Source organism: Ixodes scapularis, unplaced genomic scaffold, assembly GCF_016920785.2.
Source record: "Ixodes scapularis isolate PalLabHiFi unplaced genomic scaffold, ASM1692078v2 PGA_scaffold1__304_contigs__length_218370807, whole genome shotgun sequence".
Lineage (NCBI taxonomy): Eukaryota > Metazoa > Arthropoda > Arachnida > Ixodida > Ixodidae > Ixodes > Ixodes scapularis.
In genome coordinates this window covers 63,546,761-63,618,849 of record NW_024609846.1, presented here as the reverse complement: position 1 = coordinate 63,618,849, position 72,089 = coordinate 63,546,761, and the positions used below count along the sequence as shown (strand labels likewise).

The 72,089-nt window shown below is 44.5% G+C and overlaps 1 protein-coding gene across 1 annotated transcript; it reads right to left on the bottom strand.

Annotated features, from left to right (window-relative positions):
- Positions 1–20,339: 20,339 nt before the first annotated feature.
- LOC8025367 (monocarboxylate transporter 12-B-like) lies at positions 20,340–46,834 on the bottom strand. The gene is made up of 4 exons (XM_042290204.1): positions 46,663–46,834; positions 25,958–26,101; positions 21,688–22,533; positions 20,340–20,476 (listed from the first exon to the last, which is right to left on the bottom strand). The coding sequence occupies exons 1-4, from the start codon at positions 46,832–46,834 to the stop codon at positions 20,340–20,342; spliced, it is 1,299 nt and encodes a 432-aa protein (XP_042146138.1).
- Positions 46,835–72,089: the final 25,255 nt, after the last annotated feature.

Genomic DNA, 72,089 nt, shown 5'->3' with positions numbered 1-72,089 from the left:
TTTTGCACCACCGCTAGATATCCGGCAGGTATTGGCGTACGGTCACTTCGCCACATGCTTAGTATTGGCGCAATATCAAATAAATACTTTACGGTCCGTCTGCTCCGTATCGGCCGGACGTGATGCAAGTCTGCTTTGTATGGCCATTGCATATCAATCACATATCAATCGTAACCAAAGTGGTTTTTGATCGCTCCCTGAAGTTTTTAAAACCACTATCATTATACACAGCTTATTCTCGCCAAAATCTACAAACGTGACATTTCTCTGTAAAGGGGAAAAATAATAAATAGTATTAACACTGTTTCATGCCGGGCAAAACAATTACGAAGGACTCTGGGAACTGAGAAATAAGGAGTACTATCAGAATCATGCTTGCAGTGTGCTTACCAATAAAAGAGCGATACCATGCAATCCATGATAAATGCCGACTCGACACTAACGCAGTGTCGAGAAAGAAGGTCGCCCTCACTTAACGAAGGTCTTGCGATTGCGGAAGACCAATTTCTTATCGAAGCGCGTTTACAAACACAGCACAAAAATTCCTTGGACTGCGAGGAAGAAAACGGCCATTACCGAAAAGTTTGCATGAACGTACTCCGACCATTTACGACGAAGAACCACGACTGCGACAACAACGCACAAGATCAACATAACACTTCAGAGCGCATTTCGGAAACCGGACCTACACATCTCCAGAACTTGGTAAAGGGCGAAGACTACGGCCCCAGTGATCTCAACAGCGCGTAAGAGGCAGTCACGCGACAATTTTTTTTTTCCAAGCGTTTTCGTCCTAGGCATCCTACTGAGAGAGGTCACGCGTATCGCTCCACTCCATTGATTTGCTTGAAGCAACCGTCGCACTCGCTCGGAGACTCAAGAAGACACAAAAGCAAATGGAGAGGCTTAACAAAAGGCGAAGTCGAAGTGAGATGGGTAATGTAGTTAATTGCTCCCTCTGCATATTTGACTGACTGATAGTATTGAAAGGAAATGGAAGACGAATGTTTGTTTCGCAGCCGAGCCTTGCAATGTAACGTTTACTTTGGGGTGAGGAAGGGAAGGGGGGTGACAGCAGGTAACAGGAAGGATTGCCTGGGTTAATGTCAAATACTTCAAGTGAACGATAAAACAATCGTCGCCGCTAGAATTTCATCTCAGTCCCTCCAAGGGGTAAGCGGGCGCGGTACCACATGTAGCTACGGCCGCTTCTGATTTTTGTTATCGCTGGGATTTGGCAGTGGTCAATCGTAATACGTGACACACACAGAGCTAAGTTCGCTTTTGCAAAAATCTCGCCTAATAATGGCGTCTGCTGAGGAGACGTGGCACATCAGTCTCGCTCAGAGCTCGCTCGATGGCAGTAGTTGCGGTATCGACAAACCAATCTCAATGCGCGTTCATATATTGGCGAGCGTACCTAGGCGCGAGTATAACGATCCGGCGCAATCTGCGTTTGCAAAATCACCGTTATCTAACTCAGCAGCGGCAAAACATTCGGCTCGCATTTTGGATGAAGAAATGAAGAGACAGATAAAGTAAAGTAAAAAGATGCGAGCCAAATTAAACTTGATTTTTATTGAACTAAGTTGCAGACCACCTACGTACATCATCGGTCATCTTTTTCCAAACATAAAAAACACGCCGCCGGGAACTGCCGTGCTTACTTAGCTCTGGCATTTGTTAGAGAATTGAGGTCCAAAAATGAGAGATTCTAACCATACTACCAGGCAGCGAAGCATAATTCTGACATTTGTTTGGTCGTTTGCGACCAAAGACACCAGATGACCACCGAACGTTCACGCAGCAAGCCTAATTATGGCACTTGTTATTCGATTTACGCCCATAGCTGCCAGATAGAAGGCGAGCTCTCAGGCAGTAAGCCTAACTCTGTCCCTCGTTTGGCGACTTTGGCCCAGAGCTGCCAGATGACACCCAAACTACCATGTAGTAGCCTAACTTTGGCACTGGTTTGGCGATTTCGGCCAAACAAGTGGGGATGCCAGCCAAACTACCAGGGAGTGAAGCCTCTGTCTTACAGTTATTTTACAAATTAGAGCCGAAATAAGCAGACCCTTGGCGAAAAACGTCAGGTGCGGCTCTACTTTGCCTTATTCGGGCATCTCAAGGCCCAAAACTACCAGACAATTGCTAAATTCTGGCCCAGAGCTCTGTGCTACCTGGGTTGTTCTGGATGCGGTCTGCACATTATTACTGCTCCATCAGTCTCACTGACGGAGACAGAAGTTAAATTCTTTAAACCTGAGCTTACGAGGCTGCTTTAGACGTCAACCTGTTGCGAAGGTTTTTAAGCTTGTAATCTCAATTTCCAAACAAAATTCTTGTATTTGTCTTCTCGTTTCCCTTCCGGCATTTTCTTTTTTCTGCGCTATTTTTATGCCTCCCTATCCAAGAATCGTTGACGCGTTTTTTGGGGCGGTTGTTTTTCACTGTTGTTTGTTGCTAGCTGAAAAAATGGTGTGTTTCATATACCGTCTTGTGAATTTACTATTTTGTGTGCATACGAACAAAGCTATTTTGTAACAAATGCCATGGGAGTAGGCAGCTGTTTAGTCATACATGTTTTTTTTTAATTTGTATCTATCTAAGTGGTTTAGGGCAGGGTGGAAAGTAACAATGAGGATGATTTATATTATGATTTAATTCAGGCCTATTTCATTATGATGATTTAAATGAAACCTTTCCCTAAAAATATTTCGAAACCAATTTTCGTTTAGCGTTGGTATATCATTGGATATTTCTATGAGCATTTGTTTTCTATATAGATAAAATCCTAATCAAGCAGAAAGATTTATATTAAGCTCTACACAAGCAAAAAGGCATTGTTCTTTTGAGAAAATTGGACTAACGAACTTTCTTCCCATCTTTCACTTCGTTCGTCACTTACATAACGTACTATGGCAAGCAAATCAGAATGTGAAAGAAACAAAAACTAGAAAGTTAATGTCTTATGCAAGCAAAAAAGATATTTTATAAAGCAAATAAGAATTTTTCGTCAACTGGGAAAATCAAGCTGCTCTTGTTTTAGTGAAAAGTGTTTAAAATAAAGTCGCTTAGAAGTTAGTATTTCTTCTTTTGCATTATATTAGTAATATAACGGATTGATCAATCACATCTGCCATGTACAAAAATGCATGAAATTATGACTAACTATTTTTAACTGCAGCAATATAAATAAAATAAATCAGACTTAAATTTAAAGAAATATATTTTAAATTAAAAAGAACTATTCAAATAAAAAAAAAACGTTGATTGCTTTCATTTAAAAATAATCCCAATTTTTTTCCCTTATGGTTTAGAGAAGCGTATAGCGTGACTACTTTCCAGCCACGTGAGACAACGCCGTTACGACGCTGCCGGGCCACGTAGCAGTTTCCCTGTTGACGTCAAATTGGTCCATGAAGCCTATGTAGAAAAAGGCGGAGTTGGACTCAGCAGCTGTGCCAAGAAAGATTGCCAGGAATCCCAGTGCGGCTACGTGCCAGCAGGTGTCAACTCCTGCGGCTTTTTTGTTCTTCTTCTTCGTTTTCAAAGTGTTGCGCGGACTCTGATTTGAAGCCAACATTTTCACTCCTGGGTATGAAAACTTGAAAAGAATAAAGCACAAAAAATGAATTACTATAGCGACCAGACGTAACCCACACATTCACTAGATTTTGAACTTCAAAATTTATTTGCTATTTGTTGTAAAGAGTTTTCAAAAAATGTCAGGTTTAATGATCGAAATAAACATTACTCCTACGGGTTTGCCATTTGGTGGGAATGTTGCTAGCACGAAAAGGGCCGAGAAACACCTAAGAAACATGCAAATAGTATTGTGCAGAAAAAGCAAATGAAATTGTTGTGGTCCGGTTAGTTTCAGTAGTTTCATGTAGTTTTTTTGTAGCGGCTTGAGTAGTGGAGCGACCTCCTTTCCGCTGCACCTCTCAAAATACGTCACGCTTTACGCTTCTTTAAAGGGTCAAAAAGCGCAAACAAAACAAGAACATTAAAGGCGCAAAAACGACAAAACGGGCGTCGACCCTGTATTCTTTGCGCCTTTATTTTCCTTGTTGTTGTTTTTTATACTTTTTAACCTTTTAAACCAGTATAGACCAACTCGCCCAAACCGAAGTTTTAATTTTTGCTCCTGTTTTTTTCGAATACATGAAGTCGCTCAGAGGTTGGGCTGGTGTCCATCGTCTACCATGCTTTTTCATAAGATATTCGCTGACCCTTCGCATGGAGGATCCAAACCCAGACAAGTCTGGAACGTGGTTCAGCAAAGTATAGCAGTTTAAGCGGTTTAAAAGCTAAGTTTAATTTATTATAAAATATATATTGGCTGCAATCTGCGGCTGACGCTCATCCGCTCTGTGCATTAGATTGAATAATTCAAGTTGAGTATACGTGTCTGCGTAAGCCTGAAGCTGGTCTCTCTTTGGTTTTGAGGGAAAGAACCCACTGAACCACAAAGAAATACTATTTATACGCTTATGAGTTACACGTTCGATTAACTTTTCGACATATCCGATTGTCCGCATTTCCGTAAAATACGCGGTGGGAAAATGACTTATCTAAGGAGAGCATCCACTGAATGTCGAAACACGAAGGACTGCTAACTCGGGACCTCAGCCTGCGCGAGAACAATGTGCGCACCGTTTGTCTTGCTACTGATATATGATGTCCGCAATAATGCAAACCACATTAGTGAGGGAATTTCTTTAATAGGGAAATGTTTGTGAACAATATTTCTGAGTTCACCTCACACAACTCAAAGCCATTGAAAGTATCAATGCGGCATATTTTAAATGAAGCTCACGTTTCATATCCTGAACCAAACTTTTTCAAGTCACGTGCTCACGAATTGATATATCCGAAGAGAACAATGCAGAAATCGCTCACCTTGATCAGAAACGAGCAGTTCTGTTTGATCGGTTGCCTCGCTTGTTGTCGCGCAGCTTTTGTTATAGTGGAACTCAGCAGTAACCGCACTGCTGCCGTTAGTCACATGATCATAAAAGGAAAAATTCCAATGTAGTGGTTGAGTGGGTAAAAACGTGACTGATTATTTCACGTTTGCTTAGTCCAACGATGTTGAGCTTTCAGGTGCGCATTTGTTTGCTTTTTTAAATAAATACATAAACACTTAATGTTATTATACCAGTGTTGGAGTAAATAAAATTCGCATTAAGCAACCTTGAGATTATTTTGTCTCTTTTTTCTTTATTTATGGCTTAAAAACTGCTGGTTAGCGGATGTGTAGATCTGACTTTTGTTATTCACTCGAGGTTCAATGCACCCCTGCATACATTATAAGCCGATATGCTCCATCCGGTCTTGATCTGCGCATATTTTCAAGCTCTATTATCTCTCAATTTGACGAAAATTCTGAAGTATGAACTGGAACTTTTTCCCTTATTTGTAAACTTTGCCTCAACTTCGCATCCCATTCCTAGTTCGAACCACAGATATCTCAAGAACTGGAAAGTATGCTAAAAAAGTCCGAATACCTGATTTAGTTTATATTGTGCGCGATAATATTCCTCAGTGCTTCAGAAATCCACTTTGCCTGAATTCCGCATAGCTCTTGATACGTAGAGTAGGCGAGTAGTTATTCACGGCAATAAACTTAAACCAATGTTGGCACCGATTTTTTTTTCTTTCAAACGGGTGAGGTGGTTTTGTCAAGGAAAGCAGTTTCATTGTCCTGTTATATTTGTTTGCCTGCGAAGAGTAAACTAGAAATAATGCCTGACTCACTGATTACATGTCGATGATTCCTGCCCTTGGTAAGTGAGACGAAAGAGGTTTCGCGGTCTGGAAACACTCATGCACCGCGTTCTCTTCTCGGGTTTGGCAATCCATAGTATTTTGTCCCCTAAATTTGTCTGCATCTGAGGCTCTCAAACGGAAACCGTACTTTAAATTCCACCTTACACAGAGCTTGAGTTAAGTGGGATATAGGAAGTATTATCATCTGAATAAGATTGCCTAATTATTTTACGGAAATGTCATTCTATTCGTCGATGATTGTATATTGTACTCTCTTATAAAATCACAAAATCACCAGTCCCAATTAAAGAAAAATACTGTGCCTAATTATTTTACGGAAATGTCATTCTATTCGTCGATGATTGTATATTGTACTCTCTTATAATATCAGAAAATCACCAATCCCACTTAAAGAAAATACTGCGAGTCATCAATCTGCCTAGACATTCGACCAGAAATGGTGCTAAATGGCAATGTTGCTTCAGATCGTAATTAGTAGAAAAAGACATCCACTGCCATTTCCCGCACTAGGCAGAGTTTAAAACGTTGAACAGTATAAACATCTGGAACTTTAGTTTCAGCACTCCGTTAGGAAACAATTCCATTCATTATTACGAAATCAACAAAGAAGTTGATTTGGTGGTGCCTAAAAAGAAATGTAAAATCGGCACCTAAAAAAATGGTGCATTCCATAGTCGAATATTCTAACGTTAGTATGGTTTCCTTATTACAAAAAATAGATCACTAAAATGGAAAACGCGCAACACCTGACTGTAATATTCGTCTTTGTTAAATTTTTTTAAAACACACAATATATAATATTTACGTAAATGATCTGACCTGCCCTTTCGCAAAAATCTCGATGATGGAAAGATGGTGGAAAAAGCCTTATACAAGCGTAACCGTAATATGGGACATCCTATACCAGCGAAAAAGTTGCTCCAGCATAGTGGATTACGGCGGAACGATAACGCGGACGGAACCATACAAGCGTTTCGTGTTGCGGGACATCCTATACCAGCGTAGTGGGTCGTGGCGGAATCAAGCAGTTGACGGAACAGTACAGGCATAACGTAATATGGGACATCCTATACCAGCGAAAAGGCGATACCAGTATGGTGGTGCCATATGGCTCCACCATGTTGGTGTCGCCTCTTTACTGTTATACAGGGCGATTTTTTGAAGCTTTACATATCTGTTTAAAAAGGTCGTGAAAGCTACATTAATGCGGTTTGTGCAGGCGAGTTATACAGCCATGGATACATAGCATAGGGTCCTGATCGTAAAGTTAAATTAATTTTTAATATGTGAAAATGAACATATGCTTTCAATTAGAAACTTGCTGAGTCATTAAAACCACTAAATCAATTCTTTTTAGAAGGATATAATGCATGGGTAGCATTTTACCCGTTCTGTAAAAACGCTTTTGGATGAGTTTTTATGTTTCGGTTTCTTATCTGAGTGCATCACTGCGCCCACGGCCCTGTTCCCCAGGGGCTTAGACGCGCAACACACGTGCACCCTGATTCCCTCCATCCTACGAAGGAGGCGAGGGGGTGGTTCTGCACTGCGGTCACCGGGCAGCAGGGTCGCGGGCGCAAAGATGCGCTCTGGTAAGAAACTGATGTCTGGAAACACGTCCAAGTTGAGCATTGTTTTTACAAGGCTGGAAAATGCTGCTCTTGTCTTATGTATTCACAAAAAGAGTTGATTTAGTGTTTTTGATGATGCTTAGCAAGTTTCTAATTGAAACCATGGCTCGATTTTCACAAATTAAAATTTTAAGAAATATATTACACTTACAGGGAAGCTGAAGCACTTTTGTACTTGCGGAAACACATATAAATCTTCCTTTTTGACCTCCACGATCCAAAATATCAAAATTATTTCTTAATTTGGTTAATGGAGGATGCGCAGAATCATTTTAAAGTACCGCTGAAGGCACTCTTCCCCAGAAAGTGACGCCACAATAGGAGCTTTCAAAATCTCCGCTCACGCATCTTCAGCGCCTATCAAAGCTATGCACGCACACAGTATTTAAAAAAAAAAGACAGAAAAAGACGCCACGACTGGTGTCAGTGCATGAGAATATACCTAGCAAGCATGCGATTCGACGCGCGGCCCTCACTGGATCACTACTGGTGAAATTGTTTTTTGTATGTGTGTGTTTTCTCACGTTTAGTTATATATTTGGGGAAAACGAACGTGATATTCAGATTCACGGGATAAAACTACGCTAGAATCAACTGCCCTCTAGTATTCTGAAAGAAATCTGGCCCTCCTTTTTAATAAGCCGACTCATCATTAAAATTAGCCCTTTATACTATGCCCCCTGGCCATATAACTAACGTGCAAAGACCGCGTAAATGTAGCTTTTACGGCTTAAAAAAAATTCTGAAGCATACGAAAAAAAAAACACGTTGAAGAATGTCCCTAATACGCTCCGAATGTATGGTTCCTTCCCCGCTTGCACCTTCAAGAAAGACTTGCGGACATCCAGCGTTCCATTGGAACGCTGGATGTCCACGACTCACTACATCAGCGACTGGTTTCAAACAAGCATGATCTTTTCACGCTAATAAGCTCTCGTCTGAGCTCCTCGAGAAGCACTAATAGCAGATGCGAAACGTAGTGATATGGTAAATTTGGTTGCAAGCCTTTATTTCTAGAAGAATCGCATGCAACAAAAGCTTAACTTTGCTCAAAATATGATAATTATAAATTCAATACTGAACAAAGGTGTCCATTGAGCTGTCAGGCCAAAGTCCTACTCTTGCCACTCAGGAGTTCCTAACTTGTGCGCAGAGGATCAGCACAACCCAGATTTGTGCTGCGAGCGCACCTGCGATATAAAAATTTAATAAGCATGAGATGAAAATAAAAAACGTTTACAATTCCCTGTAATGCAAAATTAGAGCGCAGATCTTGAGGGGGAGGAGGGGAGAGTATGCCCCTCCTCCCCCTCCCCTGGTCCTCTTTCGCTCCCTCTCATTTAGCGGGAAATTTTCCTAAATTTAGCGGGAAAATTTTCCCACTGAATTTAGCGGGTTAAGTTTTCCCACTAAATTTAGCGGGGAAATTGATGTCACATGACCTCAACACCAATTCAGTTTTCCCGCCATATGTAGCGGGGAAAATGACGTCGCATGACCGTGTCACGTCACCCACAAACAAATTCAGTTTCTCAGCTAGACTTGGCGGAAAAATTAATGTCACATGACCTCAACATTAATTCACTTTTCTCTTAGGCACCTATTTCCGCGGAACGCGGAAACGGGTGCCCTAAGAGCTGCGCTCTAAAAAACTAAATACCTCACATGAAATGAAGTGAAAATTAAAGATAAGACGAAGCAAATATTATCTAAGATATGGGTCTCAGATCATTCCTTTTGTCCGTTCTCAAATGTTTTGATTTAAAGAAATGTTTACCTCTTTATTCATACCCAGAGAAACCCTACCAGTTTCAGCATGAATGCAAGAAATCAATGCAGACCACACCTCGTAAACTATAATGCACATGAAAACGAACGTTTGCCACATAGTCATGTATGAGTTGGTAGCTCAGATCTCTAGGTCCGAAAAAAAAAAGACATCACAAACCAAAAGTTTAGAAACAAAGCCTGTTCCTAACGTTTCGGGTTCGACTTGACTCCTTCAGGGGTGGCTAAAATGGAATGGGACAGCACGAGCTTTGACCTCTACTTCCTCGTCTACCGAGGTGATGTTTTGTGAACGTGACGCAGGCCATGGACGTAAATAGATGGTAAGGCCCCGAAGGACCTGTTAATGTTCCCCGGTGTGTTCTGGATATGCCACGACTCCAAGAACAGGCGTTTTCGAATATGTGGCTCCGTGTCTATCGCGTGCGCGTTTCCGAAGTCGGTCCGATGATCAAATACCTCACAATGTTCCGCGACGGCGCTACGATCGCGATCGAAATTGCGCACATCGTTCTGTGGTCTGGCCATGATCCTGGCCAGACCACAGAAGATTGGGTCCAAGCTTGTGGCCTCTAGGATCTCCAGATCTTGAGGCACACAAGTAGCTGAAAATAAAAACAAATCACACTCAAGTATTCGTCAGAGAGGCATCACGATGGCCAGCATATTCTTTCGTGATCAGCACATAATCATTTATTTTTATACTTTGTAGTTGTACCTATTAAAAACTGCCCCTTCACTGCAACAGCCGAAGTCACCCCCGAGGATACAGCCATGTAGGCCTTGAAATGGTGGGTACCAAATTAAGACAAGTAGAAGTCTGCAAGTAGCTTCTTCGCCTAGAAGTAAATCGGGGACAATGAATTCAGTCCTCTGGGGTTGTGGAACTTGCCCAGCACGGGTTTCCGCACATCATTCTTTTAGTGCAGTTCGTGCATGCCATCCCAGCATCAAGTGCATCAACAAACATAGTTTTCGTATTAGCGGGTATTTATCTTATATGAGGCGAAGCAGTCTGAATTCGTCCATGTTACGATATCCTGTTTCTTCTAAGAGCAACCACGACAAGTGAAACGTTGCATCTGCCTGCGTTTTCTTTTTCTCGACAGTTGGCATTGAGTTGTTTTAAGTAAATGCTTCCGAGCATGCAGTTGAGGGTTCATGTTTAAAACTGAAACCGATAGGAGGTGTGGCCGTTAGTGAATATTGTGATGTTTTACCAGTGGTGTACTCCCGCCTTGCCACATATACACGAGTACTTTGTTGCGGTGAGTGAGCGCTTTTCTCTCTGACTTTTTTATTGTTTGGCCTAAGTGAAAGTGCACAATGTTAATAGTCTGTAATTTGTTAATCTTCATGTTTTTTTTAAACAATAGGTGTCAGCTTAAAATGGGTTCAAAAAGCAAGGGGAAAAAATTATTAAAATTTTCTTCCATTTGAGCGCATCATCTGAAGCAGGGATGGGCAAAATACATGCAAATATGTATCGAAATACGAATACAAAATACTTCAAAAATGTAATTAATTACAAATCGAATTACATTTTTAAAAAAGCATTTAAGTACAAGAAACAAATACAACCAAATATATTTGGTCTCCCTTCAAATACTTTTTCAAATACATTCCTCGAAATTTGCGTCAGCGACTTCAAGGCACCTGCAACGGGTTTCTGGGTATCTCATTTTAATTTTGCATCGCACACTCGAAAGTTAGTGTGCGAGGATCTAGTCACGTAATAGAAATATAATCACAAAAATCTGTAATCAGCTTGGACGTAATAGGTGAAAAACGTACAGAGCTTCAAGCAGCTTTATTTTTTTTGTCGATTACATTTTGGCATAGACCAACGAACAACCGAGACGACCAAAACGCGCAGCACTAGCTAGATCATTTTTTATTGTTGCAACTAGCACCAGTTCCGAAAATCTGAAGGACCCCCATACAAAAATGGTCTATGGACGTCTATGGAAAATCCTATGGTGAGCTATCACCTCCTATGGCCCTCTATGGTCAGTCATAAGAAACCATCAAACACGCTATAGCCACCTATAGAAAAATGTATGTCTTCAAAGCTATAGAATCTCAACCATTCCGGTTTCTATAACTGGCCATAGAATAATTTATGACTATTCAGCTATAGACTCGCGACTATTCAATATTCTTTAGCGAGCTATAGAAATATGTATGTCTTTAATGCTATAGATCCCCGACTATTAAATGTGCTTTAGCCGGCTATAGAGTGGTGTATGTCCCTAAATCTACAGAATCGCGACCATTGAATTTTATTTAGCCGACTCTATAGTGTTTTATGTCACCAAAGCTATAGGCCTCCGACCTTTCAATGTTCTTTAGCCTTCAATAGAGTGGTGAATGTCCCTAAATCTATAGACTCGCGACCATCGAATTTTCTTTAGCCGTCTCTATAGTGTTTTATGTCACCAAAACTAAAATGCCTTTGACCTTTCAATGTTCTTTAGCCGACTATAGAGTGGTGTATGTCCCTAAATCCATAGAATCGTGACCATTAATTTTTCTTTAGCCAACTGAATAGTGTTCTATGTGACCAAGGCTATAGCCTCCGATCTTTCAATGTGCTTTAGCCGGCTATAGAGGGATGTATGTCTCCCGAGCTATAGACTCGCGACCATCCATTTTTTTTAGCCTGCTTAGGCAATATAAAACAAAAAAGAACCCACGACCCCCCCTTTTTTTTACTGCAGATGAAGGAAAGTGAAAGAGATTCATTCGTGTGCTCGATCGGGGTGAGAATTTTCTTTAGCCAGGTTAACGGGGCGTACGTCGCAGCGGCTATAAGCCCGCGATCACAAAAGCGTCCTTAGCTGCCTATAGGACTATTGCAGTTTTGCCGGCTGCTTTCCCGGCGCATTGCCTTATTTCGGCGTTGACGTCATCTCAATCTTCCGTTTTTGAGCTCTAATTATCTGTCGTTTCCAGTGTATTTTGTAAGGATATGTATATCGTAGCGCGCCTTCTACTTTGTCCGTGTCCCTGCCATGTTTGTATTTCTTTCCGCCTGCTCTGTTAAATATATTTAAAGTTTTTCTTTTCTATATTTCGTCGTTCTCGACGCGGCGTCAACGAACATAAACCCGCTGCTTACGCCACTACAGAGGTGAGCTTTACTCTTGTCACGACGGTTTATCGCGCTATAAAGCCGTCTATTTTACCCGAATAAAGTCTCGAGAGGGCGGTTTTGAATGCCGGTGCACATGTCATCAGTGTAGGCAGAGCAACGACGTAGCAACCGCGACGCGATTGCCGACTGCGCCTCAATCTGGCCGGCCGCGCTCGCTCTGTTGAAATGTAAGCTTGGAACTCTCGAGCAGCGTTAGCTTACTGAAGATGCAAGACACTACTTTGTCGTCGCGAATCCTTTGCCCTTCGAATGGCTGCGAAGCCGTTCCAGCGCCCGGTGTATATAGAAGTAACTGTATAGGCTCTGCTTGCAGAGCCAGAGTAGCGCGTTCCTTTTCCTTTCGCCGCCATCTCCGTATTGGCGGAGGAGTGGTCACGTGCGCAGAACTGGATCCGACCTTCGTGCTGGAAAGCGGCCTTCCAGAGCGCCGAGTTTCGGGGGGAACATATTTTCCGCTTTGCGTTCGCAAAATATAGATCCTAAACCAAAATCGAACAAACCGAAAGCTTCCTAAGTCATTGAACATTATGTGTATCAACTGGGTACAGTACAATCCCGTTTTTTTCTAACGTGAGCGATGTTTTGGGACTTTTGTTTTCAGGGTATGTGTAGCAGACGACACGGACGGCGATCGCGTTCCCCGCGTCTGCGGCTCTCGTGGAGTGATACGAGATACCTATACGCGACCGCCACATCCGGCCATCTGGGCGAGACGCCGAGCTCTCGTTTGAAAGCGTGGGGACGGTGGTTTCGTCAGCTGCTACGTCGTTTGCCGCATTAAATTTTGCATGCGCGTAGAAAGAGCCCCGCGAAAATGACAGGCTGTAGTGTTACCAAGTGCACAATACGCGCAGACAGTGACAAAAGCTTGTACCGGATTCCAACGACGAGACACGATGTAAAACGCCGCCTCGTCTGGTTTTTTCGTATGGGATGGAGATCATTTTTAATCATTGTCTGACCTTTTACAATACCCCAAAAGATTTCTGCAGGCAGTTGTGTGGATAAACATGTTTTAGAGACTGTTAGTGCTGTGCCTGTTCGTAATTTCTTCAAGGGACCATGTCGGTGGTAGTAAAACAGTTTAATAGGTTCAGAAAAATGTTCAAAATAGAAGAGAAAGCGAGATGGAGGTTGGTGTCACACACTGAAAGTAGACAGAGCTCTATCGCCCTATTCTCGGGGCGGAATATACTGGTCAGTAGGAAAACAGTCAATCTCGGCATCATTCTGGTCCCTGCAACGAATTGGACTGCGTTTTCAAAGCCTTATCCGCAATGAAAGTGGAACGTCGGTGAACTTCTTTTTTCTATATTGGGCAGTTTGCACCTTGCGGCATCTGTCAGAGTTCGGAGCACCGTCTAACATTTATTATTCGCGAGCCCCTAATGTTTGCGATTCAAGCGAATTCAAAATTTAGCCCAACTTGAAAGCATGCGAAGATTCTGGCCTCCAAGAGCTCTCCATTCGGGCGTCTCCAATTCATAAAGTAACAAAAAATCCGAATAAAAAAAAAAAGTTGTACACTTTTTTTGGCATGAAAGTGCAGGTGCTCGACATTCCTCAGATTCGCATATAATTGGAACGCACAAAGGTAAAGCGTCTGCTGGAAGAAAAAAAAAAAAGTGAAGCTGAGCAACGGCACTTGCTCTTCGGTTAAACACAAGAAGAAAATAAGCAGGCCTGCGTTCTTTTGCTGCTTGCGATCGCTCGAGGGGAAAGGTCCTCAAAAAGTTGGGCACACAGCGGGCTCACGACGCTATCTGCGTCCCAGCAACAGCGACTTGACTTCATTTCACACGCGACCCGCGGGACCCGCGGGTGCGTACGCGTGTGCGCTCTTTGCGGGAAGGAGACAGGAAACGACGGGACAACGATCACGGCGCATGCGCGGCTCGTCGCCGCACTATTTTCCTTCCGCAGCGCGCCGCAGCACGCCTCAGCACGCCGCCTCCTCGCGTCTGCGCCTTCGTGCCCCTGCAGAAACCGACCGTGGCTTCCCGCAGTGCTTGGCTCCAGAATGGCACCATTGCGGTACTCTGCTCCGCAAGCGGAGCATATACAGTTACTCTAGGTGTATACCCTACGCAGCGTCCTCCAACAACCGTTCGCACAGCATCGGAACCCTCCGTCTGCGAGCGCCGGCGGTTCGCCGTCGCGGGGATTATGTTCGCGGGAGTTCATGTTCGCGGTGTTTCATGTTCGCCGCAGGAGTTCATAAAATGCTCCCATTCAAGTCGCGGCGATAAATCATCGGCGCTCGTAGACTGTTAGTAGGCTCCAGGAAGGTTGCAATGCTGCGCGGGCGATCGCTGACAGGCGCTGCTACCTAGGGTACGCCGAGCACTGGAACGTTTTCGCCGGTGTTCGCAGGGCAAAGATTCTCAACGGCAAAGCAGCGTCCTGCATCATCAGCAAGCTAACGCTGCTCGAGAGTCCCACGCTCACATTTTAACAGAGTGAAGGCGGACAGCCAGATCGAGGCGCAGTCGTCTTTCATTTCGCGATTGCTGCGTCGTTGCTCTGACTAAACAATTGACAGTTCTCTCAAGACTTCATGAGCGTTAAATTGACGCGTCTATAGCGCGATAGAGTGTCGTGACAACAAAAAAGCTTACCCCGGCAGGGGCGTAAGCAGCGGTGCAGTGTCCGTCAACGCCCGTGTCGAGAACGGCGAAATATACACAAATAACAGCCGAAAAAAAATTAACATCATTAGGAACGCGCTACACTAGGTGCGTCCTATTATTTCTCTGTTCTGCGAATTCAACGAATTAGCAAGCGCTGTGGCTTATTTTTCTTCTTGTTCTTTAAATTATGAGGCATTAAAGTCGTTGCAGCTTCTTGGAGCACAGAGCCCCACCATGTGTCATGATGGTGCTCAGAGATTGTAATTGATGGCAGTGATATAGACTGAACTTACGGATGAAAAACGTAGTACTGCACAAATTTCTTAAACCACGCAATCAGAAATGCCACAACGATGCAAAGATGCCCAAAATTGAAGTTCAAAAATGCGAACCTAACAGTGTACACATAATTCAAAAGAGCTTGGTAAAAAAAAAAGTTATATATATATATTTATTTATTTAATTATTTACTTATTTATTTATTTGTGGACATCCTGGGAAAAAAAAAGTATTCGCCATTAATTATTCATATCTTCAAACCTGCCTCGTTTTCGGTCACTTCTGGGAAGTGCAGCTTTAGGAGTCCAAAAGTGGGCCTTCATGGAGCTGTCCTGTTCACTCGGTAGTGACAGCAGAGTAGACACGCTATGCGTTTTTGAGGATAATCATGTCTCCGGTTAGGGTCCTGTGACAACTATCTCGAAGCCGGTGATATAACGCTGAACACGGCACCTGCCTTAAGCCCAAGGCCACACATAGCATCCACTGCACTATCAACCTTGGGTCGAACTGTCAACAGGATATAAGTGACACATTCTCTCGCTGTGTTCATTGTTGGTATGCCCCTGAAGATTAGTCTTTGTGATCGCACCCCCGTTCTGGCCTTGAAGGAGCTCTGCTTTTCAATTCCTCTGTTTTCTCTCTCTCTCCCTAAGCTGAAAGCATTGTAGAAGGTGCGGACTCGGCGGACCAATCAACTTTAGACTTTTTATCGCTTCACTCCGCTCTCTGTGCGCCTGTAACGGAAGGAGCGTGATCACGTGGTTTGACGGATGACGCATTAGCCGCTGCCAATCCCGTAATGAGGCTGCTTGCGGAACTAGTTTCGCGTGTCGTATGGCCCGCGGGGCTGCTGTGAATTAGGCTTCTATGGTAAAAGGTATCCCGATCGAAAAGTCCTACCCGTATGTGGCAACAAGCGATTTCTTCAAGGAAGCCCATAGACATTCTTGTGATGCGTTCAGTGTTCGGTTCGGCAAATGACAGCTTGTGCTACATCGTGGTGAATATTCACGGATCCCTTCCTTCTCGGTTTTGTGTTTGAGTGGTTGGTCTGCAGTGCCCGTGTCGACGTATATTTTGGATTACATCTTTCAAGTCCGGTGTTTTGAACGTAAGTGCGCTGCAACCTACTTGGCGACAATTGACCGTTCTGTAGTGTCTATCTCCTGGCAGTGCCTATCTTCTGACAGCTGGGAGAATACTTTCCCCGTAATTCTATCGCAGTCGCCTGCCATTAGCTCTCTGAAATCATGTGAAAATCGCAGTTTGAATACTGACATTTTTATTCTTCCTGCGTTTTGTGAAAAGACGTTTCATGGACACCTTTCCATGGATACACGATTCCTGGACACACGTTTAGTCGACACTCGTTACGCGCATTGCACGCTGCAGGGACATTTTGCCGCGCCTGTATTCCTGAGGCGCGTGGCTCACCGAGTCAGCCCACCCGTTCACCATACTTGGCAACTCATTAAAAAAAAACAAAAAAAAACATATTTTGATTTGTTTATAAACATCACGTGTTGATGAAACGATCTCGATGAAACGTATTTTGATGAACTGGTTGCAGCGCCAATGAGTGGCGACTGGCATTAGAATTTCGGGGGGAAGGGAGAAGGGGGGGGGGGGGGGAAATTCGGCTGGCTGCCGGGAGACTAGACACTACTCGGGAATTGCCTTTGGTTCTTGTTTGCTTTGCAATATTCTCAGTTGTATAACAGCTCAGTAGTATTTCTTCACATAGTACAGATTGCTTAATGTGTGTTTGTCCGCAGAATGGGCTGTGTGTAATAAACGTCTAGGAGATTTGAAAACAATACCTTGTGTCTGTTTACCTGTGCTTTTGCAAACACCTGGGTGAGTGCACCCGTTTTTTGTTGTTGTTTTGTTGAAATGTCAGCTCTTTGTTTTAAATGGGGCTATGAAGTTCGGCCCGTCTTACAAGGTTTTTTTTAAAGATGTCCAGTGACAACAAATAATTTGTCTCATATTTCTTACGATTGCGATAAAAAGAAAAACTACAGGCAGCTCTGGCACGATGGTAAAGAGACTTATAAGACGAGATATAGAAGAAGCTATAGCAAACCATTCAGAGAGCAATAGGCAGCTAAAGAAATCATAGAAAAGGCCATAGGCAGCTATTGCACGGTGTCTAAAAAGATTCATAGAGTAAGGCATAGAGATTTCTATAGCACACCATACAAGATGCTATAGGTGGCTAAAAGAACCATAGAAAATTCTATAGGCAGCTGTAGCACGTAGGGTATAGAGAACCATAAGACGAACTTTAGAATGAGCTATAGCGGACCATACAAAGAGCAATAGGCGGCTAAAGAAACCACAGGAAAAGCCATAGGCAGCTATAGCACGGTGTCTAAAAAGATCCATAGAGTTAGCCATAGAGATCTCTATAGCAGACCATACAAGATGCTATAGGCGGCTAAAGGGACTATAGGAAATGCTATAGGAAGCTGTAGGACGAGGGGTATAGAGAACCATAAGACAAGCTATAGAATGAGCTATAGCGGACCATACAAAGGGCAATAGGCGGCTAAAGAAACCGTAGGAAAAGCCATAGGCAGCTATAGCACGGTGTCTAAAAAGATCTATAGAGTAAGCCGTCGAGATTTCTATAGCAGACCATACAAAATGCTATGGGCGGCTAAAGGAACCAAAAGAAAAGCCATAGGCGGCTATAGCATCCTTTCTAAAGAGACCCATAGATTAAACCATGCAAAATTCGATAGCGAAATTTCCATTAACAAAGCTATAAACAACTATAGGGGAGACCATAGGAAAAGCTATAGACAGCCATAGAAACGGCTATAGCTAATTCGGCCAATTTGCTATAGCCGGCCATACAAAGGATTTTCTATAGCCGACCATAGACCATTTTTGTATGGGCCCCCGCATTTAGAATGTTCCAGTCAAAAATATGGATGGAAATCAGGCTGGTAAGCATCACAAGTTGTCACAGGCACTTATTTAGCCAGTCTGCATGTGAAGGTCGATTTCGTCATTATTCTTGCTGTGGACTAGCACCGTAATCACAGTCACTAAACGCTTGTGCTGGATTGAGAGGCACTGCAATCCGGTGCAGAAAGTAGTTTTCTTCCTGCTCTGGACACGTCTTAGGATGAGCAAAATAAGTCGTGACAATAAATTTGAGGGATGTATTCTCGCCCACAAAATTGTATTTCATTACAATTGTATTTGAAATACACATAATTTAGTATTTAAATACACACGTCAAATACATTACCCAATTTGTAATTAAATACAAATGCAAAATACACAAAGTATTTGAAATACGTATTTCAAATACTTGTATTTGAAATACTGCCCATTCCTGATCTGGAGTGAATGTTACTGTCAAGGACAGTTTCATAACTGCGATGAACGTTCCACCGATGCGAAGTATTTCTGGAAATATGATCGCGTGTTTTATAAATACGATATCACAAAACACGATACAATGACTTTCACCTTAATCTGACGGGTATAGTTTGTTGTTTGAAGGTAAGCAAGAGGCTTATAGCGTACCCATCTAGATGTTATTTTTATTTTTATTCATGACTGATTTCCCGATGTAAAATAAATGCGCGGATTGAGAATGGGATGTGGTTCCGAATTTTGCGGATGCGGTTCGGATGCGGATACAAAGTGTGCGGATGTTGATCAGATGAACATAAACTGTGATCCGCGCAGTGCTCTACCTATAATGTATGGAATGCAGTTTATTTTAGCAATTGTTTAATTTTTTTTTAAGACGTTAAACAGTCGTTACGGTAGAGAAGAACCCACATTTTTATAACTATTGAGGAAACCGAAATGGTGTGTCACGTGATCAAAGAGGAGGAGGAGGGGACGGCTCCATTAGAGAATGGGGAAGGGAGGTAGAGATCGGAATTGGAGGTAGGTGGGGAGGGAGGGGAGAGGGATGGAGAGGACAGCCTAGGAGCACATCACCTAGGGTTATCTAGGATGTGCTACAAGGAGGGGGAGAAGAGAGGAATGGACGACATGGATGGGGTGAGAAAATTTATGTGTCACGCATATTTTTGCGCTGAATTTAGGGCGGAAAATGAATTGTTCTACAGGTCAGGTGACAGCAATTTCTCGCCCTAAATTTAACGTTGAAACTAGATTGGTGCGTGGGTCACGTGACGTCAATTTTCCCATGTTCTGTAGGCCACGTTACGTCATTTTCTTCGCTAAATTAAGCGGAAAATGCCAAAACGGGAGAACGGAGAAAATTTTAGAATTGGGGGGCTGCCTTATTACGTATTTTAGGATTAAATAACCTGCCCATATGTGAAAATTCATAAGCTTTTCTGGGTGGAGACATCTACGTTGGCCAAGGTGCAATTAGAACCTCTCTCATATAGTTTACCGTCATCGCAACACAAAATGGTCTTACCAACAAAAGGCGAGATTGCACTCAGTTTTTCGAACAAACTACTGTGGAGATTATTGAAGCTTGCAGAATCAAAAGATGCGGCGCAACATGTGCCAGCGTAGTGCTTATTGAACTTGAAGGTAAGTAAATCGCGATCTTGCAAGCGGTGGTGGGGCATCAGGTTGGCTGCGAGTGGCCCGAAGACACAACTACATATAGTTCCGTTTTCCCGTGATAAAGCAGCTGAAAATTAGCGCACAGTTGAGTCCATTTCGCCATTTTTTACTTGTCTTCAAGCGCTACCATGTATTTTAAAATTGAGCAACAACTTGCACAGTAATCAAAACTTTTATGTAATATAAGTGATGCGGGATGAGAAATGGAGTAAATTTGGCATACTTACGCGCCAGAGCGAACTGATTTCGCACGTAGACTACCCGCACATCTTTTGACGCAGGGCCCGAATCCCAGTTGCACGTCGACTTGTCCGCGGTAATCCTTCGTCAAAATGCGGGCTTCTCGGGCAGTATTTGAAACCACCAACTAGGTTTTCCCAGACCGCTACTTTGCCGCTCAGATGCCAAAAAGCCTCCAGTGTACAATTGTAATACTTTATATTTTTGTGGTATACTAGTTTATCTTATTATGAATGGTGTTTATTCTCCAAGCGCCACAGTGTAGTGTTTGCGTTCTGCCAATACCACACCAAGCCAAAGGCAGCTGCTCATTATCTGAAGTCCAGCCAATATGCGAAACATGTCCACATACGATCCGGTAGTGTCTCTGAAATAACCTGAAAAAAGGAAGGATGGCGTATTCTTTGTTCAGATTCCCACGCTTTATAAGATGCGTACAGGTTTTGAGACTATTATTACCCGCAGTTGACATAATACGAATCATTCCCATGAGATGTTCATATCTTTTGTATACGTTTGGAATTATACCCAACTACATCTGTTACGAGACAAGAAACCGCTAAACATATTCAACTTCAGTTTGTGATGCTAATACATAGCATGGTACTCCATTCATTCATTCATTCATTCATTCAATCATTTGTTGTTTTTTCGTGCTCGTCAACAGCATGTGCCTGGGTAATGATGCAGAAATAGTTAGACTACTGATTATTCGAACACTCCTATGAACCATGTCGTTTAACACCTGACAGAAGGGAACATCTCAAACTCAGCTAACTTTTTTATTTCTCTATCATCATATATATACGCACACAGTCAATCTCAACCACCTTTTACGCAGAGATAACTACGCACAGTCAGGGGTGTTTTACGACATGATTAGGTACTGCCAGCTCGCCTGCCCACTTAGCGTTTTTTTTTTCACTCATATAAAGGTGATTATAGTAAGGATGATTACCTATCACAAACTACCAAGTTGCCAGATTGACTTTTTAATACAATGAAAGCGGCAAGTGTAAAGCAGTAAGCTAAAATTACTACAAATATTTTATTTCAGAGATTTATTCAGTCCCTTTAGACCCTATAAAGCGAATAGTACATATTATAATATAAAATAACCTGCCACTAGCCTAAGCAAAACAAATATATATAAAAAATGTACATAGAAGAAGATGAACGGATATGCTCTTAAACGCTTGAACTTCACGTTAATATATCATTCATATTTATTGAGGCCATTACAGGCCGCCTGTAAGTGAGATCCAGGAAAACATGACGGGCTGTAGTATGTGGTTTCAGGAATCGGACATGACTCGCCCTGGTGAGTTTGCCCATTCACGGTATTATATGTGGGCAGTCGTCACGGAGAAGGTCCTGGTTTGATACCAGGACCAAGCGGATTTTTTCTGTCACCCACCAGTCACCTAGCTGTGTTACGAGGTTTGTCTTTGTCCTTTCTCTCCCTCATTTCTTATTCTCCATGTAATATAATCGTTAGTCGTAAGCGTTGCTCATGTTCAGAGTCATGATAGGCTTAACTGTCAATTGAAAACGTGTATCGCGACGCAGAACTAGTCAAGTCACTCACCTATGACGAGAGGCTTCAGAAGGAGGACTGGTGCACCGATCATACTGCACAGTCCATATGCAACAGAAAGTCGGTCAAGACCGATATAGTCTGCCAGTAACACACCAAACATCGACTGCGAACAACCCATTGCTGCTGCCATAGGAAACATTACGATGACTAAGCTCTTGTACGATCTCACGCTAGAAAGGGTAGCTACAAGTATTCCAACGACGAGGAAGTCGAAGGCCCAGAGGGTGCTGCGGCGGACGAGGTTCTTATCTGCAATCAGCGGAATCAGAAGCCGCCCTGTTCCATCCATGATTGAGAAAAGGGAAAGCAGGGCCGCGGCATTACCTTCAGGGGCTCCAATTTCTTTTGCAAAGTCAACGACTGTAGTCAGAATTAAGTCCATGTTTAAGTACATCGCTAGCCACGACACAAATAGGACGTAGAACACTGGGGCTCGAAGTACCTTTTCCGCTGTCTTCAGGACACGTGGCTTTGATTCAGAAGTAGAGGATGGATTTTTTTGCGTTCCGTATTGCGTTTCTTGCCTCCTCAATTTATCTGAAAAAGTTATCGGCCTATCGAAGCCGTTTGTTAGTGGAGGGTTTTTCTGTGGAATTGTAAAGTGCTCACCTAAAAGCGTACTAAGAGGAATCAAGTTCAGAAGGATGCCCCCTAAGAGAAAGAGGGAGCCTTCAAAAGTGTATCTGCTTGTCAATAAGTACAGGAGGATAGGAAAGACAAACGCTGAAATGCTAGGCCCGGTATTCACAATGCCGTGGGCTATTCCTCGGTAAACCGCAAAGTTCTGACTCACAAACACTTGCACACAGACAGTCAATGTTCCGCTGCCGAGTCCTGCAAGAGGAATAGGAAAAAACGTTACGTGTTACTTTTCCGAAATCAAGTATTAGAGCATATTTCAACATTATTAACCAGAAAGTTTAGAAACAGGACACCTGGAAAGACTGCAAGTTTATTTTCTTGATTTTTTTATTCCTCTCGGTCGCTTCTTACCGCACATCGAAAGACGTTGGCAGACGCCTGTACAGGAGGTATTTACCGGACGCCATATTAGAGGGCGATGTTTAGAGCGCATGCTCAGAACGAGCTCACATTAATAGCCTGCTAAGACCGGCAACCTTGATGGTGCTAAATGCACGCTCTAAAAGGACTGCGGAAGCTCGCCGTCAGCACGCGCTCAGTAGCAGCGGACACGGATATGGCCACCAGTGAATACTCCCTCGTGCATTTATGAAACGTTAGAATACCGCTTTAATGGACACGTCTTACGAGCGTTGCAGAAGTTTGTAGGCGGGGGAATAATGAACAAACGAACGCGAAAACGGAGGTCGACGCGCAGCTTTTATGTCCGGCTTTTACGGTCATTACAGACGACCTAGCAGATGATGATAGACGGTGGTGGAATAGCAGACGGTGACGGAGGCTGCCGCGCGTCTCCTCGAGCGACTTGCAGGCGGCGTCAGCTAGACGCCTGACTAGATGCTGCAGATATCGCGAAAGGGAGACACTAGGCTTGTGAGCATGTTCGCCCGAGCAGCGAAGCCAATCTAGTAGTAATGGGCGGGGTCACCGATCTGTGGGCGGGGCTTGGAGCGGCCCGTGACCTCCACCTAAATTGCATCTAACAGCCTCAATATTGCAAGGAAAAATATTTTTTCTTGGAATTATTTTTAAAAATGTGTCTCATCCGCGCCTCTATTTGTTTTAGTCATTTTAGTGTTTCTTTAAGTAACCCCAGTAACCCTTACTTGTTAGGATGGACGCTTGGGCAAGTTGATGATTTATTGTAATAAGCAACTGCACCAAATAGAAGCAAACAACAGGACGATAAGGGAGGCACCTTTGTCGTCTGGAAAGTAGGGATGTCGCGAACCACGCTAGGTTCGATTTCGAAAGGTTTCGATATTTGCGAAGCGAACTGAGGTTCGATTTTGAAAAATTTCGATATTTTCGTACCGACCGAGGTTCGATTTCGAAAAATTCGCAACTTTTGTCCACAGCGGAGTTTCGAATTCGAAAATTTCGAAGCTTTCACGGTTTCTAAAATTTCGAAATCGAATATTTCGAATTTTTTTTTACTTCAGGCTCGATAAATTCGAAGATTTCGAAATTCTTTGTAAAAAAAGTTTGAAAACTTCGAACGCTTCGAATTTTTATAGACATGAAGTTCGAACAATTCGAAGATTTCGAATTTCTTTTGGCATAAAGGTCGAAAAGTTCGAAAGTTTCAATTCTCTTTTAACGCTAAATTAAAAAAAAAAAAAAAAAATTGAAGATTTTGAATTTTTTTTAATCCAAGTTCTCAAAGTTTGAAGTCCGATTTTCAAGTTTTTCTGCAGTTTCAGTTTCAAATAACGTTTTCACGACTCACTTGTTTTCACAAAATCAAGTTTAGAAAAGTTAGGGTGTGATATCTAGATTCTGCGAAGTTGGTAAGGCAATTAAATGAGACGACGAGTGTCCCGGACGTGCTAGAATATTTGCCAGTGCAGAATTGTGACCGCCAGCCCCCCCGGGGGGGGGGGGGGGGGGGGGGGGGTCTTTATCACGCAGTAGTGATTGCACGAACACACTGTTTTACGAGACTCATCCAGTTCGAAACGGCCAGGGGCGAGCAGGAGGTTGAGGCTCAGAGAAACCTTGAAGCGACCTGGCAAACTAGCTCGCCGCCCCTTGCACGCTGGTAGTAATCCGATCCGGTGAAGTTTATAATTGTACTGGAGGTTTATTTTCTGAGACGGAGGAATCGCCTCGCAAAAAGCACAAAAGCCGACACAACTCGAGGTCGAGGAGCGTTCTACCATACAAGTGGCGTCGGAAGAGGAAAAACGGGGGGAAAGACGGTAGCGGGGGGGGGGGGGGGGGGGGGGGGCTTCAGCCTCTTTCTTTCCCTTGCAGGTATTTCGGACTGTTAAAGAAAACAATACGGGGAAAGAGGGCGTGGTCGAGCTTATTTTAATCTGAAATTATTTATGCATATGTATAGCTACTGTCGCTCTTCACTGCATAAAAGGTTGCGTAGATGGTCATTGTTAGAAACTCGTTGTCAGAAGGCACTGCTCGTCACATGCTTAGTGGTTCGGAAGTTCAAAACTGTCTTTTCGACCTAAACACCTGTGCCGATAGTAACAAAAGAAAAAAAAAAAAAGAATAAATGCGGGAATAAAAAGCAGGAGAAAAAAAAAAAACTATCAAGAATTCGTCGGAAGTGTCCTATTCTTGCATATTCAGAGGTTCAGAACTTCGAAACAAGTTTCTTTTACCAAAATGTGTACAGGCTAAAAGAAACACGTCCCAGGAACGTGAAGCGAAAAAAAAAAAGTTTTCTTTTAATGACGTGCTGAACTTGAACACTACTAGAAATCTACTGCCATGAGTTAATTTATTCCTTAACGTGAAAAAACAATAAATATATTATTTTGTATTCTGCAGATGGCAATTATATGTACTGTCTGTGGTGTTAATTTAAATGCGATACCTCAAACAACTTAGACGAAAATAAATATCAAGTGTAGGTCATAATTGCATGCAGATACATGTTTGGACATTTCTTCGAAACTCACGTTGAATAACAATAATCACATCTTAAGACGGCACTTACCTACGCTATACATAGATCATTCTTAAAAAAAAGTATAACATATCTACCATAAATAGCTCCGGCTGCAGCGTGCTTCAAATCTGGCACAAACGATAATCGTCAAAAACCCGTCGTCCGTCCTCGCCCCTTCGGGGATTTATTTCTTTAAACCTAAGCATGCCAGAACATTGAAATAAATGACATTGTCTTTCGTAAGGAACGCAGCACCGCGTGTAAAAGTTCGACAAAAAAAATTACGAATGTACCCCACTACTTGAAATCAAATAAAACCGTCCGCCGGTCTTTCGAAGTTCGACGAACGTCGAACTTTTACCCTATAAGTTCGAAGTTCGTCGAACTTCTGACTTATCAAAATTCGAAAGTTCGAAACTTTTCGAATTTTCTTGATAAATAAGTTCGAAAGTTCGAAATTTATCGAATTTTTTGGTCAGTCAAGTACGAAAGTTCGATTCCCAATTCAAAGCATCCCTACTGGAAAGACAACATCGCTCTTGTTTCCTTTTCTGTGTCTCATATTTTGTTTTCGGCTTTCTTGAGCTGTTGCTGTTTATAACAGCCTTAAATGTACACTTACGTTCGATTTTTTAAATCAGTTCCACTTCACACAAAAATGGGAATAATAAAAAATAAACCTCGACAATGTTCCTTTCGTCTTACCGTGCAGCAATCCCAATGTAACGGTCATCCACCAAATTTTTGAAATAAGAACTGAGGCAATGAGTCCAAGCGACGTAAGGAAGGCGCCCACCATGGCCGTCTGAACTAAGCTTAGCCTTTGGGAAAGCAGTCCATACACCAGTCCTGTTTGAGAAAGTGAATAACAAAGTAACACGTAATTTCTCGGTCCAACTGAATAAATGTTTTGGTGCGATTTGTGTTAGCGGAGTAGGTTATCAGATGTTGCATCTATGGCTGCTTTGATGCGGGATATGTGGGCCCTGATTTATCAATAAGACGAGTACAGTCAAATAGTCAGTTTCAGCAATCTTGTGCATAAATATTGATCAGCAGTATGCTTTGTCAAATAAAATTATGCTCATACTTAACAAACTCGTGATAAAGAGAGAACGTTTCTTGGTTGGCAAACAAGGCTACGGTCGTTTAAGTACTAAGACAACTTAATATTAATAATAATAATAATAAAACATTAGTAATAAAATAGATAAAATGCTAATCATTAAAATAAAAGAATAATACATTAATATTGATAATTAGATAATAATCATGATTATGAAAATAATAAGAAAAGCCTTCAATATGAAGGTTGAAGAGCCCAGGACACCATTGGCAAGAGTATGGTTCCTGGAGCGTGTCTTCCACTGCTATGCTTACTGCATCCCAAAACATGGTTCCTGATTTTCTCCCTGATGACGCCTTAGAAGTGTTATGTGGCTGTGGCACCGCCAGGGCCGCAACCCTGGCGCTCTCACCTCAGGGGTGCTGCGGTGACAGTAAAACTCGCGTTCCCACGTGTTTTTTTTTTCTGAACTTCTGCACTCAACCGCCGGGATCGCAACATCCGACAACATGACCCACCCACTTTTTTTACGTATTTTTTTGCCTCTTCAGGACCCCTTTCACACGCACGAAATTTGGCCAAACAATGGGCAATGGCAGGCGATGGTTTTTTGGCCAGTGGCCAAAGACCACTGGCCAAAAATGATGGTTTTTGGCCAGTGGTCAAAGGCCTTCATTTGCCAATGCTTGGCCAATGGCAGATGGCCAGATAAACGCCAGTCATCGGCCAATCTCTGGCCACTGTTTGGCCACTGGTCAAAGGACCATTGCCAGCCATTGGACAATGATCGGCCAACTCTGTGCTGCTTGGGTGCATGGCAGGAATAGGTAGCTGAACACACGAGTCGGAGACGCGTTCCAGGCACCATTATACGACGCAGTATACAATACACTAACTGATAACAATAGCTCTGATAGAACAAAAACTAGGGGTGTACGAATATTCGAAAGTTTGAATACGAATCGAATAATCCCCTTATTCAAATCGTATTCGATTCGAGAATTGCTTGCTCGGAAGTTCCCGATTATTCGGCCGCGGCCAAATATTCGGACAAACTGCGAATAGCGGGTCAAGGACCGAATAATCTGAACGCCGCGCATGATTCGAAATATCTGAAGTGTATAAGAATATGTTTATTCCCCGAAAGATACGTATCTGTCTTCGTTGAACATAAAAAAACTCCACAAATTCTGTTTCATGAGACCAGAGAAGTTTTGGTTGTTTTTTTTTCACTTTCTTTGCCCCTCAATTTCCATGACTCGATTGCAAGTTACATCTGATATGTATTATCTAGCCAAGTGCTGATATATTTTTAAATTTGAATATATATGTATGCCCAAAGTACTAGATGTATCCTTCATACGCTCAGGTGATTACCAGTATATTTATTAGACTATTCTTAGTTGCATCTTTGTCACGCTGTTTAGTTATGAATAATTTTATTTACTCTTTTACTTGGGTAATCATTGGTCACGTTGCAATGACTGCATAGAAGCTATTTTTTACATGCTGCCTAGACTGATTACGTTTTATTTAATTCCTGGTATAAAAGTTCATCAATGAGCCGAAATCTAATAAGAGCAATAATATTCGCATACTCGTCTTTTTTCTCCCCCATCTTTTCATACTGCGCACATACTCGATAGTCGATTCGATATTCGAAGGTGCTTTTTCTTGATATTCGTAAGCCATTGGAATTCGACAATATCAATATTCGCACACCCCGAACAAAAACATAAACGAGATTACATGTGGTACTCTTCAACAAAACGGAGCCTATAACTGTTTAGCAGAGAGATTGACAACTAACATCCATTTTTGTTCTCTATGCGGAGGGCAAGTTCGTCTGCTTCTTGCGCAGGGGGTAGCGGTGACGTCAGAACGCCGAGCCCTGATTGGCTGATCGCGACCCCCTATCTGAGCGTCGTCTGCTCCTTTGCAACGCCGTCTGCGTCTGTCTTATTTTTCCTACGACTTTCTGAAGTGCAGAGGCCAGATTCATGAAACGATCTTACGCCAAAAATGTGCGTAAGACAAAACTTAAGAACAAATTCGTATTCACAAAACGAAATTTTCGTAAGTTTTGCGCAGGTTACGACGAAATCCTACGACAGCTCCGAAGCTGTCTTATGCACTTCTTACGATCAAATCAGCATGGCCAACAGCGTCGCGGTCGCGACGACCACGGACGTTTATTTTTCTACATGCGCTTCTCACGCGTCCCGACCTCAAGCAGCAAGAAAAAAGTAAAAAGTACTTGAAACAGACCACGACGAACAAGAACGCTGGATCCACAAACACCCGGGAAAAGCTCCAACGGCCACGATTCCACCGAACGCGACCAAGCGAGCTTCGGCAGTTAGGCCTAGCAGGCACTCCGCGACTCGGCGACCGTCTGCCCACGACCGGCTGGCGTGCTGAATGGAATATGCCCGCGCGACCGTTGTGAACCCTTCCCGTAATATACTTTGATCGCTGACCTCAGTTTTAGATGAAGAGGTCAATTTCTTCCTCTTGTTGTCTCCTTAGGCAACGGTGACTCTCGCCGGTGAAAAAGCGGTGAATCTCCGACAGACGCAGGAAAGGTAAAGCCGCCATCGCTTTGACTAGCAGACTTAAAGCAGACGACGTTAACTGCGCCAACCCGCCGACACCGTTAAAGAATGAGGGGTCTCGCCGCATACGAAAGGAGGAAAAATGTATTTGGGAGGGAACTTGCGGACACTAACACGCTCACTCTCGGTTCTTAGCAAACAAACCACGGCGCCTCAGGACACCTCGCCAGTGACTCCTGTGACTTCCCTCCTTGATGCGCGTCTGCTAGTTGTTCGACAAAAACAACATACCGCTCGAGTTATTTCGTCTGCCCTCTCTGAAAGGCGAAGTCGAGTTCGCTCGTAAAGACCTGCACCTCCGAAAGTCGCAGGAAAGGTAAGACAGACGCAGACGATGTTGCGAGCAGACGACGTTGCAAAAGAGCAGACGACGCTGAGATAGGGGGTTGCGATCAGCCAATCAGGGCTCGGCGTTCTGACGTCACCGCTACTTCCTTTCTCATGCGCAGAAGACGAAAATGAGCCCACTTGCGAGGCGTATAGAGCTTGTGAAGAATTAGGAAACTCTGTATCGAACGGTATATGGTGTCAATAGTTTGACCTGCGTTTGAGAATGTTGAAACGAGTAAGACTCGCTTTGGCGATGATACTATACAAGATGTTTAATTTTAATTATAACAGTTTTTTTTAAGGAATGAGAGTTTGACGAGTGCCATCTTCACCCTACCTTTATCAGGTTCAGCGGACTTTAGATGAGGGGACGATCGTCAGGGTAAATCTAATAATGAACATGAAGTTGCTACCTGACTTTTTCATGATTGTTTTTAAGGGCCGATTGCAGTATTGACAGAAATTACCATTGCCTGCCAGACCGACTATAAGCATTTCAAAATAATGCTTATTAACTCATTTTCGCGTGGTTTTTTATGCGCCAGATTTAGAAATTGGGCATAAGAAAAGCGCCGCAAAGTCATTACACTTAAGAGTGACTAGTCGGTTCAGTCATGTCGTGAATGGTGTCGTCGGCGCGCCCGTCAAGGACACGCTGCCTAGATAGTGTGTGGGCACCCTGGCGGCTCCACAGCCCAGTTGCCCGACTGCGAGGCAAAGGCGCCGAACTTTTCCTGTGTGGCAGTGACGTCACGCCAGCCACGCCCACATCGCGTGCGCCGCCTTGATAAGGCGCTTCAGAGGCGGCACACAGGGAGTCGCTGCCTGGACTCAGGCGCCGCTGGTAACCATGTTAATCGTCTCGCCCATGTTCCATTAAATGTAGTTTCTTGTTGTTCAAACCGTTGGCTCCGTGTAATTCCCCCGGGTGGGGTATGCAGCAAGCTAACCGACCACAATGGCGCCCAAGCGTAGTATGCTACCCACTCGCAGGAATTTCACGGGGCTTGTTCTCTTCTTTCTGTAGGCATTTTTTCCCATCCCCCTTCTTTCAGACCATCGTTCGGTGCTTCCGTCACGTCCGTGTTTGTTGTATTGGCTTGTATCTGACGGGGGGGGGGGGGGGGGGGTTGTGACTGCGGCAATCGTTTTGCGCGCTTGTTTTGGTTTCTGGGGGGGCGTTTCCTTTGTTTGCGCTTGAGTTGGGTTTTGGGGGGCGTTTCTTTTTTTGTGTTTGCAGGAATGCTCACGCGGGAGCACGAAGCCGCGATGGCCGCAACGGCACAAATGAACCTGCTTACGAAGGTCACGGAGATGTGCGACTCCGTGATGCACTGCTTGGCCCGCACGCCTGGCCAGCAGGAAACCCCACCGCGAGAGCCCCGACCACACTTGACTGTTCCGGTCTACATGGGGTAGGACGACGTCAAGTCCGTGGCAGACTTCCTGGACGAGCTGCAGACATACCACTTTGCCTCCCGGCCTCGGAAGCCTTCATCGTGGACCGCATACTCCCGCTGGCGTTGCAAGCCAGTGCCAGGTGCTGGTTGGGCTCACAGGCCCCCTTCACCAGCCTGGCGAACTTCCAGAAAAGGCTTCGAGAAGAGTTCCTGCCTGCAGACTACGCGACGCAAATTCTCCGAGAGGTCATGGCAAGGACGCAGCACCCGGACGAAAGTCTATTCCGGTACGTCTGAGCCATGCAAGAGCTCATCAAGAGGGCGCACCCGAAGCCGCCGGAGTCGGACACAGTAACTTGGGTCAGAAGACAGTGTTACTCAAGGTACCACGTCTACTTGATCGACCGCACCTTTCAGACCCTTGAAGAGCTAGCCCGGGGCTCCCGCCTCATCGAGGAAGCTCTTCCTGCCGAGCGAAACTACGTGCCGCCACCACCAGCCAAGTACGCGCTCGAACCAGCATGCGCATGGCGGTGCCCCGAGGCCTCGACGCAAGTGGGCTGTCCGAACGAGACCTCCGTTCCCCACCACGTCAACCAGGAGAGTTGGCGTGGAATGCATGGTGATCTCCCGTGCGGGATAAGCGTACGTTCACCTAACTCTCCCCGAGAGGTCCCCAAAGGTCACAGCGGGGCCCGTGAGGGTTTCAGCCGGGGGTCACCACGACAGGTGGGAGGTTGTTGGCCGTGCCCTATTGCTAGCTGGAGCCCAACGGAGATCACCACCCAAGCGAACCATCTTCATCAGTCTGCTCCTGCAAGTGCTGGCGAAAACTGGGACGCTGCGGTCGCAAACCCGCAGCCCAGCAGCATCGACCCCAGCCGCAACGGAGCAAGCCCTCCCCACAACAGCCAGTCGCAAGCCTAGTAGAGGCCCTCCCATAGTGGTTCCTTACCCTATCACTGGAGGCGGTCCGACGGGCACCTCGGTGCAGGTGGCCTAAGCAGGCATCTGTCGTCGGACTGCTGCTACGTCTTGCGAGCAGCCCGGCCATCACCGAAAGCAGTGTCCAAGGCTTCTGGGCACTACAAAGAAGAGGTGGCACGAGACGGCGGCAAAGGGCCGGAACCAAAACAACCAGGGAAACCACTACTACGGCCGGCGACGCTCAAACCAGACAGCCACTCACCGACGGCCGTTGCAGCCCCTGGGAGCATTGAGGCCGCGGCACAACTTCCATCGGTATGTCGAATCCAGTCCGAGCTTAACATAATTGAACCGCGCATGACGATTTCACTGCTCGATTTTCCCCTTGCCGCACTTTTGGATTCTGGGGCCACTATCTCGCTTATAAAGGATTTCGTTTTCGAACTCTGCAAAGCAAAAAAAAAATAAGCCTCGGGAGTGCAAAACCCGTTTGCAGCTAGCTTCTGGTACAGCGATAACAGCTGAGGAGACGTGAGGCTGCAGATTCGGTTTAACGGAAAAAAACGGCGTCAGCGGTTTCTTTAAATGCCAGGACTTGTGGTACCTGTGATGTTGTGCAGAGATTTCATTACAGGCGAAAGCATGACACTCGACTTTTCTGGTGGCGGATACCGGCTGGGACAACAATCGGAGCTCACTCCGTTTACCAGACGGGAGGACAGCATCCGTAACCTTCTCACTGCAGCCCACTTCACAATGGTGCCGGACGTCTTGCCTGCCGGTATTCGAGAATCGTCGCGAAAGTCCTCCGCAAGCAGCCAGCAGAAGCAGGAGTTGCGTGCCGTCCTGCAGTGTTTCTCACCGATGTTCACGGAAACACCTAGAGGGACTGACATTCAGCTGCACCGCATTGAAACCGGTGACGCGCCGCCTCGGAGGTGCAACCCTCGACCTATTAGCGTCCACAAAAGAGCACTCCAAGACGCGGCGCTCGAGGAAGTGATCGACACCGGTTCAGTACGTGAGTCGAAGAGCCCCTGGGCGTTCCCCGCTGTTCTCGCTTCGAAAAAAGACTGAACTGCCAGACTCTGTGTGGATTACAGGCGGCTTAACGATCGATGTGTCCGTACGAAACAGCTACCCTTTCCCCAGCATTTCCTCCGTGATGTACGCGCTTGGTAACGCGATCGTGTTTACAACGCTGGGTTGCAGACGCGGGTTCCTTTAGATCGAGATTCATCCATCAGACTTTCCAAAAACGGCTTTTATTTGCCACAGAGGGTTGTTCGAGTTCACTCGACTGTCGTTTGGCTTGTCGAACTCTCCAGCCAGTGTACCGAGGATGGCCACCGGCACGGTCCGCGCTTGGCTACGTCTACTTGTTGCTTTTTTGATCTACTCGCGCTTGCGTGCCTTGTTTCTCACCGACGCCTCTCAACGTGAATGCTCCGGCCTCCCCCAGAGACTGAACTGCCGGCCCCTATGCGTGAGTAACGTCGGTACGACCGTCGGTTACGCTGTAGCCTCAAGTGCCACTAGGCCTAAAAGCCCGCGCCTCACGTCTGCCCGACGGCACGTCGTTTGGCTCCTACTTGCTGCCGGAGACATCTCCCTAAACCCCGGACCAAGGCACCCGTGCCCTCGTTCCGCCCGGGCCGTAAAGAGCAACACAGCAGCACTACAGTGCAACAAGTGCCAACTCTGGGTGCACTGAAAATGCGAGTACCTCCCACTTTCGGCCTACCGGTGCCTCTCCTCATCTCCCGAGGATTGGTATTTCGGCACATGCCAGCTCCCCCGCTTCGACGACGAGCTATTCGCAACAGTAACCCGGCAGTCCCCCGCAGCTCCCTTATCCACTACACCTCGGAACCCACCAACAAACGACCCCAGCCCGTCCACGCCACGAAGAAAGCATGCAACGCACTTGAACTTCTGGTACTCTAACGTCCGGTCAATCAAAAACAAGCTGCCTGAATTTAACACCCTGCTCGAGTCCACAGACGACACAGTGTTCGCCCTCACTGAAACGTGGTTAGATGAAACGACACGCGACGGCCAAATTGCCGACACTACCCGTTACCAGATTTTTCGCAAAGACCACTCTACCTCCCGTGGGGGCGGAGTCATGGTGCTCGCTTCGTCTCACATCATCTGTCGGCGCCGAGCCGACCTGCAGCAGGATAACCTTGAGGCCTTTTCGTAGAATTGCGGACTCACCGCATCAAGTTCCTTGTGGCCTGTGTTTACATAGCCCCAAACTCGCACTCCTCGAGGTTTGATTCTCTCCAGACATCTATCGACAGACTTTTGGAACTCAGCACATCCTATGCAAGTGTCTACTTGCTAGGCGACTTCAACGTGCATATTGATTGGATAGACCTATCGTCACCTATACCAGCTGACCCAGCATCTCAGCAGCTCCTCGAAATGGTAGAGACTGCCGGACTCGTTCAGCTGTCGGCACCGAGTCACAAATTAACCTTTGTTTCATTACAAACCATACCCTTGTGTTGGACTGTTACGCACAGGAGAGTCGGGTCGGCTGCGACCACAAGGCTAAACACATTAAATGTTACACGTCTCTCTCCCGCCAAGGACATTTCTCCCGAATGATATACAGGTAGGAAAAACGGATCTCTCACACCTACGCGCTCTCCTTCACCTTTCCCCCTGGTCGATGGTACCGTCCGAACCCTCCACCCACGAAATGTGGGTGGAGGGTTATGACCGCAATCCAGACGAAATGCGTTCCTCACTCACCAGCCTCGAAGAAAAAGAGGCCGCCGTGGATCACCACAGACATTGTAAAACTTGCAAGACGAAAGCGCCTACTCTTCAATCGTGCTCGAAAGCAACATTGTGCATCTAGCTACATCGAAGCGAGAAGTCTGCAAAAAGACTTAAAGAGACAGGTGCACAAATTACATCAGGAGTACGTCACCAGCATTGCAGCTTGAGCAGCCAAAGAGCCCAAGCTGTTTTGGGACTACGTCAAATCCCAAAGAAAGACCTCTTCACCTGGCCACACAGACTTCAAACACAACCAGAAAGTTGTATCAGACCCCCCCCCCCCCCCCCCCCCCCCACTATAGCCTCTCTGTTTAGTGAACACTTCTCAATTTGGTCTCCCCACACGACTCCCGCCTCACCTCTATCCCGAATGCCTCTCGTACCTCCCCAAGCCTCACCTTCCACCCAGCTAATACCGAGTCGCCCCCTCCACCTGGAGCCTCTCTGTCATCCCTATCTATTACCGAACAAGACTTAGAAGAATCACTGACCTCCCTTCGCCCAGCACAGAGCCCTGGACCAGACCGAGTGCATCCTGCTTTTCTCCAGCTCTCCGCCCGTCTGAGCAAGCCCATCCTGATCCACATGTTTCAACGGATACTCGACTCTGGCACTGTACCCCTTCAGTGGAAGAGATCCATCACAACGCCCTGCCACAAAGCAAAGTACTTGACACCGACAGCATTGATTCGTATCGCCCCATCGCCTCCACTTCAGTTGTGAGCCGCACACTGTAAAGAATAGTAAATAACAAAATCCTGAACCACCTGGAGGACAATGGCCTGCTAAATCAGGCACAGCACGGATTCCGAAGGGGACGCAGCTGCGACCCTGCCTTGGCAGTAGCAGTTCACACGCTCAGCTCGTACCTAGACCAGCGCATCCCCTGCCAACTAGTACAATTGGATTTTCAAAAACATTCGATCGCATCGACCACACACTTCTCCCTAAAAAACTCCAGAAAGTGGGTATTGGCGACGTGAGCGATCGAAAGCGTCGCTGTGGTCGGCCCTCCACAATTGGCCGAATGCTGACTCTGACGTCAGCAAAGCATATCTCATCGACGGAAATAAGAGGAATATAAGAATTAACTTCAATTTCGACGGTGTTGGCAGTGTTGCTTTCAGAGCTCTATGACTTCAGGCTTCCACCATGCCCATTACAAACACCATCAAACTTGTTCTTGACAAGGTAATGACGTCACGAAAGAGAGCCATGGGACGGCGCCACCGAAACATCTCGCCGCTAATTGAGGGTTCCTTGACCAACTGGCTAATTGACTTCGTCAAGAATCGAACCCAGCGAGTCGCCTTCCACGGTCATCTCTCGTCCCCCTGTAGTGTGCTCGCCGGTGTGCCGCAGGCAGTGTCCTTGGCCCTACACTTTTCTCGCTGTACATAAATGACATCACCGATGGACTGAAATCTAAGGCAGACGACCTCTCTATGATACAACCAGGAATCTCCAAGGATGCAGTCACCTCCTTTCAAAATCACCTCGATGTCTGTTACAGGTTGTCCGTGACACACAGCCTCCCACTAAACCCTACGAAATGCCTTAGCATGACAGCCTGCCTGTCCTTGGCTAAGCCCTCACACTCCCCACCCCTCTCAATAGGTGTCACCCAACTCTCTCGTGTCACTCACACAAAACTGCTCGGAGTCGCATTTGACGAGCGCCTCAAGTTTAGTCTCCACATCCAAGGAACCGCTTCACGTGCAAGGCGGACACTGGGTTTCGTCACCCAAATTACGCGCGGCATGCCAGCTACGCCACTGAGGCACTTGTACACGTCGCTGGTACTCACGCAGCTGGAATTCTGTTCTGCTATCTGGGACCCCCCTCAACAACGCATACGAAATCTCTCGAGTCCATACAGCGGAGGGCAGCCCTTTCGCTGTACCGACGAGATTCCCCCTCGTCACACCAAACTGCCGCCAGAGATATTCCCACTACCAAACTCCTGCAGTATGCCCAGTGGCGGAGTCTGCAACACCGCAGAGACGTAGCCTCGATCAGGTTCTTCTGCCTATTGATGGGTGCTGGCCACCCTGACGTGCCTTCCCCACCTCGCCTCAACAAGCCAACTGGCCGGCTACAACCCCCACTGTCACGAACTTTGCGCTACAAGACATCGTGCCTAATGTGTGCTGCAGAAATTTGGAGGTCATTCCCACACCACCTCACAGGGTCGATCCCCTGCAACCGAGACGACATCCACGAGTTGTGTAGAACAGTTACTCGGACTATAGCATAATCACCTCCCTTGCCCCCCCCCCCCCCCTGCGTGTGTTTGTGTGCGTGCATGCATGTGTGTGCGTGTGTGTGTGTTTTCCTTTTCTTTTTTGTCTAGACTAGTCCTCCTGATAGCGCCGTCCGGTTGGTGAAAGGAGCACAATATGTGTATGGGCGCATGCCTTTCCCTCCTCACTTACACACCGAGCGGCACCAGAAACTTTTAAGTGCAATAAAATACTATCACTATAACTATTCAACGCCTGATGGATCTTGTACTTGGGAACTTGAAGTACGAATTTGTCATGGCATACATGGATGATGTGGTTGTTTTCTCGAGAACTATTGAGGAGCGTGTCGAGCACCTCCGCATTGTACTTGAGCGAATGCGTAATGCTGGGCTCACGATTCATCCCGGAAATGTTCAGTTGGCCGCGCCCAAGATTAACCTTCTTGGATTCATTGTGGATAAAGGCACGCTCCGCCTTAACGAAGATAAGTTGCGCGCGCTAACGGAATAGCCAAGCCCACATGACGTAAAGAGCCTACAAAGATACCTCAGAATGATTGCGTTCTACCGGGATTTTATTCTACACTGTTCTGAGATATCCCAACCGCTCAATCACCTTCTAAAAAAAGGCGTCAGGTGGTGTTGGGCTGAACAACGACAATGCGCATTCGCAGCCCTTTCAAAAGCCGTGACAAAGCTTGTTTATAGCTCCCAGATTTTAACAAGCCGTTCGTTCTGCAGAAAGATGCAAGCGACTGTGGCTTGGGTGCTGTTTTGCTGCAAGAGTATGGCGGTGTGCTTGGGCCAGTTGGTTTTTCCAGCCACACGCTAAGTCAGGCCGAGCGCAACTACAGTGTCGCAGAACGTGAATGTCTCGCCATTATGCATGCTTTGAAGCGCTTCGACATGTACCTAGATGGCGCAACGTTCCAGATTCAATCTGATCACTTAGCGCTATCATGGCTAAGGGCACTTAAAGGGGTACTCCGCCGATTTTTGAGCTACCTCAACTAACTATATTTTCTGACTCTCCGGCCTTTGCCATTTCTGGTATGCTATTCAGTATCGTGAAATTCATAATAGTTATTGCGAAATCGGCAAATGAAAATGATGCAAAAACAAACATTCAAATATACCCGCCCTTTTTAGGGCCGTGACGTCACTGGAAGGTTAATTTGCCAGTCGGGCGCGCACTCTAAAAAATAGAATATGCCAATCATTTGTTCCGTGCTGGAGCGCGGGGACTGGAGCGAGCTTCCAAAGCATTCATTTGACACCATGAAACTGCTTCGAATCAGTTGGGAACAAATTCTACAGTCCAAAGAGTGAACCCCTGCACTTCCAATGACGTCACTTTTTCATTGTTGCCAGTAGAGACTTTCAGTTTGAAAAACACGGTGAGGACCAAAATTGTAAATTCAATAACTTCGTGAAAAAAAATTTTATTATGACCTAATATTTGGGATACTATTTTGGCGATGTTGTTTGGCGAGTTTAGCAAAATTTCAAGCAAATCGGGGACCAGGAAAAAATCGGCGGAGTACCCCTTTAAGAATCCGGCTGCACGTCTTGCTCGTTGGGCGCTTACGCTACAACAGTACGACTACTCCATTGTGTACCGCCCGGGGTCAACTAACAAAGTTGCTTATCGGCTTTCTCGTGCTCCACTTCCCGAGGAACACTCCCAGGATACCCATGGCTTGGTGACCGTCGCGGCCACTACACGTGGGTCCCCAGATTCACGGTGGGGTACATTGGTGAGCCGCGAGGAGCTTCGCAAGGCGCAGCTGGATGACGGGCTCTGCCAACGTGTCTCCGCCCGGCTGGCAGCAAGAGGTCCAGTCGACCGCCCAACTGACAAGGAGTTCGACTTCTACTTGATGAGCGACGACGGCCTCCTGCTGCACTACATCCCCCAGGCGACGACGATCCGGATGACTCGACATTCCGGACCGTTATACCCCGCAAGCTACGTAAGCTCTTCATCCGATGCATGCATATGGCTCTGCCTTGGCAGGACACCGCAGTGGGAGCAAAACTTACGAAATGTTATCCCAAATTGCTTCCTGGCCAGACATGAGGCAGGACGTGCTCCGATACGCTCGCAGCTGCTCGGTGTGCCAGAAGGCGAAACCACGTGATGGTCAGCCCCCCGGTCTCATGCAACCAATCGTGAGTGATCAGAGCCCTTGGCAAATTTGTTGTTGTGACGTCATGGGCCCCTTGCCACGTAGTACGCGCGGCAATCAGTACTTGTTCGTGGTAACCGACCACTTCACGAAGTGGGTTGAGTTATTCCCTTTGCGGAAGCTAGATTCGCAAAAAATCTGGGAGTGTCTACTTGAAATATTCGCTAGGTTTGGCTTTCCTGCACAGCTTGTAAGCGATAATGCCTCCTATCTAACGAGTAAGGTGTTCGTGGACGCATGTGCGGGGCTGGGAATTAAGCACGAAAGAACTTCCCCATACCACCGGCAAGCAAACTTAACGGAAAGGGTAAATCGGAACCTTAAGATGATGTTAGTGGCCTAGACTGAGCGCCACAAGAACTGGGACACGAAACTGCCAGAGGGGGCATTCACTACCCCGGCCACAAATCGGTCAACGGGTCTCACTCCTGCCCAACTGAATTTCGGCAAGGAGCTTGCGTTCCCGCTTTTTCAGTCTCCTTTCTGCAGAGTCTGGGGTAAGGCTTCGCCCCTACGTGAAGTTCGCGGAGGACCTGCGAAAGCGCTTCTCCGATAACCTTCGAGATGCACGAGAGAATCTTGACGTCGCCCGAGTGCAACAGGCAGAACAGTACAGCCAGAGGCGACGTGACTTGCAGATCGAGGTGGGAGATTTTGTACTCCGGCGTACTCACCCACTGAGTGACGCCACTCGAGGCTTCGCAACCTCCCTTGCCAACAGGTGGGAAAGACCGTTTCGCGTGCGTGAAAAGTGCTCACCACTCACTTACAAACTAGTTCACTGTGAGTCTAGTGAGGAAACCGGACCTGTTCATGTCACCGACCTTAAACGATTTTTTCAAGCAGAGGACGAAGATTCCTCGCACGACCGGAAAACACTGACGGCAGTACCGTTCCAGAAACCCCCTTGTCTCCACCAAGGCGGCGGTACAACCTGCGACGTCGGTGACACCAAAAAGAGAGGAACCTTGTTTTTGTGTGTGTGTGTCTCCTTGGCTTTGCCTCTCTCGCATTTTGGGGGTAGTTTTCTACTTTCACGGATCTGCCCCCTTTTCAAGAGAGGTGGCAGAAGATTGTGTACTTACGTCAGATCTGTTATTTCGAACTTTCTGGAAGGGATGCGAAGGTAACATCGGGCTCAACCCTCAACTGAGCCCCATGTCGTCTGCCTCCTTGTTTTCTACGAAGCTGGCTCATAGACAACACCTTCACCACACCCGCCATCTGAACGACATGGCGGCCGGTATCATGTTGGACCGCGGCAACCTTCTACAGGTCGGAGCAGCAGCTGGCTCGGATCAAGGAGGATCACATGGAGAGCAGCCACCTGCTGGGGACGGTCCAGAGCAACAAGGTGGCCGCCAGCCGACTCCTGACCAAGAGCGAGGAGATCAAGCGACAAGCTGGAGCTGACCGAGCGGCTGCTGAAAGAGCAGCATGTGGCCAAGGAGCGGGGGAGAGAGCGGACGCCGAACGTATAGACGCTTTCAGCGAGTCAGTTACTCGAGCTGCCACCAGTCGGCGCGCCCTTCGCGCGCTTTCCGGACCGCCATAGCCGACCTTCAGTTTCTCGCTGTTGCTCTGCGTTGTGTGCTGCACAGGCCACTACCGGAGCCTCGTTTTCGTGTTTTTTTACATTACACGTTGAAATCTTGCATTTTCTTTAGGTCTTTTCCATACTAAGGACTTTCATTTAATCATATGATATTTATATTTCGACATAGCTCTTGTATTTTCTTAGTTATGGAATGGAATCGGACAGCGAATGGGTCGACGATACAAGATTATGAGGCTTCAATGACCATGTAAGTTCATCTCATTCTTACGTTTTGTTTTGGTCGCTAATAAAGGGCAGTCAACACTATTGCGACATATGTAAATTGCAACTGACGCAGTAAGGCTATCACAGTCGTGCTTCTCGCTGCATGTGCGAGCTCGTTTCCGTAAAGCCAACCCGCATGTAAGCGATTTAGCGTGCGACGAGACGAGCAGCGGAGATTTTTCACTCTCGCCCGTCGCATTGCTCGGTTTTGGGATTTCTAGAAAACGTCGCTCACCGTCTTGGTCGCTTGCTCCGTCGCTTCCATGCGGTTTGCCTCGTCGCGCGACTGACTGAGCGACAGCGAGGCGGGTAGCCGTCGCTTATATGGTCGCTCGCCAAATCGCTTACATGCGGTTTATACTCAATTAATTTCGATGCACACACCACTGAACCATTGGAGCCTCGATATTAAATATAAACCGCATGCAAGCGATTCGGCAAGCAACGAGACAAGCGACGGTGACCCGCGTCGCTGTCGCTCGGGCAGTCGCGCGACGAGGCAAACCGCATGGAAGCGACAGGAGCAAGCGACCAAGACGGTGAGCGACGTTTTCTAAAAACCCAAAAAACCGAGCGATGCAACAGGCGACTGTGAGAAATCTTCGTCGCTGACTCTCGTCGTTGTCACCGTCGCTCGTCTCGTCGCACGCTAAATCGCTTACATGCGGGTCGGCTTTACAGAAACGAGCGTGCGCATGCAGCGAGAAGCACGACTGCGATAGCCTCTCTGCGTCAGTTGAAATTTGCATATGTTGCAATGGTGTTGACTGCCCTTTATTAGCGACAAAAACGTTAGAATGGGATGACCTTAAATCGTCTCTAAAGCCATAATCTTGTATCGTCAATCCATTCGCTGTCCGATTCCATTTCATAAATAAGAAAATACAAGAGCTATGTTGACATATAGATACCAAATGATTAAATAAAAGCCCGAAATATTGAAAATACATAAAGAAAACACAGGATTTCAACGCGGGACGTAAAAAAACGCGAAAACAAAGCTCCGGTAGTGGCCGGTGCAGCACACAACGCGGAGGAACGGCGAGAAACTGAAGGGCGGCTATGGCGGCAGGGTCACGTGCCGCCAAGATGGCGGCGCCCATGAAATGTTGCCTGAAAGGGTCTATAGCATGCGTCAACCAACGTGGCGAGCGCGACCTCCAACGGGCCATCGCGCTCATTCAGCAGGCGCCGGCCGGACTTGCAACGCCAGTCCGCCCAGCAGCGCCATCCACCCCCTGGCGCCCACGAGGTCGTCTCGGTCATCGACATACCGGATGAAGCTTGAGGGGGGGGCGGGGGGGGGGGGGGGGGGGGGGCAGTGTGGGCACTTTGGCGGCTCCACAGCCCAGTTGCCCGACTGCGAGGCAAAGGTGCTGAACTTTTCCCGCGTGGCGGCGACGTCACGCCAGCCACGCGCACATCGCGTGCGCCGCCTTTATAAGGCGCATCAGAGGCGGCGCACGGGGACTCGCTGCTTGGACTCAGGCGCCGCTGGTAACCATGTTAACCGTCTCGTCCTTGTCCCATTCAATGTAGTTTCTTGTTGTTGAAACCGTTGGTTCCGTGTTATTCCTCCGGGTTGGGTATGCAGCAAGCTAACCGACCACAAGTGATGACATCATTGAAACAACTAGGTCACTCTTCAAAGGGTTATTGTAGCCAGGGCTTGCGGGGCTCTTTTTAAAAGCAATTTTTAAATCGGTGAAAAAAACGACGTTGAAATTGATCGATCAGTACTTAAAAAAAAAACATTACCTCTTCACAAATCATTTGGATTGAATTGGCCTCTATTTGTAATAGCCGTCAGTACTGCTATTTCGACGATAGTCTTAAATCCATTAATATAACACTTAAGATATTTTAGTTAATTAACCAAATTACTATGACGATTATCCCCTCATATTGTCACGAGTGACAATTAATGGGGCTAAGATAACTGAAGAAACTAAACGTTTAATGGGGCGAACTTGTGCCCAAAACAAAAAGGGAACAGAAGAAAACAGCAAAGCGTCGCGGGCGTCGATGTCGGCGAAACCCCAGGATCGAGCGCAGGGGCGAGACTGACTCCGGCTCGCCGCGCGGGGCCCTTTTTGTATTTTTGTACACGCGTGGACTTCCCGAACAATCGGCCTAGAAGATTCGGCGCGTAGAACATTCTAACCTAAAGCAAGCAACACGGTTCTCGAAATTAACAGAAATCTAAACTGAAAGAAAATAAAAGGGGCGGCGCTCCCAGGAATCGAACCCTGGGCTACCGCACGAAAGTCAAGTGCGGCAACCACTCGGCCACGCACGCTTTTTTTAATTTATTGCCAGGTAGACATGGGGTTATACAGATACGTTGTTCACAAACACGTCAGCGAAACTTCGGTGAGCGTGGAGTGCTTATACAGATCTTATTGTAGCCAGGATGTCTAGGACTGGCAACCAATCTGGGCCGTCTACTGAAACGCTAAACACTTCCCTGATTTTCCGGATACTCTCAGTAAAATACTGGCACACAGGTCGCGCGTCAACGTCCGCGTGCCGCACTGCCATGCGGCTCCTACAGATGCTGTGGAGACCTACGACCATAATTAAATCATGTGGCACAGACTCTGTGATATCAACTGGCAGAAACCGTATCCCATGCCCATTCAACGGGAGATATTTTTTCAACGTTCGCTGAAGGACGTCCCAGTAAAACACTGCATCCCAGCAGTTTAAAAAAAAAAAAAAATGCTCGATTGTTTCGGGTTGCTTACACAGAAAACAATTCACAGACCAGGGAACGTACACACCTTTCTCATGTAACCATGTTTTAACCGGCATTGTCCCCGTATGTAATTTAAAGAAAAACGTTTTCATATTAGCGGGAACCAGCATTTTTTTAACCCGACAAAGTACATCCTGCCCAGGGAGAGTGCTATACAACATTCGATAAATGGGAGGTGAAAAAGACATTTCTATTAAATCTTTCGTTATACGTTTTCGTGACACATTACATAAATATTCCAACGAAAAGCGAGCAACTAAAAATCTGCAAGCACCAACTACTTCTCTTAAATAGGGACTTAGTGCCCCAGACCCTCCGTCACAGGACGAAACAATAAAATCAGGTAAGGCGTCACACAAATGAACCTGAAAAACAGTACGCAAAAAGGGACTGGTTTGTTCACGCAGGAAGATAAAACGGTTAACAACTTGTCGAATAAAGAGATGGGCCAAAGAGAGGCCACCAGATCGGACACGTCGAAATAGGTCCACTCGGCTGGTACGTTCCCAAGAGGAGGCCCAAATGAATACCGCAAAAACACGATGCAACCTTTGAATGGAAATACGAGAACAGTGCAGTACTTGAAGTAGGTACCATACCTTTGCAACAAAAAATAGGTTACACACCGTGGCGCGTGCGAACATTGACATATGACGCAACCGCTCTCCGTTGCTTTATCATGTAGCTTATCAGTTTCTTCGCGCCAGAAATGGGCATTATCACGGTAACACTCTAGTGGGACGCCTAGATAACGGGTTGGTAAGGCTTTCCATTCGATATTTCCGTACACTCTCGGCTTGGATGGCCACTCGCCATGCCAGAAACCCAAACACTTTGGCCAATTCACTGAACACTCAGTTTGCAGACAGAAGGTCTTTGTGATGTCGATTACTTTTTTAACGCCCTCTCTATCGGTGCAAAATATTGCAATATCATCCGCGTAAGCCAGTATTCGGACCTCACACGTGTTTAGAGTAAAACCGCGAACATTCTGCTCATGAATAATGCGCAAACAAAAGGGTTCTATATACAAAGCAAACAATAGTGGTGATAGCGGGCATCCCTGCCTTACGGAAGATCTGACAGGGATGCGTTCGCTTACACGCTTATTGACAATCAAGCTCATTGTACAGTTTCGGTACGCCCCCCCCCCCCCCCCCCCCCAATCCGCACTCCTTCAAAAATTAAAGACCCTACCCCTATATGTTCCAAAATACTGAGGACATCATGAGACTCGCGGTCGAAGGCTTTTTCTAAGTCTAACTGTAACATCGCTACCATCATTATCTCTGAGTCGCAGCACTCCAAAATACTCCGAGCGACATGAATGTTAGTTAAAATACTTCGACCCCTTATGCCGCACGTCTGGTGCGGCCCCACCACGTTCGTGATCATGCATTGCAATCGTCTAGCGAGGACTTTTATTAGTATTTTGTAATCTATGTTAGTGAGCGTTATAGGACGATAAAATTTTACACTCCGAAGTTTAGCGGGGTCGTCACACTTAAGGATCAGTACCGTATGCGTACGCAGAAACGATGGCGGTAAGAATTTTTGGTCATACGCTTCAGTAAAAACATCTAACAAAATAACTGCAACCTCATGCTTAAACGTCTTATAGAAAAGTGCGGTCAACCCATCTGTGCCTGGCGATTTCCCAGGTTTCGAATGTTCTATCGCAGTTGTTATCTCCGACAGGCTTATCGGTTCTTCAAGGAAACCTTTTAAATTACTATCTATTGTCGGCAGTAAAGACAAGAACTGGCTTTCAAACGCCGCCTTTTGTGGGGCATGACGACTGAAAAGATCAGTGTAGTGTTCTACGAAAGCCTTTTCTATGAAATTTTTCTCGTCAGACAGAACGCCATGGTGTTCGATTTCAACTATTTCATTGCCGCGCGCGTATTTCTTTTCCGCGGCAACCATCCTTTTTGTGGGCGCTTCTCCTACCAAGAATCTTTCGGAACGGGCTCGTATAGCGGCTCCCCTATATCTTTCCTGATCTATGATCTCGAGTTGGGCTTTTAGGTTATTAATATCATCCATAAAAAGGCCGGGAGTTCGGCATTCTTCCCGTAAAAGCTTCTTCAGGTTTTCACGCAACACATCTTCGTTTCTCTTTTCTTGGAACTTCAAGAAACACGCCTTCTCAATTGCGCTGATTTCTACCTCCTGCTTGAAGGTCTCCCACTTCTCGATGACACAACACCCCTTCAGCTCTACTTCATGCCATTTCTCCTTGACTAAGTTCCTAAAAGACTCATCTCGCATCAGCTTCGCGTTAAGGTTCCGCTGTTCCCACGAAAAAGGTGGCCCGTTTTTCTTGACACCTAATTGAACACTAACAAGGCAATGATCGCTAAAGGAGACGTAGTCGACCGAGTAACGACCGCTAAGGGGAACCAAATCCGACGAAATGTATATTTCGTCGGATTAAGTGTGTTAAGAAATGTGTTAAGAAATGCAATGATAGTAAGGGCAGAATTACTCGAACTAAACGACAGACTTGTTTTCTGACGTGTTTGTAAGCCATGCCTGGAGGCATCATACAAGGTGCTTCTTTTTTAGTCGTTTCGGATCTAGAAAATAAACTTGCATTAGGTTTTTCTTTTCTTCTTTTTTTTACCTGGGGTCAAGTTTGTGGAGAAGGGTGTTTCCATTACGGCCATTCAAAATGAGACCGATTAAATAAATTCGTTAGCTAATTAGTTAATATATACGATTTACTTTTATGACGTCTATTTTTGAGGCATCATTTATGCATTGGAAATTTTGATTAAACATTTTGCAATGGGCGCTATGGGGCGAGAGATGTCACCCTAAAGTGAAACTAGGTGGGAAAGGTGAAGGCGGGCTCTCCCAACCTGCTGCGTTTGAGAAGCGGCGGAGGGCGAAGGAATCGACGTCACTGGGGCTATCCGTTTAGTTTCGGTTTGAAGCCGTCTACAACGATGGCATCTTGTGATTTTTTTAATCCAAATTTCAGGACACTGTTAGACCATACTGTCCTCGAAAGGTAATGCCACAAATACAATGTTCTCCCAAAATAAACATTTAGAAAAGTTGTTTAACACATTTTAGTTAATTAGCTTACAAATCACAAATTTCATCTCTTTCCCAGTGACCATCATGGCCACCATGGCCACAAACTTCGCCCTTTTGCTAAAAACAATATTTTTTTTATCTGAACCAACTGAGAAACGAGAAAACGCTAGTAAACTCGAAAGCTATTGATATATATTTTAGTGAAGGTGATGCTTCCTACCTCCCATGTCGTAGCCGGTGGGTATCATACTCACGGGCCACGAAGCTTCTTCACGGTTGACATTAAACTCTTCCATGATGTTTACAAAAAGGAGGCCCGATAGCCTGTACACCGAGGACGAGAAGAAAGTCATCAGGGCCCCAAGAAAGGGAATGTGCCAATGGCGATCCATGGCGTATTGTTTCTTAGCAGTATTTATTGGTACTTGAGAGCCATCTTCATCCATGGTAACCCCTGCAAGAGCTAAAGAGTTCCAGGATTACGATAATTCTCCCTACCGGGGAACTAGTTCAGAAATAATGTCGAGTGTAAACTGTATTCTATAACAAAAGCAGTATTGTTCTTCTCGAAGTACCTGTTATAAATTACTTGAATAATTAGGAAAATAAAGCATAAATAGTTTCGTTATGTTCTTTCTTGTACCTCACAACACATGTTAGAGTGGCCAAACTTGTGTGCACAAACGCAACGGCTCGACTAACACAACGGAGTGGGAAATGATAAGCGCTTGTACCTGTCAAGTCCTCCGTATTTGTGCATTTTGTTTGGGCGTACAAGTTTACTGGGTACAATGAACCAGCTAGCCCAACACAGATCAGTAACTATGGTAGATTATATTCCGAATTGTACCCAATGATTCTCCTCCCAACCTATAAACAAGTATGTAAGATGTATTTGTACCGGGTCTCTCCGAGCGAAAACTAATACTTCTGCAGCTAACGAATGAACTGAGCGTTGCAATATATGAACATTTAACCAGAAACCATGGCAAGCGGTGAAGGTGTATGATGTGAATCTGCCGGCCTCAATCTTTATGCGAATCAAAATTCGAATTCCTTTTATGCCATTGTTGTGTAAATGCCACGACAAAGTGTGGCATTTACACAACACAGTGTGAAGCAGAGCTTTAGTTTCGATCTCAAAGGAGTGCGCCAGCTGGTATTTTATTACATATTCTGAAATTTGCCTTTATAAATGTTTATTCTGATCACGGATTGGTCTGACAATTTTGCATCTCTCCTTTATCGCAGAGGGCTAGTTTCCATATTCGTATTAGCTCTTCAAAGCGCGGCTAATTTATGCTCTGCAGGTAACACCTGTTGGTTTTCTCCGGGCACCCGGTGAGGTAATTCTGAGCATGAAATTCAATAGCCTTCAGTAAATAATACTAAGTTTTAAATATAATTTTTTTTCAATGGCATATGTTTTAACATTGCATAACGCTGGCGATGGTAGAGAATGCTCTCATTTGTCAATCGCCAAATACGCTCAAACTAAATTACTTCTTTGAACTAAATAGTTCTTCTTTATGAGGCGCCCTTGGATAATGAGTTCTTATTGTGACTCCAGTATTGATAATGTGGCTTACGACCTACAAATAAAAAAGCTTAAACATTAATTTCATTTTGCGCCTCCCATTTTGGTGGGAATTTATCAACTTCTTTTTATGAATTTATGCTGCTTATAATAATGTCATATATATATATATATATATAATGGGAATGAATGACGATTGACAAGTGCAGCCGTAGTAATATTGTGAACGAAGAGAGAAGGTGATTATTGAATTTATTGCATTAGGGTTAGGGAAAGGGAAAGAGAGCTGGCGAGAAAGAAAATATATGTATTTGTGTGTGTTTGTGTGTGTACGTCTGTGCGTGTGTGTTGTGCGTGTGTGTGTACGTCTGTGCGTGTGTGTGTCTGTGTGTGAAGTAAAGGTCACGCGCAGAAGGGCAAACAATCAAATAAATAGGTCAGTAAAAACCCAGGTGTACAATTTAGTACATACAAAAAAAACTGTTTGAACCGTTTGTCTGAGTGCTCACTGTCATATTTGATCGTCCTGCTGAATATTAAGCTAGTAAAATAGAATGAAATGCTTTATCTCTAAAACTCATTCCACTTAAAGTGCGCATTACACATTACCGTGTTTACCTTGTTGACAGGCCATTTCCGAAAATGCAATTTTGAAAAACAAAAATAGCGTAGGAATTTTCGGTTTCATTAAGAGTTTTTAGATTTCATGAAAAGAACTGCTCGGGGAACTTTTTTTTAAAATCTATATCAGGCAAGAACCAGATAGTACGTTTTGTTAATACAAAAAAACGAGGTGTTTGAAAAATTACGGTAATGCTTGATTTTCTCAATGTTCGCCAGCAACCGTACTTCTTCTTCATACACGAGCTAGATATGAGCTAGCACAGACCACCCTTGCATCTGAAATATATTGAATAATTTAATAATCGAATTTCTCCAGGTGTAATCTGTCGATTGAATTTTCCTGACACTGTATTTCTTAAACGGAAATGGCAAAACCTGCTGGCGCTTGCTCTCTCATTTTCCCGAGGCATATTTTGATAACATTTACGACCCCACAAAGAAGAATCACTATTGCCAGCGTGACTTCGTTCCCGTGAACGAGGTCGCAGTTACTACGATATTGTTCAAGGTCCCGACGACATTTTTTTTGTGAACCATTATAATTATATAGTGTAGAGTTTTCGCGTGCGCGAACTATACATATTTACAAGTTGAAAGTTTACGATGTGTGGATTTCTCTAAAACCCTTACTTTCGACGCCCCTTTTTTTCACAATTCGGTCAGAGACGACATAATCGCGGCAACTATATATTACGAATTCCAGATGCCTGCGTTGAAACACTTAAGGAGAGAAACTTTCCACGCATATTTATTTCGCAATATTTTCAATTCACAAAAATTGAGCGCTCGCGAACATTAAATGTTTTACAATATCTGCAGGCGCCGAGTATACAAGGATATGTTCTTTCAAAATAGATATTTTTCACGAGACATGACGGAATTTGAGAGGGACGGGGAATGTTACGAATAACTTATGCAGGATACAAGCTCCTTTTGAGCTCATAATGCAGGGATTGACCAAGACGTGCTGTGTGTGAAAACGTTTTGCGTGGCACTTTTAGGACGGTTTTCGAACAACAGTGCGGAATATTCTATACATCGTTTTTGTTTTTGAGCTATCACTTCTTGATACCGTCAGGTGACAAGGCGCTCGTTGCATCACATGAGTGATTCATAAGTTCTTTCAAGTATATGCCTGATGAATAAAACTAAGCACAATTGTAGTTTTGTTTTTGGCGATCCATAATATAACCTATCTCGGAAACCTCCCCTAAAACACCCTTCCTTTAAGAGAAAAAAACAACCTCACCGCGTACAATTGTTCCCGAAGGAAGCTGATACTTCATACATTCATTGAAGTAAAGAAAAAAAAAAAACGAAAGCTGGCGTAACAGCTTAGTAGCCCGCAGCCTAGTAATCACTTACCTAGCAGTCGGGAAGTTCGCTGAGTTGCAAAGTATCGACTTCTTCCCACTTCTGTTTCAGTAGACTGAACGTTACTGCGCAATATACAGTATATAGATAGCCTAAATGAATTCTGACTTTTTCGGCCTAATAGTACCTGTACGACATCACACGTGGAGTTTATTCACGTGGAATATATTGCTATGCTCTAAAAGCAGAACATCAACACATATGGAATATCCACAGGTGGAGTCGCTTATTTGAACGCATGAAACGCTTTTTTTCGTTGAGCCCGCCCTCCAACAGATGCGAAATTTTATGTTGTTGCTGTGCTGGAAAATTGGAAAAGATACTGCGGTGACAGTTTTTTTTTTTTTTCTAGCTAACCAAGAACATTTTGCCGAACAAATAACACAGAATTTGTCTTCGTTGCTATAATCTAGTGAATATTGCAACAATTTGGTCTGGGGTAATGCTTATATGGGCCGTCAAGTTTGAAACAAGAAGACTTGATAATAAGCATATATAATTATACAAAACAAAAACGCGGAAAGTCTTTTATATGCGCAGCGTAGCTTATTCGGGTCGATGGTTGTGAGTGTTTTCTGAGTGGCGCTTTTACGGTAGCGTAAAAAATAAAGGCTTCAACGTGATTGTGTATTAATATCAACTTTGAATTTGGTTGACGCTACTTTCAAGCTGTGAATCGGCGATAAGCTACTCCTATCAGTAAGGCAGGATTATCTAATATTTTTCCTGTAAAGGAGGACCAGTCACGTTTAAGTTCTGTGGAAAGGCTTGGTTATCCCACTGCACTAATTTTAACAAACTTAAGAGGTTTGCGTTGATTGACTCAAACACCATCCCATGACTTGTCAAGTTTTGATGTGCAGTATTTTGTTTCTTTCGTGCATGTTGGGTGCACAATGCGACAAAACTTTAGCATGTTGCCTCCACAAGCTTGACCTTGTTGGCATGATAGTATTTCGTAGATATAGAAATGTTTGCGCAAACACAGAGGCTAGACTAACCCAAGCATGTGGGCAATGACAGGTGCTTCCAAAGTTGTCAACAACTTCGCTTTCCTGCATTTTGTTTGGGTATACAAGTTTACTAGGTGCCACGAGCCAACGACCGCAACAAGGATCGCTAATCATTGTAGATTGTATTATTAATTCTACCCAATAATTTTACGACCAACCGTAAGCATGTATGTAAATTTTATTTGTACCGGGTCTATTCGAGGGGAACCTAATATTTTCTGCAGCTAATAAATGAACTTAGCGTTGCAATATAAAGACATTTAACACGAAACTATGGCTAGCGGTGAAGGTATATGATGTGAATCTGCCGGCGTCAATCTGGATATGCGAACCAAAATTCGAATTCATTTTGTGCCATTTCGTGCTGATCTGATAGTCACGACAAACTGTGGCATTTTAACAGCACGGTGTGAAGCAAAGCTCTAGGTTTGATGTCGAATGAGTGACCCTGCTGGAAGTTTATTACAAATTCAGGAAATTGCCTTTACAAACGCTCATACTGATCACGGATTGGTCTGACAATTTTCCATTTCTCCTTTATTCCAGAGGGCTAGTTTCCTGATTCGTTTATTAGCTCTTCAAAGTCCGTCTGATTTATGCTCTGCAGGTAACACCTGTTTGTTTTCTCCGGTGACCCGGTGTGCTTGTTCTGAGCATAAAATTTAAAACCCTTCAGTAAATAATCTTTAGTTCTTAAAATGATTTTCTTCTTTAATGGCATATGTTTGAAGACTGCATAACGCTACCGATGGTAGATCACGTTTTTATTTGTGAATCGCCGAATACTATAAAACAAAATTACATCTTTAAACTCAATAAAGTTTCTTTATGACGTGCATTTCAATTATGAGGTCTTATTGCCAATTTAGTTTTGATGGCTTGGTTTACGAACTACAAAAAATGCTTAAATATTAATTTTATTTTGCGCCTCCACTTTTGATTTAAATTTGTCAACTTCCTTCTGTGATATTACTCTTTCCATAATAATGCCAAATATAGAGGTATTTTTTTATTCTTACACATTTGTTAAAAAAAAACCATGAAAGCTACACTAATGCGGTTTGTGCAGGTGGGTTGTACGGCCTGGCGGACATTATGTGGGCGGCTAATCTTTGCAATGAGTGGGCTAATTAATTAAAATTCGTTAATTAACTTTTTTAATTAGTGGAGATTGACATGATTTCAAGTAAAAACTTGTAGAGCATCATCGAAAACCACTAAATCAACTATTTTTGGAAGGATATAACGCCGGGGAAGCATTTTACAGCGTTCTGTAAAAATGCTCCATTTGGACACGGTTCTAGGTTTCGGTTTCTCATCGGAGCGCATCACCGCGCCCGCGGTTCTGCTCCCCAGTGGCTGAGACGCGCAACACACGTGCGCCGTACTTCCCTCCATTCTACGAGGGAGGGATATATATATATATATATATATATATATATATATATATATATATATATATATATATATATATATATATATATATATATATATATATATATATATATATATATATCAAGTAAAGGTAACACTCACAGAAGCAAACAATCAGATGAATATGTCAGTAAAAACGCAGATGTGCAATTTAGTACCCACAATAAAACACTGTTTCAGTTTGAACAGTTTGTCGGCGTGCTCAGTGTTATACTTCATCGTCCTGCTGAATATTAAGCTCGTACAGTAGTATAATGTGTTCAATCTCTAAAATCCATTCTAATTAAAGCACACATTACGCATAGCCGTGTGTATTACTTGATGACACGCCATTTCCAAAAACTTCATTTTGCAAACAAATAACGTAGAAATTTCTGGCTTCATTAAGAGCTTTTATATTTCATGGAAACAACTGCTCGAGGACCACTTTTTAAATCTATATAAAGCAAGTACCGGATAGTACAGTCGCCGGCCATATGAGCTCCCCCGGCCGAACGCCGACCGGATCAGCGAAAATCCCGCACGCGGCGCGTCGAGCGTTGCCGCGTTTTGGGAGCCGGGCTATTGGGACCAAACCATTCCGTTATTAAAGGGGTGGACGCATAGCATTTATCGGGATTCCAGCCTTTAGAAGTGTGAATCCCAAGAACATGGCCGATTAGAATTTCAGTCTTCGGGTTTTGGCCCCAAGTGTTCGGAGATGATGTTATAACTGCTGATAAACTGGAGCTTGCTTTAGGCGTAGATAAAGCAGCAGTGTTCGATCGATGTTTACAAATGTAAAAACCCTGTGTTTGATATGATATTAGGCACGACAATAATGATCCCTCGGCAAGCGAGAAGTGGCCGACCAGGAAGCCATCTGCAAACTCATCGTGGAGAGAATTACCCTTGGCGAAGCAACACGCTACTGAGCGCAGAACAATAGAATCTCCTCGCTAAAACGCGTTCATGAAAAGTTCCTGAATCTTTATTCAGCTTCGACATAAATATTTTTTTTGTTATTTATTGCATATCCTTATGGATTAAATAAGTTATTTCAAAGTCGCTTGTCATTGTCTAGTCTTGGTTTAAGAAAGATTGTAAGAAAGGGGGCTTGTAAGTAGGATTACTCTTCGGGTAGAAGATATTTAAAATGACAAACAGGTTTTGCACATAAAAAAGTAGCATATAACGTCAGAGATATTATGCAGTGAAAACTTTCGATAAGCCGTCTGCGTTTACCTACAACCGGAAGCGGGATTGTAATCGGCCGTGCTTCAGATTCACGTTCCAAAACGCGGAATGCTATTAATTCCTGCGTCCACCCCTTTGATAACAGAATGGTCTCAATAGCCCGGCTCCCAGAACGCGGCAACGCTTGACGCGCCGCATGCGGGATTTTCACTGCTCCGGTCGGCGTTCGGCCGGGGGAGCTCATATGGCCGGCGACTGTACGTTTTTGCAAATAAAAATAACACGGTGTTTCAAACAATACGGTCATGCATTATTTTCTCAATGTTCGCAAACAACCGTCTTTTATAATACACGAGCTATCCATGAGCTATCAGAGAGCACCCTTGCTTCTGAAATATTCAGAATAATTTAATAATCGACTTTCTGCGGGTGTAATCTGCCGAATGAATTTTCCTGCCATTGTACTTATGCAACGGAAAGGACAAAATCTGCTGGCGCTGGCTCTCCCATATTCCCGGAGCTTATTTTGATAACATGTACGACACCACAAAGAAGAATCAGTATTGCCAGCGTGGCTTCGTTCCCGTGAACCAGGTCGCAGTCACTACTATTGTTCAAGGTCCCAACGCCATTTTTTTTTTGTGAAGCTTAATGATTATATAGTGCAGGGGTGGCCAGGCCGACCAGGCCTAAGAGCCGCAAACGAAACCACGAAACTTCTAAGAGCCACGGGGGGGGGGGGGGGGGGGGGGGGGCAGGTTTAAATTTTGTTCAGAGTCTGACTGTACGTATGAGTGCACAAGGCTGTACGACAGTACGTATGAAGGTACAAGGCTGCCACACCGCGAGCCGTACTTCATTGTACCTGAAATCCCTTCTTTTTTTCTTGGGGAAATGCGGGATGGGGGGGGGGGGGGGGGCCCCTACGAGGGATCCGCAAGCCGCACTTGGACCAGCAAAGAGCCGCGGTTTGGCCACCCTTGATATAGTGTATAGTTTTCGCGTGCGCGGACTATACATGTTTAGAAGTTGAAAGTTTACGATGTGTGGACTTCTGTAAAACCATTTATTTTCGACGCCCCTATTTTTCACGATTCGGTCAGAGACGACATAATCGCGGCCACTATATTTCGCGAATTCCAGATGCCTGCATTGAAACTCTTAAAGGGGCACTCAAGTGGTTTTTGGGGAAGCTGCTTTTTGGTGCGATGGCGTTAAGGAAGTGTCAGTGAATGAGTATCTTCAGTTTTAGAAGGCAGAACCGCCTATTAATCACGCAGCAATAAAATAAGCTCTTCCTGCGCCAACCAATGAAATTATCGTATGTTTGGGAATGTTGGCGGCCTTCGTAAAGTTTCGCTGAAGAAACAATTTTCATTTCAATTAGATATGTTGTGCATGATAATTTCACAAGATGTAAAATAGTTCTAGTTTAGAATACGCGATACTGCAATTATTGTTTCACAAACAAGGGACTACGTTTTCTCCTTGCCTTCCTCCGCGGGGTGTGAATTTCCCGTTGCTCGGGAAGCGCGGAAGCGCACGTATCATGAACTCGCGCCTCGTTGCATGCCGGCCGTGCCGGGCTCCATCTCCAAACATGGCATCGGTGGTGATCGTCGATGTGGACGGCGTGGTGAAAGCTCATCGTTCCGCGTAAAACCGCTATCCTTGACTGTGAATTTTTGTCGTGTGTCGCTATGATAACCCAGCACTTACTAGAAGGGAAGATCCACCTACTCGTGCGGCGATGTGGCGGCGGCACTCTCGAGACAGCAGCAACGTTCGTGCCGTCGTGTTTGTTTACTTCGACTACAGTCGTGCTTCCTAAGCATTCGTGTCCTCGAACATCGCCCGGATTTCTTATTTGACGCATTTCATGCGTGTCCTCAAGTTCAAGGTAGCACAACCCAGGTAGCGCAGAGCTGAGTGCTACCTGGGGGTCACTGGATGCAGCCTGCCACAATATTTCTGCTCCATCATTCTCACTGACGGAGACAGAAGTTGTATTCTTTAAACGTGAGCTCACCAGATTGCTTTAAACGTCGGCCTGTTGCGAAGATTTTCAAGCTTGTAATCTCATTTTCCAAACACGAAATTTTTGCATTGTCTTCTTGGTTCTCTTCCGAAATTTTCTATTTTCTTCGCTATTTTAAGCCTTTGCATTCAAGAATCGCTGATGCCTTTTTGGGGGTGGTTCGTTTTCATTGTTGTTCGTTGCTAGCTGAAAAATGGTGTGTTCCGTGCACCACCTTGTGTATTTATTATTTTGTGTGTCTACGAACAAAACTATTCCATAACAAATACATTGAGAGTAGGCAGCTGCTTAGTCATACATGAAAATATGTTTTTCTATTTGTATCTATCTGAGCGGTCAAGGGCAGGGTGGAAAATACCACCGAGGATGATTTAAATCATGATTTAATTCAGACCTATTTTACTATGATGATTTAAATAAAACCTTCCCCGAAAAAAAATGCTCCGAACGAATTTTTATTTACCGTTGGTCTATCATTTGATGGTTTTTATGATGATTTGTTTTCTCTATGAATGAAATTATCATCAATCAGAAAGAGTAATATTAAGCTCAACAGAAGCAGAATGCATTGCTCACCTGAACAAATTGGATCAATGAGTTTTTTTTAATCTTTTCCTTCGTTCGTCAGGTACATAGCATCGTATGGGAAGCAATACAGAAAGTAAAAGAAACAAAACCTAGAAAGGCAATGTCTTATGCAAGCAAAAGAGATATTTTAGAAAGCAAATAATTCTTTTTAGTCAACTAGGAAATTCAAGCTGCTTTTGTTCTAGAGAAAAGATTTTAAAATTAGTGCACTTTGGGAGATAGTATTTCTTCTTTTGCACTATAATAGTAATGTAACGGATTAGTTGCCATGTACAAAATTACATGCAATGGTGACTTACTACTTTTAACTACAGTAATAGAAATAAAATAAATCTGACTTAAATATAAAGAACTATAATTTAAATAAAAAGCGATTCAAATAAAAAAACTTTCATTTCCTCGATTTAGAAATAATCATATTTTTTTTCCACTTCTGGTTTAGAGGAGCGTGTAGCGTGACTACTTTCCAGCCAAGTGAGACAACGCCGTTACGAGGTTGCCGGGCCACGTAGCAGTTTCCCTGTTGACGTCAAATTGGGCCATGAAGCCTATGTAGAAAAAGGCGGAGTTGGACTCAGCTGCTGTGGCAAGAAAGATTGCCAGGAATCCCAGTGCGGCTACGTGCCAACAGGTGTCAACTCTTGGTGTTTTTTTGTTCTCCTCCTTCGTTTTCAAAGGCGTGCGCGGACTTTGATTTGAAACCAACACTTTCACTCCTGGGTATGAAAAAGTAAAGAAAAAAAAATATTAATAATAAAGCACAAGAAATGAGTAACTACAGCAACCGGACATAACACACATATTCACTCAATGTAAAACCTCCAAATTTATATGTCATTTGTTTTAAAGATTTTGCGAAAAATATCAGGTTTAATGTTCCAAATATATATTACTGTTATGGGTATGCCATTTGGTGGGAGTGTTGCTAGCACGAAAGGGTTGAGGATTACCTGAAAAAATCTTGCAAGTAATAATGTGCAGAAAAAAAAATTGTTGTTGTACGGTTAGTCTCAGTAGATTCATGCAGTTTCTTGTAGCGGCTTGAGTAGTGGAGCGACCGCCTTTCCGCTACACCTCTCAAAATGTATCTGCCTTTACGCTTCTTTAAAGGGTTAAAAAGCGCAAACAAAACAAGGACATTAAAGGCACAAAGATGACAGGATGGGCGTCGACCCTGTCGTTTTCGCGCCTTTATTGTCCTTGTTTTGTTTGTGCTTTTTAACCTTTTAAATCAGTATAGACCAACTTGCCCAAACCCAAGTTTTAACTTATGCTCCTGTTTTTTCGAATATAAAAAGTCGCTCAGTGATCAGGCTGGTGTCCATCGTCTACAGTGCTTTTTCACGAGATATTCGCTGACCTTTCGCATGGAGGATCCAAACCCAGGCATCTCTGGAACGTGGTTCAGGAAAGTATAGCAGTTTAAGAGATTTAAAGACTAAGTTTAATTTATTATGAAATATAAATCGACTGCAATCTGCGGCTGACGCTCGTCCGCTCTGTGCATCAGATTGAAAAATTCAAGTAGAGTGTACGCGGCTGTGTAAGCCTGAAGCTGGTCTCTCTTGGGTTTTGAGAAAAAGAACCCACTGAACCACAAAAATATATTATTTATACGCTTATGAGTTACACGTTCGATTAACTTTTCGACATATCCGATTTTCCCGATTTCATAGAACACGCGGTGGGCAAATGGCTTATCTACGGAGAGCATCCACTGAATGTCGAAACACGAAGGACTGCTTTACACGGGATCTCAGCCTGCACGGGAACAATGTGATGGCCGTTTGTCTTGCTATTGATATATGATGCCCGCAATAACGCAGACCAAAAAAAAAAAAGGGAATTTCTTTAATAGGGAAATGTTTGTAAACGATATTTCTGAGTTCCACCTCACACAACTCAAAGCCATTGAAAATATCAATGTGGCATATTTTAAAATCGGCTCACGTTTCATATCCTAAACCAAAATGTTTGAAGTCACGTGCTCACGAATTGATATGTCTGAGGAGAACAATGCAGAAGTCGCTCTCCTTGATAAAGAACGTGCAGTTCTGTCTGATCGGTTGCCTCGCTTGTTGACGCGCAGTTTTTGTTATAGAGAAACTCAGTACTAACCGCACAGCTGCCGTTAGTCGCATGATCATAAAACGAAAAATTCCAATGTAGCGGTTGAGTGGGTTAAAACATGAGAAATTATTTTACGTTTGCTTAGTCCAACGATGCTTAGCTTTCAAGAGCGAACTTGTTTGCTTTTCTAAATAAATACATAAACACTTAATGTTATTATCCCAGTGTTGGAGTAAATAAAATTCTCATTCAGGAACCTTGATATTATTTTGTCTCCTTTCATCATTCATGGCGTAAAAACTGCTGGTTAGCGGATGTGTAGATGTGACTTTTGTTATCCACTCGAGGTTCAATGCGCCCCTGCGTACATTATAAGCCGATATGCTCCATCCGGTCTTGATCTGCGCATATTTTCAAGCTCTATATATATTATCTCTCAATTTGACGAAATTTCTGAAGTATGAACTGGAACTTTTTCCCTTATTTGTAAACTTTGCCTCAACTTCGCATCCCATTCCTAGTTCGAACCGCAGATATCTCAAGAACTGGAAAGTATGCTAAAAAGCACGAATACCTGATTTAGTTTATATTGTGCGCGATAATATTCCTCAGTGCTTGAGAAATCCGCTTTGCCTGAATTCCGCATAGCTCTTGATACGTAGAGTAGGCGAGTAGTTATTCACGGCAATAAACTTAAAAGGAAGCTGAAGAGCTTTTCGAAAAAAATGAGTTAGTGGTTGATTCTGACGTGTTTGTGCCTGCTGAGTCCAAATATCACAACCATTTGACCCAAAATAATCCTTAAACGCGAAAAAAAGCGAAGAAATAAAAAGCAATCGCCGTAGCGGCACGCCATTGGCTAGCCACGCGTGACGCGCCGCTACGTCATAAAAGGACCATCTCGATTCTCGTTTCCTCCGCCGCTTGCGGAAGTAGCCGGGCGCCAGGTCTTCTGCCCTTGCAAATCGGGTTCGGCTTCTGATTTTTCGAAATCTTTCGGTTGATCCGAAAGAGCTATGTGTCCAGACGACCCTCGACGTAACAAAGTACGCGTTCCAGCTGTTGGCAAAGTAGGAAAATGACCCCCCGAAGTAATAAACACAGAAACGAGGAACCGCTTGCGCGGACGCGACATGCCCGGCTTTGTACCTTCAGGAACATACTGACCGCTACTTATTGTAACCTAAAACGCTGACAATAAACGGAGTGCTATTGACGGGACGCCTCAAGCCGGATCGGCGTAACCCTCCCCAAGACGGTCGTCAAAAAATTCTGCACACATCGGCCTTCGTGCTTGCCAGCTGCTGGAAGCGTGAGCGTGCAGGCTGCATTGTTCATCAAGGCTGAACTGAAGTGGTTTGAAGGGATAGTATAATCGACTTCGGGTGACGGGAGAGCTTCCCCTGAGATGAGACGGGTGATGAGACAGGGTCGCCGTTCTGCCACCGCCATGTCCTTGCGCACTTTGCGAATAACTGCGCAGAAGGTCCATCCTTGTGATAGCGGTACCCTCTGCTGCATTTAGTTTGTTTGCCACCAACAGCGGAGATGTGTGCCCGGCGGCCCTTACTTTGATGTCGAATTTGTGAAAGCTTGCTGGGCCTCTACATTCCCATACTTCTACCAAGATTTGTTGACTGCATCACACCGCCACCAGGCATTATCATCGTCCGATCGCATTTCTACGGCACAAAAAATTATGGCATTGCACAAACTTTATACGGAAAACACTGCATAACTTGTAAAAGAACTCAATTCAGAACAAAAGGTCACATGCTTTGTATTTCTACAAAGCTCTCTTGAAGAGAATATGAACCTTTGGAAGGAAAATTTAACACAATTTATGTTCACGTTTAAAAAATATGTGACCTCAAATAATGTCAGCAACTGTAAAAAAGATTACGCTAAAGCAAGTTGCACCGTGAAAGCCGCATTATGAATTGCCTGACTAATTATTAGAGCAAGCCCTCCTCTCCCAAGTGACTGGGTCCTTCCCTTCTCGTTTTCTTCCTCAAATGTAATAGGTAGCCGAGTAGATTAAAAGCAAAAGAAAATAATCTTGGGCTACTTAAGATTGTTTTCTTTTGTTTCCCAGATTTCCCGGACCGGAGTCGGTCCGGAAAATATGGTCACTTCAAGCAATACAAGAAACCAATACTAAAACACTACTATAAGGCGGTTAACACAAGAGAGGCACTAGAAACCCGCTATTCGGCTAAATGATCGCGGCTTTTCTAGCACACTGCACAATTCTAATAACGTTATAGCTTTTTTCTAGAACAGTCGACCTACAATTCCTACGCAGTTACGTTTCCTCTTTGCTTGTGACTTTTAATGCGCTGAATTGCCTTCATACCTTCAAAGATGATCGGGAGAGCGTCGGGTTCAGGCGAGCCTTCTTCAGACCCAATCCCACACGTACATAGTTTTCATATGCGCCGTCCGAAACACGTTTCAAACAAAAACAAAAAAAACAACAACAAAAAAAAAACGGTGTATTTTCGCAAATTTGTCTGCATCTGAGGCTCTCAAAAGAAAACCCCTTTAAAATCTCGGTGACGAAGTGGAAAAGACGGTAAGCGGGAAGAACAACTGCAACGAGCGTTGTTCGTGAAAGTTTGCGGCTACACATGAGTACGGCATCGTGCAACAGCACGAGTCAGTTGGTTCGGTGCCACGAGAATTCCGCGAACCCGTGAACAAACAAGAGAACAATCAACACGTCAGGCGATTGAGTCAATAGCATGACCACGCAACGGATAAAAGCAAGCGCTATGCAGCGGCAGAACGACGACGGCTCGAAAAGACACTAGCAGCCTACGAGGAAAGCGCGGCCAGTCGCGGCGGGGTCCCCAAGCAAGGTCCTTTTGTGACGCCGGCTGACGGGCTTCTTGGGTTTGGCAATCCCTAGTATTTTGTCCCGCAAATTCGTCTGCATCTGAGGCTCTCAAACGAAAACCGTACTTTAAATTCCACCTTAAACAGAGCTCGAATGAAGTGGGGCATAGGAAGCAAAGTCATCTGAATAAGTTTCTAATAAGTTTACGGGAATACCATTCTCTTCGCAGATGATTGTATATTGTACTTACATATAAAATCACAAAATCACCAGTCCCAATTAAAAAAAAAAACTGCGAGTCATGAATCTGCCTGCACATTCAACTAGAAATGGTGCTAAATGGCAATGCTGCTTCAGATCGTAATTAGTAGAAAAAGACATATATTGCCATTGCCTACAGTAGGTAGAGTTTAAAACGTTGAACAGTATAAACTTCTGAAACTTTACTTTCAGCACTCCCAGATAGGAAATCAACATTCCATTCATTATTACCAAATCAACGAAGAAGTTGATTTGGTGGTGCCTAAAAAGAAACGTAAAATCCGCTCCTAAAAAAAAAAAAAGCTGCATTGCATAGTTGAATATCCTAACGTTAGTATGGTTTCCTTATTATAAAACATGGATCACTAAAATAGAAAAGGCGCAACGCCTGACTGTCAAATTAGTCTTTATTCAATTTCTTAAAACACACGTTATATAACATTGATGTAAATAATCTGACCAGGTATTACTTAAAAATGGCTAAGTTTGTAAGGTTACAGTGTTAAAAAATAATGACCAATTAAACCGTCATAGCTAACGGTATACCTGTCTTAGTTGCAACCCATCTAGAGTAACGACGCTCATTTGTAACAAATAATTGAATTAGCAACAATTATATTTTTAGTAATTTTTCCTTCGTCCAGTGTCCGAATGAGAAAAATCCTGTGACACTATTGTTTGCTTTGTGCCAAGATTCATTCGTTAATACTCCAGGCATTTGCGAATATTATGTGATTTGTGCTCATCTATCTAATTTCACTATCTTATGCTATTCGTACACATTATAGGCTCCAAATATTGAGGTTTATTTTTTCCCATAACTGACAATTCTATTTCTTCTACCGTTGAACTTTGAACTTTTAATATAATACCCTGGGAAGCCCTTCTCAAGCATATGCTTTCGCTTCTTTACTTGCTTTATTTCATAGCAGCATCACTGGCACTTAATGGCGATAGCCTTATTTGGGTTAAAACGCAATGTACCTTGAAGACCTGAAGCTTTTAGAGCGTCGATTAGTTCTTGGTACACCACCAGGAGTTCCGCCATTATTCCATATTCGACAAGCCCAACAAAGCAAGGACGATTATTTCATGAGCGTTATTAGAAAGTTTATTATTTTTTTTTATTAATGATGATTGCTGGGCAATACGAAATAAACCACCAATAATTTTACTTTGTGCTATTAGTTCGAGCACTTTTCTAGTTCCTTCTTCTTTTCTAGTTGTACGAACATATATAAACCTAAAACTTTAAACGTCAAAACCACTGGACGTAGAAATGGGTTGAACAGATAAAATGTAATGTTTTGTGTGCCTAAGTGACGAAATAACATAGACTGCTGAACGAGACTGAATGGACCAGGGGAGCGCGTCCTCCCTATAGTCGGTGACAGGTTAAACTAAAGCAGGCGAATGAATTACAGAGGGACAGCTTCGCGAGCCAATCGGGTCCAAGCGTTTTTGCGACGTCACGATTTTGCAAACAAATTTCTTTTTTCTTCGAACGAATGTTTTCCACATGGCAGTGTCGACCTAGCAACGAGACACCAATTCCTCGCAGCAATTATCCTGCTCTTTTATATGCTATTTTACGTATCCGAGACTGAACTGAATCAGCTGCCATACTGATGCCACGTGCAAGGGATTTGTTCTTAGCAGCAAGCTCATTGCCTGCCATTCGCTGTATGGTTGTACCAGGGATAGTCAGAGGAGCTCCAGTATTCTCCACGCCATGCAGGCTCAAAGATGGAGCTCTTCAACGACCCGTATATCCCTACCCGTGTTGTGGCTCAAGTTCGCAAATGAACACGACACCGCACTTGACATGTGCCTCCCCAAGCCTTCGAGAGGAATGCTAAGCAAACCTTGACACAATAGGAAGTAACCATTTACCTTTCTTGATCCGGATAATGTAAGACGCAGCGTTGAGAATTCCTGCCAAACGTTTGTCGTTATCTATGAAAATACAATACGTTCTTCCTTGCCTGCGAGACTCCCGAAATAAAGATAATAATTAAAAATTTCGGTCGTGCAAGCTATTGTGAGTGAACCATTCGATAGAACGGCATTCGATGAAACAACGTTCAATAAAATGCCCGGTCCCCTCCCAGTGACTGCACGCGATAAATCGCCCACATGATCGTGAGACCTGTCTAGCCGTGTCCGCGTTGACTACGTCTACCTGATTTTTAACTGATGTTTTTTGCTCTGTCCAATCACTGCGTGTCACGCCATTTTGTCGAAGTATTTTTGTATAAAATATGCGTTCCTACAGCAATAATTGCGTGACTCAATGTTTTCGACTTCTTTACAGTTCTTGGTCGCATTTTTCAATAGCCGCCTTATACGCACACCTCGTGCCATTTCGTGCCGATTATTTGGCGGTGTAATGTTTTGCCCATGTAAGAAAGTGTTTTCTAGACCCGTTGCTATGTGCACCTTTCATTGTAGCTAATAAAAGTCTCGTATGGGACTAAAAGTGCGTTACGATGGTCGATCCACGCGCGTTGCTTTCGCTTCGACGCGCGCCCCCGATGGGCTCCCTTCGTGACGTCACGAGAAGAGCACTCCGGCCTTCTCTTCAAGGAGGTAATGCCCCTGCCTTGACACCGCCTTTCACTTATCTCGCCCTTCCTGCTATTTTTGCGCCAATGGTTCAGACCGTTTCGACCGCTGGGAGGGAGCAGGGGGAAGCAGCGGAAAACGCGCGCCATTTTGTCAAAGGAGACATTGCCTGCAGGGCTGCGTAGAAATGAGGTGAGTCTTTGTTCGCGTTGATGTGCTTAGATTAGTGTTTTTGATTAAATGCTTTTGATTACAGTTCAACTAAGGATCATATGTGCTCAAGTAAATCAGCGAGGGTCTCGAGACCCTTCTCCGTGGCCCCGCTAAAAGGACGGTAAGCGGAACGGGTCTTGCTCTAACAAACCGTGCCTATCTGCTGGGCCGCTGGGCTGGCTGTTAAGCGGGATTAACTGGTAACGCGACCTTTACTGGTTCGCAGCAGCAGTTGGAGTCCGAGCGGATGTTCAGCACGCATTCACCTGGTTACAGGGGCAAAGACAGTCCGCGTGGAGCTGACGAAGCAGCGCTGCACTTCGCCTGAAAAAGCGGCGTGGGACGAGGACGACGAGTGGCAATTCGGCTGTCTCGGAGAGCAGGGTTGGCATCGGAGGAAGTTGCTGGGCTAGCCACAGTGAAATAGTATACAGTCGTCCCACTCAAGGCCACTTCCTGTAATTGGATGTTGGCAGTGCCCCGATAACAGTATGGTGAACTATAGCTTTTTTCTCAATGTTATTAATTACTTACACTTACATTATTAGTTTTAGGAAGCATTCGTAACGGCGCATAACCATGAATATATGTGGTAAGACAAATATAGCAGTGGGCGTCAACCATCGTCAGGCCCGTTAGCCAGTTCAGTGTCCTGCGCCACGCTTGTCCGAAGCCATGTTTTTAAAATTAAGCGGTCCCGTTGTCGGTGATCCCTTTGCGAATATCCATTTCTAGCAGGCCTTTCCTTTCAGTTAGCCCCAGCGGGTGTTTTAATTTGACGTGCGTATCCAAATCACGATGAAAATTCTTTTCAAAGGGGCCTCCTTAAGCAGAAGCCGACTAGGCGACCCATTTGAACGACTGGTATTCTCTTCCAAGTTCATTATCGGCAGGTGCATACATCTTTTAAAGTGTTCGTGCTACCCTCCGCGTAAGGCCAGACACATGTTTTTTCAAGAGCAGTGCACATCGGGCGTAGCCGGTTACCGTTTTCGACTAGCACGTGTTGCGTGTGCTATACATCATCACTGGAAGACGTGACACAAACGTAATAAATTACTTGTTCGCGCTTTATAATACCTCCATCAGTTCCGTGGAACAAATGTTTCACACCACTTCACTTGGGTAATAAAAAGTTTCTTGGCAAATCCAGTTATACACAAACTTTGCGTTTTGCTAATCTGCACAATAATAATAATATAAATCATCAAATTACATGCTTACAAAAATGAAATAAAATCCATACCGATATAACAAGTCAATTTACCAGTTATTATATTTACGCCCGCAAAGAAATTGACAGGGTGAAAACCTCTGAATTGACGTATAGCCCTGTGAATTTCTAAGTTAATTGAATGGAAAGGTACCTCTAGAAATATCTCGTATATGTCAGTTGTTGAGATTCACGCTGGCCATCTCTTGTCAGGGTTCCTTGCGGACATGGCAGCGTCTCGCCGTTCACCGTTCAACATGGGTCGATCCCTAGACGTCATCTATGCCTGCTAAACACACCGCACTGTAAGGTCCATAATTATTACTTCTGGATTTTTTAAAATGAAAGATGTGTTTACCTTTATATATTCACTGTATGCTGTTACTTCCTTGTTCTAACGTGATGGTTCCTCGAAGAAGTTAAGAGACAACTAAGAGCCACAAATGAGTCAAGGCAAGCAGCAAGGTCTAAGTTGACACCCAAGACAAGGTTGATCAGCTGCCAGGAGGTTCAAATGGGAAAACTCAAGAGGTTTAGTAGGACACACGAGGACAAGCAGAGACCGTATGTCGGGAAAGTTAGATGTTGTCTGCTTCCACGTGCATAGAACTTAATCTTAGGCAGCATAGACATTTTCCTGTCATAACTGCTATCATCGCGGCCAGTATGAGCTGAAACGCCATAGTGCGTGGTACGCAGCAGTATTGGATTCGTGTCTTTTATTTTTCCGAAAACTGCGATGCCCACTGTGGCCAAGACAAGTTCTCTCCTGCGCTCATGGTGCTACTCTGCACCTATATTTCATCTGCTAGTGAGAAAGTAAAAGCAACATCCCTCTGCTTGATTGAACTACAAAACCTATGCATGACACAGCACAAATCTACCGCAAACTTTCTCGAAGCAATTTTTATGGTCCCCCAATTTACGATCACGCGGTGATCACTCAACAGTTGAGTGGCACATATACAGATATCTCTGCGCCAGACATATCAGAAACCGTCAGAAGTCCCAATATAAGTGCGTCATATATCTGATCATTAAAGTGTATCGGCTAAGGGCTATAGTAAAGATGGTCATTAGAGACTATAAATTGCATAATTGATGCCTTCCTGGGCAAAGGTCAACTTAGTGATGTAACACACAAAAGGTGTTCTCGAGCAGCAAGGGACGAGGAGAACCGCCATTTCGTCGCAGCTGAGTCGATGCACCCTTCCCATTTGGAGGGGGAGCTTCGACAAAACCTGGCAATCCAAGTTCCCTCGAGAACACCTGGCGATCCTCGGAATGCATCAAACTAGAAAAATCGACAGGCGGCTCTGATAGTATATCCACACATTATGCGGCGTTGAGCTTCAGCTCATATTGGCCGCAATAGTGCGTGAGATGAAGTGCTACTGGAAATAGGCCGATTTTTAAATCCTATAAGCCCTGCAACTTTACGTAGGTACAATAATCTGCCTCACCATGCATTGGCTAGCGCCATGAGGCAGGTGGCACTATATGGCTTCTATGAAGAGCTGTCATATCCTTCGCGTCATCACCCCGATTGGCTTGAGGGAGCCTCAGTGTTCACTTTTTACCAAGCTATGCCAAAACAGAGTACAAGAGTCGCCATTGAAGTTGACATTAAAGAATAACATTTTTCTATGGGGCCATTATCTATCCTTTGCATCTCTCGTGCAAGTCTGTATTTGACAGATGTATGACACATCAAACCATCCTACAGCACCATTAGGCAAACTTTTTCTCCTCGAGCTTTGGGAGCTTTGACACCGAGTGAGAAAATAATACCCGCCTACTACCATGGCATAACAAAAAAGACCCTCAATATCATGGTTGCTAATATGCAGATTTGGAATCGGAAGACAAATGTCTCCTGACAACAGTCTCTCATGCCTAAGGATGCAAGTTAGAAAATTTGCAGACTGAAAGTCTCAGTTCAGTTAATTCATTAAAGTGTAGTAGATAATTTCAATACTAGAATTAACTAAACACAGTGCCTTTTGTCTTCAGAGCAGTGAGTAAAGCCTGCCTGCTTAATAAGATGAGGGACCTACTTATCGTGGCATAAGGCAATGTTAGCTTCAGCAGCTGTAGGCTTATGTATCTTGATGTGTATCATATCCTTACCCTTGCAGGTAGCATCTAAATCGTGCCCGCGGCAAACCTCATATGCAATTAGAAAAACCTGACAAAAATTCATCCACCAGTTTCCTTGAGGGTATACGTGTATATCCATAGGCAAGCAGGACGCGGGGCATGATTTTCTAAAACATCGTTCATCCCTTAGCAGACGGTTTTAGCAACCTCTAACGAAATGTCCCACTTCACTTCACAACGACATCATTACCATCTTTTCTGTCAGCTTGAAAACTTTTTCTTGTGCTGTATGAGAGTACACTGCGGTTATATTCCTTGAAAATAGAAATGATTTTTACTCTTTTAACATATTATTTATCTTACATGTTTTTGGGTAGTACAAAGAACAAACTATGCTCATGCCATAGCTTCCAAGCCAAAGCAAATCAGAAGTGGAGAAAAAAATATAGTCAAGCCTCTTTATGTAACAGATGCTACAATTCTGTACAAATGTGATGTAAAAACCAGCTTCTCACTGCATAAATATCAAACAAAATTAGAGTGGATTGTGCAGTACAAGAGTGAAGACAAGAGTCTGGATCTGCTTGCTTGTGCTTGATGCGGATGTGCCGAGGGGTTTGCTGATTGTTTGCTGGCAGCAGAGTTTCTCAAATAGATGGGTAGACTGCTAGATATGCCTAAATATCAATCATTGGCACACGTGAAAGTGCGTGCGTTTTCTATGACAACCAAACAAAGCTGGACTTGGTGAGGTGCTAGGTCATATTGGTGTCGAAACATACGCCCTTTTCTCTGCTCAAATGGTTGGGCAAACACTGTGGTTGCAGTTTGGCATATCTGGAAATTAATGGGGGTTGAGGGGCTCGGCCTTTCTCATCACCAAAGTGTCGAGCCTTTTTTAGTCATTTGTCAGAGAGGAAATGTTTAGGGCACTTTTGACACGAAGTCATTGCAGGCATCTGTGAAGGTACTTCGAAAAAAAGCTCATGCAGTCGAGCCAGGTCACAAACTGCAAGGAGGACTTTGATCATGTTCTGCTATGTGCAAGTAGCCTCGTCATTTGGGAAGGGAAGAGTAGAGCAGTCATGGCAATTCTATCATCACGCTCCTGAACATTGAAGCTGTGGCTGTATGGTTACTGTCGTCAGCCCAGTAGACTGTATGAAAATAACCTGGAGGATGATGGCATTAATCGGTCACTGCCACCATGATGTGTTAGCCAGTAGGCAAGAACACGGCCATCCCCTCCTTGAGCTTAGAAAGAGAATCTTTAATTTGCCGTCTTCTCGAAGTCCCTATTCTTGACAGGTAATGACATGCCTAGCGTTGCTTATTCAGCTCCCTGTATAAAATCGCGGCAATATGAATTCTCAAATATTCAAAGATATGCACACTGAATTCTTTGTATCTGTTGAAACCTGACTGGCATATAATGTTCCGATTGTGAGTTCATGAAAAGAGCATTAGCGAAACTGGGTACTGCTATTAAAATGAATTGACTATTCCTTATATTTACCGACATTGCTTGCAACGGTTGCTTTGCTTCGGTTGGCTATATTAGGTTTGCGCTTTTATTCAAACTGAAGAGTTGCTTCCGACATATTATCTGAACAGTGTAAACATGAAGAGCCCGCTATGCTTTGAAATACAGTCCAGCTTGTGAAGAACGTCTGGATCAAACCAAGGCTGGAGAACGAAGATTAAGCCTCAGTTCCTGAACTCTCCCTATTGAAAATTCCATCAAGGTACGTAATTTGGGACACTGACTGCCAGTCAGCAGCCTTGGTGGAACGTGATGGACCATCAGACGTCATCTGATGGTCCATCAGATGACGTCTGACTGCCACTTCCAAGGGAATTTCATCAACAAGGGCAGCATTTATATAAGAGTAAAGCTATACGCACTCATAAATATTGCCAAATGCCTCAATAAAACAAAATGTTCGAAAAAACAAAAAGAAAAAAAAAAAGCAGGACCACCGCGGATCGAACCCGCGACCACTTGCGTACAAATCGGAAACGGTAACCGCTATGCTACGCCGCTTCTTAGAGAAGGAGATTTCACCATCCGTTTTATACGAGATGCTTCGGTTGCAAATGCAGTTAAGACTTCAGCATGTTATGCAAAGCACTCGTACATCACTCGCCGTACTTCAGTTCTACTCACCTGCCATGTAGAGCACTTTCGCGTCGTAGAACGATCCTTTTGTTCGCGCGTCACCGGCCCAGAAGACCTGGTACACCTTGTCGTCTTCAACTACACCGCTAAAGTCCTTTACATCGTCGGAACTCACAACAGGCTGGGTCTTGTCGAGTAGAAATTCTACTAAAACATAAGACATTGTAGAGCCCGGGCAGGATCGACAGGTTGGAGCAAGCGGGCAAACAAAACGAGTCGAGAGCGATCGTTCATGAAAGCTCGGCGAAGCCTCTATGGGCGAAGCGAAGTGCGAGGTGTCGTTTTCGGCGCTTCGGCGGGCTTCTGATCAAGGTTGTCGGTCGGTTGCGTGTAATATCTCTAACGTCAGCGGTTTTATGGGCTCACGTCCCGAAATCGTTTTCTCGTGCATAGATTACTTTTCGTATTCATAGATTTGACGAAATAGTGGTATCCGAACGAACTTTACGTCCTTTGACCGTACGTCTGTCTGCACGTCAAAGCTTTCTTACGTACATTTCAGAGACAATCGATGTAGAGTCAGAATCACCACCAAAGACATCCTGATGGCATTTCGCGGCGGCCGACTGCCTCCAGGAAACCATCAGAAAGCCGACTAGCGGGGTCTGACTGGAGTTTGACTGTCGGTCAGAGTAACCTGTTGGCCAATCAGACATGCTTGACGTACAGTCAGGCACAGTCAGCGGTCCACTAGAAAACATTGACTGCCAAACAGGGTTACATTGATGGATTTTTCCTTCGGGCTTAGAAATATCTAGACATAATTAAACTTCTGGGGACCACAGAAATCATGGCCGAATATTCCTGCTGATATTAATGGCTGGACACATTTAAAATTGACCGATGCATCCGAATAAACCCTTGTGGTATTTTGAATAAATAAATAAAATTCCAGACATTGTGTTACAGAAATAGACTGGCTAAATCCTGCACACCTGCTAGAATTTTGACTGCCTAGGTGTGTCTGACGGTTATCTCGCGAAACTGACGGGACAGGTATAATGTGCCCCTGGACACAGCTGTCTTCTTAAACATACCAGCTTGTTTACAGGTTTAGAAAAACCGACTCGTTTGTAAGCTTATATAAAGCATTTTATTCCTTTGCGAAAGACAAAAATAAGGTTGAATAAAATATTGAATACATTTATCTTCTATATATTGTATTGATTGATAATCGGTTTCCACTATTTTACCTGTATACACTGTGTTGATTGATCGTCGGTTTCCCCTAGAGTTTTAGTAGGTCTTTTTGATACCCCCGATAACGATGAAATGCATGCGTAAAGGCGACGACGAAGCTTTAAGCAGTGATGCGGAATGGGCATGCCCATTCCATGCGAATTTCATTCCGGGGAATTAGAGGTTCCAACGATTCCACTGCTTTCAACTCATCGGAATAAAAATTTTGGGCCCATTCCCACTCCTGAAATGGCTGAACTCCACCATTCTATTCCTTTAATACCTAAACGTAAAAAAAGGCAATTGATAACAACACTGCGTGTCTGAAAAGAAAAAAAGAAAAACAGCATAGAGCTGCTGACGCTATCAAACGTGGAGACGACTGAATAAATATACAAAAAGCTTCCTGAGATCATTTAGTTGACTAATCCGAAGGGTGGTCCCATAAAGCGCTTCGTGGCACTTGGTATCACTGCCGACATCGATCGTGCGATCAAGCGTGCGAGTCGCAACAGAGGCCGACAATCAAAACGACCTATATTCTTCGCAAACGGACTGTATACCGACAAGATATATACAGTTAGCGTGTTGTGTTTGATAAGACCTTAAAAATGTCTAGTTCGTGCGTGGCGCTAGAAGCTACATTGCTCTTTGATTGGAATAATTGCACATCAACACCGCTAGTACGCTGTTAGAAGCGACGCCGCGTATACCTGCCCCAAATCTCCACGCACTGCAGCAAGAACGTAAAAACGCCGACAAAGTGCAATCGGTATACGGCGCCAGTACAAAGAAGAGTAGCAGCATATTATGAAAACCTGCCTTAAAACGTAAATGTAAACGTAAACGTGGGTTAAACGCAGGGAGTTGCACTGGTCATTATTCCGGTTTGGTTCGGGTTCAGTAGCATTGAGTTTTGTTCCGGTTCGATTCTGGTTCTGTGATGTGTTTGAAATACCGGCTCGGTTACCCGTTCCATCAACCGCAAACCAGCTTAAACTTTTTTTATTAAAGCTCCAAAGCTCCCAGTTATTAAAAAAAAAGTTACTTAGTGCCATCTGCATTTAACACAATTAGGTAATCCGAAGCCGCGCTGCGAAACCAAGAGGGGAAAACCAATAATGCTTAATTTCGTTTTGCGATATTGAATTTTTAACGCGAACACCGTTCAGTGAAAATTACCAGGTTATGCTGGCGCTTGAACAGCAATAAAGTGCAGTACTTACATGTGAGGTAAACCAACC

Excerpts from the sequence above, each read along its gene's own strand:
- LOC8025367 (XM_042290204.1), bottom strand. The coding sequence starts at position 46,834 with ATGGATCGCCATTGGCACATTCCCTTTCTTGGGGCCCTGATGACTTTC. Across the intron at positions 26,102-46,662 it reads CACCGGCTACGACATGGGAG|GACTGGTGTATGGACTGCTT; the intron begins GTAGGAAGCATC and ends TTTCTCAAACAG. Across the intron at positions 22,534-25,957 it reads TACATTGGGATTGCTGCACG|GACTCGGCAGCGGAACATTG; the intron begins GTAAGACGAAAG and ends TTCCTCTTGCAG.